General features: G+C 38.0%; 2 protein-coding genes, 2 long non-coding RNA genes and 1 pseudogene across 4 annotated transcripts; 2 read left to right on the top strand and 3 right to left on the bottom strand.

Moving 5' to 3' along the window:
• Positions 1-715: 715 nt before the first annotated feature.
• LOC148101454 (uncharacterized) lies at positions 716-2,621 on the top strand. The gene is made up of 2 exons (XR_015719571.1): positions 716-780; positions 1,577-2,621. It is a non-coding gene; the product is annotated as an uncharacterized LOC148101454 (long non-coding RNA).
• A 32,163-nt stretch (positions 2,622-34,784) lies between these two features.
• On the top strand, positions 34,785-36,283 carry LOC148101453 (uncharacterized). Its single transcript, XR_015719570.1, has 2 exons — positions 34,785-35,285; positions 36,043-36,283. It is a non-coding gene; the product is annotated as an uncharacterized LOC148101453 (long non-coding RNA).
• A 14,224-nt stretch (positions 36,284-50,507) lies between these two features.
• Positions 50,508-52,115, bottom strand: LOC148101452 (cystatin-B-like). Its single transcript, XM_087846161.1, has 3 exons — positions 51,897-52,115; positions 51,718-51,819; positions 50,508-50,874 (listed from the first exon to the last, which is right to left on the bottom strand). The coding sequence occupies exons 1-3, from the start codon at positions 52,035-52,037 to the stop codon at positions 50,746-50,748; spliced, it is 372 nt and encodes a 123-aa protein (XP_087702287.1). The 5' UTR covers positions 52,038-52,115; the 3' UTR covers positions 50,508-50,745.
• Positions 52,116-58,886: 6,771 nt separating this feature from the next.
• Positions 58,887-61,958, bottom strand: LOC148101451 (uncharacterized). The gene is made up of 3 exons (XM_087845629.1): positions 61,491-61,958; positions 60,702-61,385; positions 58,887-60,449 (listed from the first exon to the last, which is right to left on the bottom strand). Exons 1-3 carry the CDS (start codon positions 61,956-61,958, stop codon positions 58,944-58,946), a joined length of 2,658 nt encoding a protein of 885 aa, XP_087701755.1. The 3' UTR covers positions 58,887-58,943.
• A 2,646-nt stretch (positions 61,959-64,604) lies between these two features.
• LOC148101450 (cystatin-B-like) lies at positions 64,605-65,508 on the bottom strand (annotated as a pseudogene).
• Between the last annotated feature and the right edge of the window lie 6,581 nt (positions 65,509-72,089).

Raw genomic sequence — 72,089 nt, 5'->3', positions numbered from 1 at the left:
CTATCACAGCATCAGTGTTTGGACGTAATGCATTACTCTGTAATTACAGTAAGATAACTTTCCTAAATAATGTAGCCTAATAGTCTAAGGGATTTTATTTTTTGCTCAGTCAGCTAGATTTGCCATACATTGAGAATGGGAGTCAAATCAACAATACACTTTCTCCAATTAATGGCCAATTAATATTAGAATAGAATAGAATAATCCTTTATTTGTCCCACAAGGGGAAATTTGGTTTATTATATTATGCTGAAGATTAAAAATATCAGTGACTACTGTTTTCCATATCACAACTAATGAATGTTATCTTGTTTGAGGATACATATCATGCACAATACCTGCCATTATTCAATGACACATCTGATTACCTTTATCTTTTGCTCGTTTCTCCTCCTATTCTTTTCTCTTTTTTCTAAATTGAGCACCTGATGACTTGGATCTTTTCTTGTCCATTTTCCATCTGTGTTAATTTTACACTCCAGTATCAACACCCAGTAAACTTAAAAATACAGAGCAAATCTGCTGTAACTGACTGAACCTACAGGGCTAAACGCATCAAGTAACCACTAAGGAAATGTAATCACTCTTTTTATTCTTTTTTTAAAAATTGGACAAACAGATCCTGTTAAGAAGGGACAGGCTTTAAATATGTGACAGAACTGAGTCTGCTGTCTTATTAGAGCAAATATAATAATAAAAGAACTTTTTTTCTGTCCCCAGTTAAAGTTGATGCAGTCAGAGCTTAACGTTGAAGAAGTTGTAAATGACAGAAGTCTGAAGGTACAGTTTGCTCGCTGTTCTCATCACTGACTCGTTCTACAGTCACACATAATGAGCCTGTCACGCTGGACGGAGGCCAGCAACTTGAACAGAACCCAAGCGCAGACACACAGCGGAGGCAAGAGGGCGTTTGAACACAATTTATTGGTGAATATATAATATGGTTGAAAACACAATAACGTGGCAAACTGCGGTGTGGAAACGTAGCCGTGGAACTATTAGCGTGGCATGAACGTGAGGACAACTGGATATAGACAGGTAAGTATTGGTCACACTGGGGAGAGAGGAGAGCGGCGTTAGAGCTGGGTTGAAGTGGATTAACAGAGAGGGTAAGTATGAGAGTCTTTTCAGCTTACTTGCAGGCTGACCTGGGGTTCGGTGGATCCAAAGTGGTGAGTGAGCAGGAGGGCAGGCAGGTGAGGTATGGAGATATTTCTTAGTGAGGTGGAAAGGAGCTGAGATCCAAGTGGTGAGCAGCAGTCGACACTGGAGAATAGGTCCTGAAGCACAAGAAACAGCTTGAGTCAAACAACTTGAGATTAGCAGCATGAACGTGGGAGCCGGTTACCAACATCAGGTAGTTGACGAACTGGCAGGGAGGAGATGACAGCGCAGAGCTTAAATCCTTCTTTGGTCTGATTGCCCCAATTAGCTCCAGATGCGTGAAGCTGAGGAAGTCCTGCCCACGTGCGGAGCCAAGGGTGCTCTGGCACTGATGGAAAATCCCAGCTGCTCACCCAGACCATGACAGAGCCGTCGTTATCATGTGTTACTTACTGACGTTTCCTCGGTTCAGGTTTTCAACGAAAGGTGCAGAATCCACTACACGCCTCCGAAGGTGAAATGAAGTCCTGCTTCATGAAAGGAGCTCTTTCACTCGAGGTTTAAATCCAGGCTGGAGCTGAAACTGTGAACTGCTGCTGAGTCCTCGCTGCAGGCTGTTCACCACCCAGACATCTCTGACCTCTTCCCCGACACACAAATATATTCCAGTGTCATTACTGTATTAATTTACCATCATTGTAAAACAGTCGCCCGTGTGCTTCTTCCAAGACAAAATTATTGTACAAAAAGAGTTTTTTAAAAATGGAGTCAAATGGTTGTCTGAGTTTGAAATCATTTGTTGACCTTAGACGTCCTTTTTACATGTATTGAATTCAAATGTTTACTATGCACTGTCTTCATCAGGAATCGGTTCAACAACTGCTGGGTTGATGGATTACTGTGACATTTTGGACGAGTCTTCATCAGTCCATCCCTCAGGATGAGATCTACAAGCTTTGATCATTCTTTAACTTTTCATACAGTGTCAAAAATCTGTCTGTCCAAAAATTTGATTTGGTACCAAATCACCAGCAAAGAGAACGACACTTCCATCAGCCTCAAGTGTACCTTATAAGAAATCGCCAATCCTCCAAACTAAGTCGTCGTTGTTAAACGTGATCTGTTGTACTTGCTTAACAACAGGAGCTGTATTCACTACGTACGTTGGTATTTTACTTTTGAGTGCTTCTGCCTTGATCTGATAATTTTCTCTGATTATCAGAGATGTAAAGATCTCTCAACAAGAAAAGGACTAAAACTTCTATTTCACGGAGGACGTGTGACTGATCCTGGTGTCATGGATGACACGTTCTATCACTGTTTCCCGACTGAATAAACAGAAGCACTGCAGTGGTCTGTCGCAGCCTCCTGTCAGCAGAGTGATCACGCAAGCTCCAGCAGTCCAGTACTTGCAGTTTGTTTCATTTCCACTGGAGGGCCCCACCTGATCACAAACGGGTATTAATGGTATTAATTGTTGTTGGTTTAATAAAAGCTGAGTCTTCCTCCTCTTAAAACACTTGAGTAGATTTTCTTTCTAAAATTTCCACCATTAGAAATAAAGCAAGCAAATATATTTACTCCTGTGAGCTGTGTTTTCAAACATTTTTAGGCTGATGCAGATATTTCTTGAAACCCTTCTTACTTTTATGAACATAAATTCTCAACTTTTTTTGACCAAACCACACAGATGATGAACACAGCCAGTTAAAAATAAAAACATTGTGCTGTATCTTAAAAGACTTGCAGAGAAGTCATGAACATTTACTGAAGGTACTGGGATTGTCATTCCACGAACAAGAATAACAGAATATGTGCAAAACAGTACAGATGACAGCAGACTTCAGGAGGAGCCCATCTCCATTATCCCTGCTCACCTTACTCAGCAGCCTCCAATCATCCAATATAGACACTAACATCAAAGCAGTCCAACAGAGCGCTACAGGGCACTGTAATCCTCATGTATATACTCTCTATATAGTAACTACTTATTTTTTGCATACTTTTTTTCAACATCTTTGCACTCTGCAACATTGCACCATAAATAAAAATATGCTACATGTACTCTTTTTGTCTGTGTCATGTTGCTACTGTCAGTATTGTCTACATACATCTCTACATACAGTTCGATTTGTCGGTTCAGCTTTTTTCAGTGAGATCCAGCACAGTCACCTGCTGCTGTGATTATTTTGTCTCATTATAATTTTTCTCCGTGTCATGTTTATGCTTCTGTAATGAGAGGCATGGGTGTCTTCTCTTTTTCAGATTATTCATGACCTAATATGAAAATATAAACTTTGAAGAATCAATGTTTTTGATGTAAAATCCACCAAGAGTTTTTCTGCACTTTTAAGGTTTAATTAAATATCAACTTTTTTTTCCACCAATGACATTTACTTCATGTCAATAAAACAATGAATTCACATTGTCTATGAGAAATACGACTTCATGACTCAAGGAATCAACAACTGAATGAGGTCCAGATGAAGGTAACTGGGTCCACCAACATGAACCTGGAGTCAAGAGAGATGAAATGCTTGTAGTGTGTTGAAGACTGAGGATGTTCAGGAGTTTGAAGAGCTGCCTACACCAATGAGTAGACTTCCCAGAATGGAAACAGCACTCTTTGTGCGGTTTGAGAAAACAGTCAAGTTGTTAAGAACTATGACTGAGAAGAATCCGCCTGTGTACAGCAGCAGGCTGCCTTCCTAGAATTTGGATATCCCCCGTGCGCTCGTCTCTGCATTATGTGCAGCTCTCTTGGAAAATTAAAACCACAGCAGCTTTTTATAGTATTTTTCATTCACTATCAGCTTAAGATTATTCAAATCATGCAACACAGTCACCAATCCCAGCAAATTCACCCCTAAGTCAGATTGTACAATACAGAAAACAAAAGAGCTACATCTCAGACTCTACAGGCTTCAGTTAGCATGTTAAATGTGAAAGTTCAGTTAGAAAAAGACCGAACAAAAACGGCCTGAGTTGAGCAATTAACCAATGTGACAAACATTGCTCTAAATAATACTCCCCTAATCCAAGTACTCACCCAAACCTGGACGTGGATTTAGAGGCCCGGGGGCCATCTCACACATTTATTCAGAATAAAACAAGTTTAAATTAAAATTAAACAAATCAAAATCTTGAGGACGTATGTATTTTACGTGTTGGTGCAATGTTTAGGATGAGCTGGAGATATAACACTCATGCACCCTGAAAATTATGAAGGTCTAAATATGTGTCAAAGGGACTCACTGAACATCAGTGGATTTCTATGGGGCAAACATGCTTAAAGCAGCCACTGTGACCATTGCTGCAGAGCAGAATGAATGATACTGATGGGGACTGTGAGGGTTTGTAGTTAAATTCCTGCTCTTACAGGATCAGTGAGTGTCTGTTTAAAGATTATTAACATACTTTTACATCACTATGGAACACCAGCATTTCTGCAGAGGACAGAACCACCTGCTTTAAACTACCATGATGCTCTGTGTTGTGTTGTCATGGCAATGTGAAGTCAAATAAATGCAAATGTAGAAAAATGCACATTTAAAAGAGGACAAGAAGACAGGCAACTGGAAGAGCTTTTGAAGCAGGAAAACTTTTTATGGATTTCTCTTAATTTAACTGGATATTTTGCAAATACAAATCAAGGAGGAAACAAGGAGGCAGGTTGGATTATATTTGAGGACAGGACGCATGAAGGAGAAGCATGAGGAGAGAGAAAACAGCAGAGCGATGGTGCAGAGCTAATCGTGGATCAAGTCAAAGAAGCAAGCATCAAAACTGTGAGTAAACATAACACACAAAGAGTTAAAAATTACTGTGCTGATTAAGGAAACATTACATTTGGTTAGTTTGGGGTCTCGAGCTTCAGGTTTGTGGGTTCAGTTGGTCACAAAATTGAGGAAAGACAAAAAATGTTTCTTTTGAAAGGTTGTTGGAGGATTCTTACTGTAAGAAATATCTGGGTGTGCATCTGCTTTGATTTAAAAAACAACAAAAGTTGAATTTTATTTATTCACATTGGAAAGGGAAAATTGGAGGATCAGAACAATAACGTGGCCAAATTTACTGTTTCCTTAATCAAAACAATAATTTTGATCTGAAGTAGAAATTTTGAAATGGGTTATTTTCTTTCTTCTCTACTGATCACTGTGTCACATGTTGAGTTACTTGTCAGTTTACATTAATGTTAATGGTAATTTTAAAAAATGCAGTTTGTTCGTAATTTTGTAGAAAAAGGCTCTGCACCTGTGAAAAACAAATCCACACCCCCAAAATCACTGTAGATCAGAGTAGCTAAGCCCTGGTTAACTGCAATTAACAGGAGATGAAAAATATTGGAATGATTGAAAGAAAAAAAGATTGCTTTAGGGTTTGAAGATTTGACTTTCTTATTGAAAGAGACGAAAACAAATCTATGTGTCACAATGAGAAATAAACTGAAAGCTTAAAAGATCTGTTGTTATACAAATGTGCAAACTTGTTTTAATGACATTAGAAAGAAAAATCAGATGTTTAAAAAGGTAATAAATAAAATTGATTTTTATATTACTTGAAAAAATGATGTTGGTTAGCGCGGTTGTATTTTGAAAAATGCTGGGTCACCAGTAGGCTGAGATTTAATGTGATAAACTGAGGATAGGTAATATAATCTACACACTCGCTATTATTGTTGTATCCATACACCAGTTAATATTTTATCAAACATAAATCATAATTGGTGATCAATGCAAGTTTTAAGCAATAATATTTATTTGCATTCACAACTAATTTACAAAATATGAAAAGAATCTTGTTTTTTTAAAGAAAAAAGACGTTTCTAACTGACTTCAAACTTTTGAGCTGTAGAGGAGATTGATGAGCACGCAATAAAGTGAACTTGTTAGGGAGAGTTTGCAATCAACTCAATTTTTGATGATACACAGCTAAAAAATGAACGTTTTTAAGACACTGATGTGTGAACTGATCACATGGTTATAAACCACTTATGAGATGTCTTGATGCAGAGAAAGTGGAGTTTGTCATCCTTGAATGATGGGATTCAAGGATTGAATGATGCTCTGCCTCTGTGCTCAAGTTCAGACATAGGCTTTAAGCAACCATGAGCCACTGATACGCGTGATAGATTAATCAGCATGTATCAAGTGGGCTTGTTAAACAGCTCTGATAGGAGAAAGTCAATGAGCACGCAATAAAGTGGACTTGTTAGGGCCAGTTTACCATCAGCCTTGCTAAAGTTGAACTTCATTTGTATTTAAAGACACACTTTAAAGAAAATTCTTATTTGAAACTGGTGATAAAATCCAGGTCAGATACAGTTACATACAAACATACACTACACACTGCTGCTCAAAGGTCCGAGGTCAGTTAGAAAAGTCCCTGATTTTAATAAAAAATTGGCTTTAATGTAATATCACATGAAGGTTATCAGTAATGTTTTCACAGCTTTAATCAAATCATTCATCATCCATAAGTTGTGATGGAAAAATGTCTGCAAGCGTGCAGGAGCCCATTTTTAGAGACAATCACTCCTGTGTTATAATGTTCATTGAAGTTTATCAGGTGAGATGACCAATAGATGATAAGAAATATACTCTTACTAATTATTAGAGTTGAAAAGTACTTTGCTAAGCAAAATTAAATGAGGTTAGGCTGCAACTTGAAACATTTACATAAAAGGTTCAGTTGGTGATGCATGAAAGAAAAATAATTTTCTTCTACAAATCTATTGGAAAATTCTGATTGTAAGAAATGAAAAATATTCAAAGAGTGAAACTGTTGGAAAAGTGAAGGTTTTGTGCAGCTGGGTGTTGCAGCCCCTTTAGAGGAAAATGTAAACTTGGTTTAACGAGGTTAAAAACAGAAACTGGGATGATCCAGACACATTTATTGTTTCTTTAATCCCCACAATAGTTTGAGTTTGTGCTAAAATGTCTTAAAAAGCTGTTTTGAGTGATAAGTTAGGCTTTTAATGTGTTAAACTTGCATTAGATAAGACAATGTACCACTGAACACAGGAGGGATTATTGCTGAAAATGGGTCTCTGAACACCTCTGTAGATATTCTATTAAAAATCATTCATGATTTGTGATCAGTGTTAATATTAAGCATTTATATGATTATTTACACTTTTGATTAATTGCTGTGATTCAATCTGAAACCAAATTTGAGTCTATTCAGAAAACAAGACATTTCTAATTCACCTCAGACCTTTGAGCTGTGGTCTACATTGTAATGATAGTGTATGGTTATTGATTAGAGCAGATGATATGAGACCATCAGGAGAGACTGTTAAAAGTTATGAGCTGTCTTGATGCAGAGAAAGTGGAGTTTGTCATCCTTGAATGATGGGATTCAAGGACTGAATGATGCTCTGCCTCTGTGCTCAAGTTCAGACATAGGCTTTAAGCAACCATGAGCCACTGATACGCGTGATAGATTAATCAGCATGTATCAAGTGGGCTTGTTAAACAGCTCTGATAGGAGAAAGTCAATGAGCACGCAATAAAGTGGACTTGTTAGGGCCAGTTTACCATCAGCCTTGCTAAAGTTGAACTTCATTTGTATTTAAAGAGACACTTTAAAGAAAATTCTTATTTGAAACTGGTGATAAAATCCAGGTCAGATACAGTTACATACAAACATACACACTGCTGCTCAAAGGTCAGAGGTCAGTTAGAAAAGTCCCTGATTTTAATAAAAAATTGTCTTTAATGTAATATCACATGAAGGTTATCAGTAATGTTTTCACAGCTTTAATCAAATCATTCATCATCCATAAGTTGTGATGGAAAAATGTCTGCAAGCGTGCAGGAGCCCATTTTTAGAGACAATCACTCCTGTGTTATAATGTTCATTGAAGTTTATCAGGTGAGATGACCAATAGATGATAAGAAATATACTCTTACTAATTATTAGAGTTGAAAAGTACTTTGCTAAGCAAAATTCAATGAGGTTAGGCTGCAACTTGAAACGTTTACATAAAAGGTTCAGTTGGTGATGCATGAAAGAAAAATAATTTTCTTCTACAAATCTACTGGAAAATTCTGATTGTAAGAAATGAAAAATATTCAAAGAGTGAAACTGTTGGAAAAGTGAAGGTTTTGTGCAGCTGGGTGTTGCAGCCTCTTTAGAGGAAAATGTAAACTTGGTTTAACGAGGTTAAAAACAGAAACTGGGATGATCCAGACACATGTATTGTTTCTTTAATCCCCACAATAGTTTGAGTTTGTGCTAAAATGTCTTAAAAAGCTGTTTTGAGTGATAAGTTAGGCTTTTAATGTGTTAAACTTGCATTAGATAAGACAATATACCACTGAACACAGGAGGGATTATTGCTGAAAATGGGTCTCTGAACACCTCTGTAGATATTCTATTAAAAATCATTCATGATTTGTAATCAGTGTTAATATTAAGCATTTATATGATTATTTTGATCAATTGCTGTGATTCAATCTGAAACCAAATTTGAGTCTATTCAGAAAACAAGACATTTCTAATTCACCTCAGACCTTTGAGCTGTGGTCTACATTGTAATTATAGTGTATGGTTATTAATTAGAGCAGATGATATGAGACCATCAGGAGAGACTGTTAAAAAGTTATGAGCTTTCTTGATGCAGAGAAAGTGGAGTTTGTCATCCTTGAATGATGGGATTCAAGGATTGAATGATGCTCTGCCTCTGTGCTCAAGTTCAGACATAGGCTTTAAGCAACCATGAGCCACTGATACGCGTGATAGATTAATCAGCATGTATCAAGTGGGCTTGTTAAACAGCTCTGATAGGAGAAAGTCAATGAGCACGCAATAAAGTGGACTTGTTAGGGCCAGTTTATCATCAGCCTTGCTAAAGTTGAACTTCATTTGTATTTAAAGACACACTTTAAAGAAAATTCTTATTTGAAACTGGTGATAAAATCCAGGTCAGATACAGTTACATACAAACATACACACTGCTGCTCAAAGGTCAGAGGTCAGTTAGAAAAGTCCCTGATTTCAATAAAAAATTGGCTTTAATGTAATATCACATGAAGGTTATCAGTAATGTTTTCACAGCTTTAATCAAATCATTCATCATCCATAAGTTGTGATGGAAAAATGTCTGCAAGCGTGCAGGAGCCCATTTTTAGAGACAATCACTCCTGTGTTATAATGTTCATTGAAGTTTATCAGGTGAGATGACCAATAGATGATAAGAAATATACTCTTACTAATTATTAGAGTTGAAAAGTACTTTGCTAAGCAAAATTAAATGAGGTTAGGCTGCAACTTGAAACGTTTACATAAAAGGTTCAGTTGGTGATGCATGAAAGAAAAATAATTTTCTTCTACAAATCTATTGGAAAATTCTGATTGTAATAAATGAAAAATATTCAAAGAGTGAAACTGTTGGAAAAGTGAAGGTTTTGTGCAGCTGGGTGTTGCAGCCCCTTTAGAGGAAAATGTAAACTTGGTTTAACGAGGTTAAAAACAGAAACTGGGATGATCCAGACACATTTATTGTTTCTTTAATCCCCACAATAGTTTGAGTTTGTGCTAAAATGTCTTAAAAATCTGTTTTGAGTGATAAGTTAGACTTTTAATGTGTTAAACTTGCATTAGATAAGACAATGTACCACTGAACACAGGAGGGATTATTGCTGAAAATGGGTGTCTGAACACCTCTGTAGATATTCTATTAAAAATCATTCATGATTTGTGATCAGTGTTAATATTAAGCATTTATATGATTATTTACGCTTTTGATTAATTGCTGTGATTCAATCTGAAACCAAATTTGAGTCTATTCAGAAAACAAGACATTTCTAATTCACCTCAGACCTTTGAGCTGTGGTCTACATTGTAATTATTGATTAGAGCAGATGATATGAGGCCATCAGGAGAGACTGTTAAAAAGTTATGAGCTGTCTTGATGCAGAGAAAGTGGAGTTTGTCATCCTTGAATGATGGGATTCAAGGATTGAATGATGCTCTGCCTCTGTGCTCAAGTTCAGACATAGGCTTTAAGCAACCATGAGCCACTGATACGCGTGATAGATTAATCAGCATGTATCAAGTGGGCTTGTTAAACAGCTCTGATAGGAGAAAGTCAATGAGCACGCAATAAAGTGGACTTGTTAGGGCCAGTTTACCATCAGCCTTGCTAAAGTTGAACTTCATTTGTATGCAAAGACAGACTTTAAAGAAAATTTGTATTTGAAACTGGTGATAAAATCCAGGTCAGATACAGTTACATACAAACATACACTACACACTGCTGCTCAAAGGTCCGAGGTCAGTTAGAAAAGTCCCTGATTTTAATAAAAAATTGGCTTTAATGTAATATCACATGAAGGTTATCAGTAATGTTTTCACAGCTTTAATCAAATCATTCATCATCCATAAGTTGTGATGGAAAAATGTCTGCAAGCGTGCAGGAGCCCATTTTTAGAGACAATCACTCCTGTGTTATAATGTTCATTGAAGTTTATCAGGTGAGATGACCAATAGATGATAAGAAATATACTCTTACTAATTATTAGAGTTGAAAAGTACTTTGCTAAGCAAAATTAAATGAGGTTAGGCTGCAACTTGAAACATTTACATAAAAGGTTCAGTTGATGATGCATGAAAGAAAAATAATTTTCTTCTACAAATTTATTGGAAAATTCTGATTGTAAGAAATGAAAAATATTCAAAGAGTGAAACTGTTGGAAAAGTGAAGGTTTTGTGCAGCTGGGTGTTGCAGCCCCTTTAGAGGAAAATGTAAACTTGGTTTAACGAGGTTAAAAACAGAAACTGGGATGATCCAGACACATTTATTGTTTCTTTAATCCCCACAATAGTTTGAGTTTGTGCTAAAATGTCTTAAAAAGCTGTTTTGAGTGATAAGTTAGGCTTTTAATGTGTTAAACTTGCATTAGATAAGACAATGTACCACTGAACACAGGAGGGATTATTGCTGAAAATGGGTCTCTGAACACCTCTGTAGATATTCTATTAAAAATCATTCATGATTTGTGATCAGTGTTAATATTAAGCATTTATATGATTATTTAAGCTTTTGATTAATTGCTGTGATTCAATCTGAAACCAAATTTGAGTCTATTCAGAAAACAAGACATTTCTAATTCACCTCAGACCTTTGAGCTGTGGTCTACATTGTAATGATAGTGTATGGTTATTGATTAGAGCAGATGATATGAGACCATCAGGAGAGACTGTTAAAAGTTATGAGCTGTCTTGATGCAGAGAAAGTGGAGTTTGTCATCCTTGAATGATGGGATTCAAGGACTGAATGATGCTCTGCCTCTGTGCTCAAGTTCAGACATAGGCTTTAAGCAACCATGAGCCACTGATACGCGTGATAGATTAATCAGCATGTATCAAGTGGGCTTCTTAAACAGCTCTGATAGGAGAAAGTCAATGAGCACGCAATAAAGTGGACTTGTTAGGGCCAGTTTACCATCAGCCTTGCTAAAGTTGAACTTCATTTGTATTTAAAGACACACTTTAAAGAAAATTCTTATTTGAAACTGGTGATAAAATCCAGGTCAGATACAGTTACATACAAACATACACACTGCTGCTCAAAGGTCAGAGGTCAGTTAGAAAAGTCCCTGATTTCAATAAAAAATTGGCTTTAATGTAATATCACATGAAGGTTATCAGTAATGTTTTCACAGCTTTAATCAAATCATTCATCATCCATAAGTTGTGATGGAAAAATGTCTGCAAGCGTGCAGGAGCCCATTTTTAGAGACAATCACTCCTGTGTTATAATGTTCATTGAAGTTTATCAGGTGAGATGACCAATAGATGATAAGAAATATACTCTTACTAATTATTAGAGTTGAAAAGTACTTTGCTAAGCAAAATTCAATGAGGTTAGGCTGCAACTTGAAACGTTTACATAAAAGGTTCAGTTGGTGATGCATGAAAGAAAAATAATTTTCTTCTACAAATCTACTGGAAAATTCTGATTGTAAGAAATGAAAAATATTCAAAGAGTGAAACTGTTGGAAAAGTGAAGGTTTTGTGCAGCTGGGTGTTGCAGCCTCTTTAGAGGAAAATGTAAACTTGGTTTAACGAGGTTAAAAACAGAAACTGGGATGATCCAGACACATGTATTGTTTCTTTAATCCCCACAATAGTTTGAGTTTGTGCTAAAATGTCTTAAAAAGCTGTTTTGAGTGATAAGTTAGGCTTTTAATGTGTTAAACTTGCATTAGATAAGACAATATACCACTGAACACAGGAGGGATTATTGCTGAAAATGGGTCTCTGAACACCTCTGTAGATATTCTATTAAAAATCATTCATGATTTGTAATCAGTGTTAATATTAAGCATTTATATGATTATTTTGATCAATTTCTGTGATTCAATCTGAAACCAAATTTGAGTCTATTCAGAAAACAAGACATTTCTAATTCACCTCAGACCTTTGAGCTGTGGTCTACATTGTAATTATTGATTAGAGCAGATGATATGAGACCATCAGGAGAGACTGTTAAAAAGTTATGAGCTGTCTTGATGCAGAGAAAGTGGAGTTTGTCATCCTTGAATGATGGGATTCAAGGATTGAATGATGCTCTGCCTCTGTGCTCAAGTTCAGACATAGGCTTTAAGCAACCATGAGCCACTGATACGCGTGATAGATTAATCAGCATGTATCAAGTGGGCTTGTTAAACAGCTCTGATAGGAGAAAGTCAATGAGCACGCAATAAAGTGGACTTGTTAGGGCCAGTTTACCATCAGCCTTGCTAAAGTTGAACTTCATTTGTATTTAAAGACACACTTTAAAGAAAATTCTTATTTGAAACTGGTGATAAAATCCAGGTCAGATACAGTTACATACAAACATACACACTGCTGCTCAAAGGTCAGAGGTCAGTTAGAAAAGTCCCTGATTTCAATAAAAAATTGGCTTCAATGTAATATCACATGAAGGTTATCAGTAATGTTTTCACAGCTTTAATCAAATCATTCATCATCCATAAGTTGTGATGGAAAAATGTCTGCAAGCGTGCAGGAGCCCATTTTTAGAGACAATCACTCCTGTGTTATAATGTTCATTGAAGTTTATCAGGTGAGATGACCAATAGATGATAAGAAATATACTCTTACTAATTATTAGAGTTGAAAAGTACTTTGCTAAGCAAAATTAAATGAGGTTAGGCTGCAACTTGAAACGTTTACATAAAAGGTTCAGTTGGTGATGCATGAAAGAAAAATAATTTTCTTCTACAAATCTATTGGAAAATTCTGATTGTAATAAATGAAAAATATTCAAAGAGTGAAACTGTTGGAAAAGTGAAGGTTTTGTGCAGCTGGGTGTTGCAGCCCCTTTAGAGGAAAATGTAAACTTGGTTTAACGAGGTTAAAAACAGAAACTGGGATGATCCAGACACATTTATTGTTTCTTTAATCCCCACAATAGTTTGAGTTTGTGCTAAAATGTCTTAAAAAGCTGTTTTGAGTGATAAGTTAGGCTTTTAATGTGTTAAACTTGCATTAGATAAGACAATGTACCACTGAACACAGGAGGGATTATTGCTGAAAATGGGTCTCTGAACACCTCTGTAGATATTCTATTAAAAATCATTCATGATTTGTGATCAGTGTTAATATTAAGCATTTATATGATTATTTAAGCTTTTGATTAATTGCTGTGATTCAATCTGAAACCAAATTTGAGTCTATTCAGAAAACAAGACATTTCTAATTCACCTCAGACCTTTGAGCTGTGGTCTACATTGTAATGATAGTGTATGGTTATTGATTAGAGCAGATGATATGAGACCATCAGGAGAGACTGTTAAAAGTTATGAGCTGTCTTGATGCAGAGAAAGTGGAGTTTGTCATCCTTGAATGATGGGATTCAAGGACTGAATGATGCTCTGCCTCTGTGCTCAAGTTCAGACATAGGCTTTAAGCAACCATGAGCCACTGATACGCGTGATAGATTAATCAGCATGTATCACGTGGGCTTGTTAAACAGCTCTGATAGGAGAAAGTCAATGAGCACGCAATAAAGTGGACTTGTTAGGGCCAGTTTACCATCAGCCTTGCTAAAGTTGAACTTCATTTGTATTTAAAGAGACACTTTAAAGAAAATTCTTATTTGAAACTGGTGATAAAATCCAGGTCAGATACAGTTACATACAAACATACACACTGCTGCTCAAAGGTCAGAGGTCAGTTAGAAAAGTCCCTGATTTTAATAAAAAATTGTCTTTAATGTAATATCACATGAAGGTTATCAGTAATGTTTTCACAGCTTTAATCAAATCATTCATCATCCATAAGTTGTGATGGAAAAATGTCTGCAAGCGTGCAGGAGCCCATTTTTAGAGACAATCACTCCTGTGTTATAATGTTCATTGAAGTTTATCAGGTGAGATGACCAATAGATGATAAGAAATATACTCTTACTAATTATTAGAGTTGAAAAGTACTTTGCTAAGCAAAATTCAATGAGGTTAGGCTGCAACTTGAAACGTTTACATAAAAGGTTCAGTTGGTGATGCATGAAAGAAAAATAATTTTCCTCTACAAATCTACTGGAAAACTCTGATTGTAAGAAATGAAAAATATTCAAAGAGTGAAACTGTTGGAAAAGTGAAGGTTTTGTGCAGCTGGGTGTTGCAGCCTCTTTAGAGGAAAATGTAAACTTGGTTTAACGAGGTTAAAAACAGAAACTGGGATGATCCAGACACATTTATTGTTTCTTTAATCCCCACAATAGTTTGAGTTTGTGCTAAAATGTCTTAAAAAGCTGTTTTGAGTGATAAGTTAGGCTTTTAATGTGTTAAACTTGCATTAGATAAGACAATATACCACTGAACACAGGAGGGATTATTGCTGAAAATGGGTCTCTGAACACCTCTGTAGATATTCTATTAAAAATCATTCATGATTTGTAATCAGTGTTAATATTAAGCATTTATATGATTATTTTGATCAATTGCTGTGATTCAATCTGAAACCAAATTTGAGTCTATTCAGAAAACAAGACATTTCTAATTCACCTCAGACCTTTGAGCTGTGGTCTACATTGTAATTATTGATTAGAGCAGATGATATGAGACCATCAGGAGAGACTGTTAAAAAGTTATGAGCTGTCTTGATGCAGAGAAAGTGGAGTTTGTCATCCTTGAATGATGGGATTCAAGGATTGAATGATGCTCTGCCTCTGTGCTCAAGTTCAGACATAGGCTTTAAGCAACCATGAGCCACTGATACGCGTGATAGATTAATCAGCATGTATCAAGTGGGCTTGTTAAACAGCTCTGATAGGAGAAAGTCAATGAGCACGCAATAAAGTGGACTTGTTAGGGCCAGTTTACCATCAGCCTTGCTAAAGTTGAACTTCATTTGTATTTAAAGACACACTTTAAAGAAAATTCTTATTTGAAACTGGTGATAAAATCCAGGTCAGATACAGTTACATACAAACATACACACTGCTGCTCAAAGGTCAGAGGTCAGTTAGAAAAGTCCCTGATTTCAATAAAAAATTGGCTTTAATGTAATATCACATGAAGGTTATCAGTAATGTTTTCACAGCTTTAATCAAATCATTCATCATCCATAAGTTGTGATGGAAAAATGTCTGCAAGCGTGCAGGAGCCCATTTTTAGAGACAATCACTCCTGTGTTATAATGTTCATTGAAGTTTATCAGGTGAGATGACCAATAGATGATAAGAAATATACTCTTACTAATTATTAGAGTTGAAAAGTACTTTGCTAAGCAAAATTAAATGAGGTTAGGCTGCAACTTGAAACGTTTACATAAAAGGTTCAGTTGGTGATGCATGAAAGAAAAATAATTTTCTTCTACAAATCTATTGGAAAATTCTGATTGTAATAAATGAAAAATATTCAAAGAGTGAAACTGTTGGAAAAGTGAAGGTTTTGTGCAGCTGGGTGTTGCAGCCCCTTTAGAGGAAAATGTAAACTTGGTTTAACGAGGTTAAAAACAGAAACTGGGATGATCCAGACACATTTATTGTTTCTTTAATCCCCACAATAGTTTGAGTTTGTGCTAAAATGTCTTAAAAATCTGTTTTGAGTGATAAGTTAGACTTTTAATGTGTTAAACTTGCATTAGATAAGACAATGTACCACTGAACACAGGAGGGATTATTGCTGAAAATGGGTGTCTGAACACCTCTGTAGATATTCTATTAAAAATCATTCATGATTTGTGATCAGTGTTAATATTAAGCATTTATATGATTATTTACGCTTTTGATTAATTGCTGTGATTCAATCTGAAACCAAATTTGAGTCTATTCAGAAAACAAGACATTTCTAATTCACCTCAGACCTTTGAGCTGTGGTCTACATTGTAATTATTGATTAGAGCAGATGATATGAGACCATCAGGAGAGACTGTTAAAAAGTTATGAGCTGTCTTGATGCAGAGAAAGTGGAGTTTGTCATCCTTGAATGATGGGATTCAAGGATTGAATGATGCTCTGCCTCTGTGCTCAAGTTCAGACATAGGCTTTAAGCAACCATGAGCCACTGATACGCGTGATAGATTAATCAGCATGTATCAAGTGGGCTTGTTAAACAACTCTGATAGGAGAAAGTCAATGACCACGCAATAAAGTGGACTTGTTAGGGCCAGTTTACCATCAGCCTTGCTAAAGTTGAACTTCATTTGTATTTAAAGACACACTTTAAAGAAAATTCATATTTGAAACTGGTGATAAAATCCAGGTCAGATACAGTTACATACAAACATACACACTGCTGATCAAAGGTCCGAGGTCAGTTAGAAAAGTCCCTGATTTTAATAAAAAATTGGCTTTAATGTAATATCACATGAAGGTTATCAGTAATGTTTTCACAGCTTTAATCAAATCATTCATCATCCATAAGTTGTGATGGAAAAATGTCTGCAAGCGTGCAGGAGCCCATTTTTAGAGACAATCACTCCTGTGTTATAATGTTCATTGAAGTTTATCAGGTGAGATGACCAATAGATGATAAGAAATATACTCTTACTAATTATTAGAGTTGAAAAGTACTTTGCTAAGCAAAATTCAGTGAGGTTAGGCTGCAACTTGAAACGTTTACATAAAAGGTTCAGTTGGTGATGCATGAAAGAAAAATAATTTTCTTCTACAAATCTATTGGAAAATTCTGGTTGTAAGAAATGAAAAATATTCAAAGAGTGAAACTGTTGGAAAAGTGAAGGTTTTGTGCAGCTGGGTGTTGCAGCCACTTTAGAGGAAAATGTAAACTTGGTTTAATGAGGTTAAAAACAGAAACTGGGATGATCCAGACACATTTATTGTTTCTTTAATCCCCACAATAGTTTGAGTTTGTGCTAAAATGTCTTAAAATCTGTTTTGAGTGATAAGTTAGGCTTTTAATGTGTTAAACTTGCATTAGATAAGACAATGTACCACTGAACACAGGAGGGATTATTGCTGAAAATGGGTGTCTGAACACCTCTGTAGATATTCTATTAAAAATCATTCATGATTTGTGATCAGTGTTAATATTAAGCATTTATATGATTATTTTGATTAATTGCTGTGATTCAATCTGAAACCAAATTTGAGTCTATTCAGAAAACAAGACATTTCTAATCCACCTCAGACCTTTGAGCTGTGATCTACATTGTAATTATTGATTAGAGCAGATGATATGAGACCATCAGGAGAGACTGTTAAAAAGTTATGAGCTGTCTTGATGCAGAGAAAGTGGAGTTTGTCATCCTTGAATGATGGGATTCAAGGATTGAATGATGCTCTGCCTCTGTGCTCAAGTTCAGACATAGGCTTTAAGCAACCATGAGCCACTGATACGCGTGATAGATTAATCAGCATGTATCAAGTGGGCTTCTTAAACAGCTCTGATAGGAGAAAGTCAATGAGCACGCAATAAAGTGGACTTGTTAGGGCCAGTTTACCATCAGCCTTGCTAAAGTTGAACTTCATTTGTATTTAAAGACACACTTTAAAGAAAATTCTTATTTGAAACTGGTGATAAAATCCAGGTCAGATACAGTTACATACAAACATACACACTGCTGCTCAAAGGTCAGAGGTCAGTTAGAAAAGTCCCTGATTTCAATAAAAAATTGGCTTTAATGTAATATCACATGAAGGTTATCAGTAATGTTTTCACAGCTTTAATCAAATCATTCATCATCCATAAGTTGTGATGGAAAAATGTCTGCAAGCGTGCAGGAGCCCATTTTTAGAGACAATCACTCCTGTGTTATAATGTTCATTGAAGTTTATCAGGTGAGATGACCAATAGATGATAAGAAATATACTCTTACTAATTATTAGAGTTGAAAAGTACTTTGCTAAGCAAAATTCAATGAGGTTAGGCTACAACTTGAAACGTTTACATAAAAGGTTCAGTTGGTGATGCATGAAAGAAAAATAATTTTCTTCTACAAATCTATTGGAAAATTCTGATTGTAAGAAATGAAAAATATTCAAAGAGTGAAACTGTTGGAAAAGTGAAGGTTTTGTGCAGCTGGGTGTTGCAGCCCCTTTAGAGGAAAATGTAAACTTGGTTTAATGAGGTTAAAAAGAGAAACTGGGATGATCCAGACACATTTATTGTTTCTTTAATCCCCACAATAGCTTGAGTTTGTACTAAAATGTCTTAAAAAGCTGTTTTGAATGATAAGTTAGGCTTTTAATGTGTTAAACTTGCATTAGATAAGACAATGTACCACTGAACACAGGAGGGATTATTGCTGAAAATGGGTCTCTGAACACCTCTGTAGATATTCTATTAAAAATCATTCATGATTTGTGATCAGTGTTAATATTAAGCATTTATATGATTATTTACGCTTTTGATTAATTGCTGTGATTCAATCTGAAACCAAATTTGAGTCTATTCAGAAAACAAGACATTTCTAATTCACCTCAGACCTTTGAGCTGTGGTCTACATTGTAATTATTGATTAGAGCAGATGATATGAGACCATCAGGAGAGACTGTTAAAAAGTTATGAGCTGTCTTGATGCAGAGAAAGTGGAGTTTGTCATCCTTGAATGATGGGATTCAAGGATTGAATGATGCTCTGCCTCTGTGCTCAAGTTCAGACATAGGCTTTAAGCAACCATGAGCCACTGATACGCGTGATAGATTAATCAGCATGTATCAAGTGGGCTTGTTAAACAACTCTGATAGGAGAAAGTCAATGACCACGCAATAAAGTGGACTTGTTAGGGCCAGTTTACCATCAGCCTTGCTAAAGTTGAACTTCATTTGTATTTAAAGACACACTTTAAAGAAAATTCATATTTGAAACTGGTGATAAAATCCAGGTCAGATACAGTTACATACAAACATACACACTGCTGATCAAAGGTCCGAGGTCAGTTAGAAAAGTCCCTGATTTTAATAAAAAATTGGCTTTAATGTAATATCACATGAAGGTTATCAGTAATGTTTTCACAGCTTTAATCAAATCATTCATCATCCATAAGTTGTGATGGAAAAATGTCTGCAAGCGTGCAGGAGCCCATTTTTAGAGACAATCACTCCTGTGTTATAATGTTCATTGAAGTTTATCAGGTGAGATGACCAATAGATGATAAGAAATATACTCTTACTAATTATTAGAGTTGAAAAGTACTTTGCTAAGCAAAATTCAGTGAGGTTAGGCTGCAACTTGAAACGTTTACATAAAAGGTTCAGTTGGTGATGCATGAAAGAAAAATAATTTTCTTCTACAAATCTATTGGAAAATTCTGGTTGTAAGAAATGAAAAATATTCAAAGAGTGAAACTGTTGGAAAAGTGAAGGTTTTGTGCAGCTGGGTGTTGCAGCCACTTTAGAGGAAAATGTAAACTTGGTTTAATGAGGTTAAAAACAGAAACTGGGATGATCCAGACACATTTATTGTTTCTTTAATCCCCACAATAGTTTGAGTTTGTGCTAAAATGTCTTAAAATCTGTTTTGAGTGATAAGTTAGGCTTTTAATGTGTTAAACTTGCATTAGATAAGACAATGTACCACTGAACACAGGAGGGATTATTGCTGAAAATGGGTGTCTGAACACCTCTGTAGATATTCTATTAAAAATCATTCATGATTTGTGATCAGTGTTAATATTAAGCATTTATATGATTATTTTGATTAATTGCTGTGATTCAATCTGAAACCAAATTTGAGTCTATTCAGAAAACAAGACATTTCTAATCCACCTCAGACCTTTGAGCTGTGATCTACATTGTAATTATTGATTAGAGCAGATGATATGAGACCATCAGGAGAGACTGTTAAAAAGTTATGAGCTGTCTTGATGCAGAGAAAGTGGAGTTTGTCATCCTTGAATGATGGGATTCAAGGATTGAATGATGCTCTGCCTCTGTGCTCAAGTTCAGACATAGGCTTTAAGCAACCATGAGCCACTGATACGCGTGATAGATTAATCAGCATGTATCAAGTGGGCTTCTTAAACAGCTCTGATAGGAGAAAGTCAATGAGCACGCAATAAAGTGGACTTGTTAGGGCCAGTTTACCATCAGCCTTGCTAAAGTTGAACTTCATTTGTATTTAAAGACACACTTTAAAGAAAATTCTTATTTGAAACTGGTGATAAAATCCAGGTCAGATACAGTTACATACAAACATACACACTGCTGCTCAAAGGTCAGAGGTCAGTTAGAAAAGTCCCTGATTTCAATAAAAAATTGGCTTTAATGTAATATCACATGAAGGTTATCAGTAATGTTTTCACAGCTTTAATCAAATCATTCATCATCCATAAGTTGTGATGGAAAAATGTCTGCAAGCGTGCAGGAGCCCATTTTTAGAGACAATCACTCCTGTGTTATAATGTTCATTGAAGTTTATCAGGTGAGATGACCAATAGATGATAAGAAATATACTCTTACTAATTATTAGAGTTGAAAAGTACTTTGCTAAGCAAAATTCAATGAGGTTAGGCTACAACTTGAAACGTTTACATAAAAGGTTCAGTTGGTGATGCATGAAAGAAAAATAATTTTCTTCTACAAATCTATTGGAAAATTCTGATTGTAAGAAATGAAAAATATTCAAAGAGTGAAACTGTTGGAAAAGTGAAGGTTTTGTGCAGCTGGGTGTTGCAGCCCCTTTAGAGGAAAATGTAAACTTGGTTTAATGAGGTTAAAAAGAGAAACTGGGATGATCCAGACACATTTATTGTTTCTTTAATCCCCACAATAGCTTGAGTTTGTACTAAAATGTCTTAAAAAGCTGTTTTGAATGATAAGTTAGGCTTTTAATGTGTTAAACTTGCATTAGATAAGACAATGTACCACTGAACACAGGAGGGATTATTGCTGAAAATGGGTCTCTGAACACCTCTGTAGATATTCTATTAAAAATCATTCATGATTTGTGATCAGTGTTAATATTAAGCATTTATATGATTATTTTGATTGATTGCTGTTATTCAATCTGAAACCAAATTTGAGTCTATTCAGAAAACAAGACATTTCTAATTCACCTCAGACCTTTGAGCTGTGGTCTACATTGTAATTATTGATTAGAGCAGATGATATGAGACCATCAGGACAGACAGTTAAAAAGTTATGAGCTGTCTTGATGCAGAGAAAGTGGAGTTTGTCATCCTTGAATGATGGGATTCAAGGATTGAATGATGCTCTGCCTCTGTGCTCAAGTTCAGACATAGGCTTTAAGCAACCATGAGCCACTGATACGCGTGATAGATTAATCAGCATGTATCAAGTGGGCTTGTTAAACAGCTCTGATAGGAGAAAGTCAATGAGCACGCAATAAAGTGGACTTGTTAGGGCCAGTTTACCATCAGCCTTGCTAAAGTTGAACTTCATTTGTATTTAAAGACAGACTTTAAAGAAAATTCTTATTTGAAACTGGTGATAAAATCCAGGTCAGATACAGTTACATACAAACATACACACTGCTGCTCAAAGGTCAGAGGTCAGTTAGAAAAGTCCCTGATTTTAATAAAAAATTGGCTTTAATGTAATATCACATGAAGGTTATCAGTAATGTTTTCACAGCTTTAATCAAATCATTCATCATCCATAAGTTGTGATGGAAAAATGTCTGCAAGCGTGCAGGAGCCCATTTTTAGAGACAATCACTCCTGTGTTATAATGTTCATTGAAGTTTATCAGGTGAGATGACCAATAGATGATAAGAAATATACTCTTACTAATTATTAGAGTTGAAAAGTACTTTGCTAAGCAAAATTCAATGAGGTTAGGCTGCAACTTGAAACGTTTACATAAAAGGTTCAGTTGGTGATGCATGAAAGAAAAATAATTTTCTTCTACAAATCTATTGGAAAATTCTGATTGTAAGAAATGAAAAATATTCAAAGAGTGAAACTGTTGGAAAAGTGAAGGTTTTGTGCAGCTGGGTGTTGCAGCCCCTTTAGCGGAAAATGTAAACTTGGTTTAACGAGGTTAAAAACAGAAACTGGGATGATCCAGACACATTTATTGTTTCTTTAATCCCCACACTAGATTGAGTTTGTGCTAAAATGTCTTAAAAAGCTGTTTTGAGTGATAAATTAGGCTTTTAATGTGTTAAACTTGCATTAGATAAGACAATGTACCACTGAACACAGGAGGGATCATTGCTGAAAATGGGTCTCTGAACACCTCTGTAGATATTCTATTAAAAATCATTCATGATTTGTGATCAGTGTTAATATTAAGCATTTATATGATTATTTTGATTTATTGCTGTGATTCAATCTGAAACCAAATTTGAGTCTATTCAGAAAACAAGACATTTCTAATTCACCTCAGACCTTTGAGCTGTGGTCTACATTGTAATTATTGATTAGAGCAGATGATATGAGACCATCAGGAGAGACTGTTAAAAAGTTATGAGCTGTCTTGATGCAGAGAAAGTGGAGTTTGTCATCCTTGAATGATGGGATTCAAGGATTGAATGATGCTCTGCCTCTGTGCTCAAGTTCAGACATAGGCTTTAAGCAACCATGAGCCACTGATACGCGTGATACAGTAGATTAATCAGCATGTATCAAGTGGGCTTGTTAAACAGCTCTGATAGGAGAAAGTCAATGAGCACGCAATAAAGTGGACTTGTTAGGGCCAGTTTACCATCAGCCTTGCTAAAGTTGAACTTCATTTGTATTTAAAGACACACTTTAAAGAAAATTCTTATTTGAAACTGGTGATAAAATCCAGGTCAGATACAGTTACATACAAACATACAGTACACACTGCTGCTCAAAGGTCAGAGGTCAGTTAGAAAAGTCCCTGATTTCAATAAAAAATTGGCTTTAATGTAATATCACATGAAGGTTATCAGTAATGTTTTCACAGCTTTAATCAAATCATTCATCATCCATAAGTTGTGATGGAAAAATGTCTGCAAGCGTGCAGGAGCCCATTTTTAGAGACAATCACTCCTGTGTTATAATGTTCATTGAAGTTTATCAGTAGAGATGACCAATAGATGATAAGAAATATACTCTTACTAATTATTAGAGTTGAAAAGTACTTTGCTAAGCAAAATTAAATGAGGTTAGGCTGCAACTTGAAACGTTTACATAAAAGGTTCAGTTGGTGATGCATGAAAGAAAAATAATTTTCTTCTACAAATCTATTGGAAAATTCTGATTGTAAGAAATGAAAAATATTCAAAGAGTGAAACTGTTGGAAAAGTGAAGGTTTTGTGCAGCTGGGTGTTGCAGCCCCTTTAGAGGAAAATGTAAACTTGGTTTAACGAGGTTAAAAACAGAAACTGGGATGATCCAGACACATTTATTGTTTCTTTAATCCCCACAATAGTTTGAGTTTGTGCTAAAATGTCTTAAAAAGCTGTTTTGAGTGATAAGTTAGACTTTTAATGTGTTAAACTTGCATTAGATAAGACAATGTACCACTGAACACAGGAGGGATCATTGCTGAAAATGGGTCTCTGAACACCTCTGTAGATATTCTATTAAAAATCATTCATGATTTGTGATCAGTGTTAATATTAAGCATTTATATGATTATATTCATTGATTGCTGTGATTCAATCTGAAACCAAATTTGAGTCTATTCAGAAAACAAGACATTTCTAATTCACCTCAGACCTTTGAGCTGTGGTCTACATTGTAATTATTGATTAGAGCAGATGATATGAGGCCATCAGGAGAGACTGTTAAAAAGTTATGAGCTGTCTTGATGCAGAGAAAGTGGAGTTTGTCATCCTTGAATGATGGGATTCAAGGATTGAATGATGCTCTGCCTCTGTGCTCAAGTTCAGACATAGGCTTTAAGCAACCATGAGCCACTGATACGCGTGATAGATTAAACAGCATGTATCAAGTGGGCTTGTTAAACAGCTCTGATAGGAGAAAGTCAATGAGCACGCAATAAAGTGGACTTGTTAGGGCCAGTTTACCATCAGCCTTGCTAAAGTTGAACTTCATTTGTATTTAAAGACACACTTTAAAGAAAATTCTTATTTGAAACTGGTGATAAAATCCAGGTCAGATACAGTTACATACAAACATACAGTACACACTGCTGCTCAAAGGTCAGAGGTCAGTTAGAAAAGTCCCTGATTTCAATAAAAAATTGGCTTTAATGTAATATCACATGAAGGTTATCAGTAATGTTTTCACAGCTTTAATCAAATCATTCATCATCCATAAGTTGTGATGGAAAAATGTCTGCAAGCGTGCAGGAGCCCATTTTTAGAGACAATCACTCCTGTGTTATAATGTTCATTGAAGTTTATCAGGTGAGATGACCAATAGATGATAAGAAATATACTCTTACTAATTATTAGAGTTGAAAAGTACTTTGCTAAGCAAAATTAAATGAGGTTAGGCTGCAACTTGAAACGTTTACATAAAAGGTTCCGTTGGTGATGCATGAAAGAAAAATAATTTTCTTCTACAAATCTATTGGAAAATTCTGATTGTAAGAAATGAAAAATATTCAAAGAGTGAAACTGTTGGAAAAGTGAAGGTTTTGTGCAGCTGGGTGTTGCAGCCCCTTTAGAGGAAAATGTAAACTTGGTTTAACGAGGTTAAAAACAGAAACTGGGATGATCCAGACACATTTATTGTTTCTTTAATCCCCACAATAGTTTGAGTTTGTGCTAAAATGTCTTAAAAAGCTGTTTTGAGTGATAAGTTAGACTTTTAATGTGTTAAACTTGCATTAGATAAGACAATGTACCACTGAACACAGGAGGGATCATTGCTGAAAATGGGTCTCTGAACACCTCTGTAGATATTCTATTAAAAATCATTCATGATTTGTGATCAGTGTTAATATTAAGCATTTATATGATTATATTCATTGATTGCTGTGATTCAATCTGAAACCAAATTTGAGTCTATTCAGAAAACAAGACATTTCTAATTCACCTCAGACCTTTGAGCTGTGGTCTACATTGTAATTATTGATTAGAGCAGATGATATGAGACCATCAGGAGAGACTGTTAAAAAGTTATGAGCTGTCTTGATGCAGAGAAAGTGGAGTTTGTCATCCTTGAATGATGGGATTCAAGGATTGAATGATGCTCTGCCTCTGTGCTCAAGTTCAGACATAGGCTTTAAGCAACCATGAGCCACTGATACGCGTGATAGATTAATCAGCATGTATCAAGTGGGCTTGTTAAACAGCTCTGATAGGAGAAAGTCAATGAGCACGCAATAAAGTGGACTTGTTAGGGCCAGTTTACCATCAGCCTTGCTAAAGTTGAACTTCATTTGTATTTAAAGACACACTTTAAAGAAAATTCTTATTTGAAACTGGTGATAAAATCCAGGTCAGATACAGTTACATACAAACATACAGTACACACTGCTGCTCAAAGGTCGGAGGTCAGTTAGAAAAGTCCCTGATTTTAATAAAAAATTGGCTTTAATGTAATATCACATGAAGGTTATCAGTAATGTTTTCACGGCTTTAATCAAATCATTCATCATCCATAAGTTGTGATGGAAAAATGTCTGCAAGCGTGCAGGAGCCCATTTTTAGAGACAATCACTCCTGTGTTATAATGTTCATTGAAGTTTATCAGGTGAGATGACCAATAGATGATAAGAAATATACTCTTACTAATTATTAGAGCTGAAAAGTACTTTGCTAAGCAAAATTAAATGAGGTTAGGCTGCAACTTGAAACGTTTACATAAAAGGTTCAGTTGGTGATGCATGAAAGAAAAATAATTTTCTTCTACAAATCTATTGGAAAATTCTGATTGTAAGAAATGAAAAATATTCAAAGAGTGAAACTGTTGGAAAAGTGAAGGTTTTGTGCAGCTGGGTGTTGCAGCCCCTTTAGAGGAAAATGTACACTTGGTTTAATGAGGTTAAAAACAGAAACTGGGATGATCCAGACACATTTATTGTTTCTTTAATCCTCACAATAGTTTGAGTTTGTGCTAAAATGTCTTAAAAAGCTGTTTTGAGTGATAAGTTAGACTTTTAATGTGTTAAACTTGCATTAGATAAGACAATGTACCACTGAACACAGGAGGGATTATTGCTGAAAATGGGTCTCTGAACACCTCTGTAGATATTCTATTAAAAATCATTCATGATTTGTGATCAGTGTTAATATTAAGCATTTATATGATTATTTACGCTTTTGATTAATTGCTGTGATTCAATCTGAAACCAAATTTGAGTCTATTCAGAAAACAAGACATTTCTAATTCACCTCAGACCTTTGAGCTGTGGTCTACATTGTAATTATTGATTAGAGCAGATGATATGAGACCATCAGGAGAGACTGTTAAAAAGTTATGAGCTGTCTTGATGCAGAGAAAGTGGAGTTTGTCATCCTTGAATGATGGGATTCAAGGATTGAATGATGCTCTGCCTCTGTGCTCAAGTTCAGACATAGGCTTTAAGCAACCATGAGCCACTGATAGGCGTGATAGATTAATCAGCATGTATCAAGTGGGCTTGTTAAACAGCTCTGATAGGAGAAAGTCAATGAGCACGCAATAAAGTGGACTTGTTAGGGCCAGTTTACCATCAGCCTTTCTAAAGTTGAACTTCATTTGTATTTAAAGACACACTTTAAAGAAAATTCGTATTTGAAACTGGTGATAAAATCCAGGTCAGATACAGTTACATACAAACATACACACTGCTGCTCAAAGGTTGGAGGTCAGTTAGAAAAGTCCCTGATTTTAATAAAAAATTGGCTTTAATGTAATATCACATGAAGGTTATCAGTAATGTTTTCACAGCTTTAATCAAATCATTCATCATCCATAAGTTGTGATGGAAAAATGTCTGCAAGCGTGCAGGAGCCCATTTTTAGAGACAATCACTCCTGTGTTATAATGTTCATTGAAGTTTATCAGGTGAGATGACCAATAGATGATAAGAAATATACTCTTACTAATTATTAGAGTTGAAAAGTACTTTGCTAAGCAAAATTAAATGAGGTTAGGCTGCAACTTGAAACGTTTACATAAAAGGTTCAGTTGGTGATGCATGAAAGAAAAATAATTTTCTTCTACAAATCTATTGGAAAATTCTGGTTGTAAGAAATGAAAAATATTCAAAGAGTGAAACTGTTGGAAAAGTGAAGGTTTTGTGCAGCTGGGTGTTGCAGCCACTTTAGAGGAAACTGTAAACTTGGTTTAATGAGGTTAAAAACAGAAACTGGGATGATCCAGACACATTTATTGTTTCTTTAATCCCCACAATAGTTTGAGTTTGTGCTAAAATGTCTTAAAAAGCTGTTTTGAGTGATAAGTTAGGCTTTTAATGTGTTAAACTTGCATTAGATAAGACAATGTACCACTGAACACAGGAGGGATTATTGCTGAAAATGGGTCTCTGAACACCTCTGTAGATATTCTATTAAAAATCATTCATGATTTGTGATCAGTGTTAATATTAAGCATTTATATGATTATTTAAGCTTTTGATTAATTGCTGTGATTCAATCTGAAACCAAATTTGAGTCTATTCAGAAAACAAGACATTTCTAATTCACCTCAGACCTTTGAGCTGTGGTCTACATTGTAATTATTGATTAGAGCAGATGATATGAGACCATCAGGAGAGACTGTTAAAAAGTTATGAGCTGTCTTGATGCAGAGAAAGTGGAGTTTGTCATCCTTGAATGATGGGATTCAAGGATTGAATGATGCTCTGCCTCTGTGCTCAAGTTCAGACATAGGCTTTAAGCAACCATGAGCCACTGATACGCGTGATAGATTAATCAGCATGTATCAAGTGGGCTTGTTAAACAGCTCTGATAGGAGAAAGTCAATGAGCACGCAATAAAGTGGACTTGTTAGGGCCAGTTTACCATCAGCCTTGCTAAAGTTGAACTTCATTTGTATTTAAAGACACACTTTAAAGAAAATTCTTATTTGAAACTGGTGATAAAATCCAGGTCAGATACAGTTACATACAGTTACATACAGTACACACTGCTGCTCAAAGGTCGGAGGTCAGTTAGAAAAGTCCCTGATTTTAATAAAAAATTGGCTTTAATGTAATATCACAAGAAGGTTATCAGTAATGTTTTCACAGCTTCAATCAAGTCATTCATCATCCATAAGTTGTGATGGAAAAATGTCTGCAAGCGTGCAGGAGCCCATTTTTAGAGACAATCACTCCTGTGTTATAATGTTCATTGAGGTTTATCAGGTGAGATGACCAATAGATGATAAGAAATATACTCTTACTAATTATTAGAGTTGAAAAGTACTTTGCTAAGCAAAATTAAATGAGGTTAGGCTGCAACTTGAAACGTTTACATAAAAGGTTCAGTTGGTGATGCATGAAAGAAAAATAATTTTCTTCTACAGATCTACTGGAAAATTCTGATTGTAAGAAATGAAAAATATTCAAAGAGTGAAACTGTTGGAAAAGTGAAGGTTTTGTGTAGCTGGGTGTTGCAGCCCCTTTAGAGGAAAATGTAAACTTGGTTTAATGAGGTTAAAAACAGAAACTGGGATGATCCAGACACATTTATTGTTTCTTTAATCCCCACAATAGTTTGAGTTTGTGCTAAAATGTCTTAAAATCTGTTTTGAGTGATAAGTTAGGCTTTTAATGTGTTAAACTTGCATTAGATAAGACAATGTACCACTGAACACAGGAGGGATTATTGCTGAAAATGGGTCTCTGAACACCTCTGTAGATATTCTATTAAAAATCATTCATGATTTGTGATCAGTGTTAATATTAAGCATTTATATGATTATTTTGATTGATTGCTGTGATTCAATCTGAAACCAAATTTGAGTCTATTCAGAAAACAAGACATTTCTAATTCACCTCAGACCTTTGAGCTGTGGTCTACATTGTAATTATTGATTAGAGCAGATGATATGAGACCATCAGGAGAGACTGTTAAAAAGTTATGAGCTGTCTTGATGCAGAGAAAGTGGAGTTTGTCATCCTTGAATGATGGGATTCAAGGATTGAATGATGCTCTGCCTCTGTGCTCAAGTTCAGACATAGGCTTTAAGCAACCATGAGCCGCTGATACGCGTGATAGATTAATCAGCATGTATCAAGTGGGCTTGTTAAACAGCTCTGATAGGAGAAAGTCAATGAGCACGCAATAAAGTGGACTTGTTAGGGCCAGTTTACCATCAGCCTTGCTAAAGTTGAACTTCATTTGTATTTAAAGACACACTTTAAAGAAAATTCTTATTTGAAACTGGTGATAAAATCCAGGTCAGATACAGTTACATTCAAACATACACACTGCTGCTCAAAGGTTGGAGGTCAGTTAGAAAAGTCCCTGATTTTAATAAAAAATTGGCTTTAATGTAATATCACATGAAGGTTATCAGTAATGTTTCACAGCTTTAATCAAGTCATTCATCATCCATAAGTTGTGATGGAAAAATGTCTGCAAGCGTGCAGGAGCCCATTTTTAGAGACAATCACTCCTGTGTTATAATGTTCATTGAAGTTTATCAGGTGAGATGACCAATAGATGATAAGAAATATACTCTTACTAATTATTAGAGTTGAAAAGTACTTTGCTAAGCAAAATTCAATGAGGTTAGGCTGCAACTTGAAACGTTTACATAAAAGGTTCAGTTGGTGATGCATGAAAGAAAAATAATTTTCTTCTACAAATCTATTGGAAAATTCTGATTGTAAGAAATGAAAAATATTCAAAGAGTGAAACTGTTTGAAAAGTGAAGGTTATGTGCAGCTGGGTGTTGCAGCCCCTTTAGAGGAAAATGTAAACTTGGTTTAACGAGGTTAAAAACAGAAACTGGGATGATCCAGACACATTTATTGTTTCTTTAATCCCCACAATAGTTTGAGTTTGTGCTACAATGTGTTAAAAAGCTGTTTTGAGTGATAAGTTAGGCTTTTAATGTGTTAAACTTGCATTAGATAAGACAATGTACCACTGAACACAGGAGGGATTATTGCTGAAAATGGGTCTCTGAACACCTCTGTAGATATTCTATTAAAAATCATTCATGATTTGTGATCAGTGTTAATATTAAGCATTTATATGATTATTTAAGCTTTTGATTAATTGCTGTGATTCAATCTGAAACCAAATTTGAGTCTATTCAGAAAACAAGACATTTCTAATTCACCTCAGACCTTTGAGCTGTGGTCTACATTGTAATTATTGATTAGAGCAGATGATATGAGACCATCAGGAGAGACTGTTAAAAAGTTATGAGCTGTCTTGATGCAGAGAAAGTGGAGTTTGTCATCCTTGAATGATGGGATTCAAGAATTGAATGATGCTCTGCCTCTGTGCTCAAGTTCAGACATAGGCTTTAAGCAACCATGAGCCACTGATACGTGTGATAGATTAATCAGCATGTATCAAGTGGGCTTGTTAAAGAGCTCTGATAGGAGAAAGTCAATGAGCACGCAATAAAGTGGACTTGTTAGGGCCAGTTTACCATCAGCCTTTCTAAAGTTGAACTTCATTTGTATTTAAAGACACACTTTAATGAAAATACTTATTTGAAACTGGTGATAAAATCCAGGTCAGATACAGTTACATACAAACATACACACTGCTGCTCAAAGGTTGGAGGTCAGTTAGAAAAGTCCCTGATTTTAATAAAAAATTGGCTTTAATGTAATATCACATGAAGGTTATCAGTAATGTTTTCACAGCTTTAATCAAATCATTCATCATCCATAAGTTGTGATGGAAAAATGTCTGCAAGCGTGCAGGAGCCCATTTTTAGAGACAATCACTCCTGTGTTATAATGTTCATTGAAGTTTATCAGGTGAGATGACCAATAGATGATAAGAAATATACTCTTACTAATTATTAGAGTTGAAAAGTACTTTGCTAAGAAAAATTCAATGAGGTTAGGCTGCAACTTGAAACGTTTACATAAAAGGTTCAGTTGGTGATGCATGAAAGAAAAATAATTTTCTTCTACAAATCTATTGGAAAATTCTGATTGTAAGAAATGAAAAATATTCAAAGAGTGAAAGAAAAGTGAAGGTTATGTGCAGCTGGGTGTTGCAGCCCCTTTAGAGGAAAATGTAAACTTGGTTTAATGAGGTTAAAAACAGAAACTGGGATGATCCAGACACATTTATTCTTTCTTTAATCCCCACAATAGTTTGAGTTTGTGCTAAAATGTCTTAAAAAGCTGTTTTGAGTGATAAGTTAGGCTTTAGTGTGTTAAACTTAGAATAGAATAGAATAGAATTCAACTTTATTGTCATTGCACATGCACAGGTACAGGGCAACGAAATGCAGTTTGCATCCATCCAGAAGTGCTTTAGCCATGATATAGATATATTACAATATATATTAGCAATAATATAGATATGTAAGTATATTACAGAAATGGGTCTATTATGGTATGTTATAATGTACACAGTTTGAAGTATGTTATGAACATTCTATAAGTATGTACAGGCTGTAGTGAGTACAAGCTATGTACAGGCTATGAACAGGATATAAATATGAAATAAAAAACTATACAGAAATCTGAGATATACAGTTATACAGAATTGTGAACTATGCAAGTTATAAATAGTTGTAGGATTAAAAATTATCGTATGTACAGAATGATTATTTACACAGAACTATACAGTAGTGCAGTTAAGATGAGTGAGATATGTGGATAATTTCTACAGAGGCTATATAACGTGCTAGTGGTTGTGAGTGGTGGTTCAGTCCATGTTATTATTGTGTGTTTGAGGGTACAGTTGTCCATTGTGTGTGTGTGTAGATGGTTGTGGGTGTGTGTATGTTCAGTCCATGTGTTAACGTGGGTTAGATGTCAGGAGGCAGAGTTCAGGAGTCTGACAGCTGTGGGGAAGAAGCTGTTCCGATACCTGGTGGTCTTAGTCCGGAGGCTCCTGTAGCGCCTCCCAGAGGGCAGGAGGGTGAAGAGTCCATGTGATGGGTGACTGGGGTCTTTGATGATTTTCCCAGCCCTTTTCAGACACCGCTTCCTGTAGATGTCCTTTATGGCAGGAAGCGGTGCTCCGGCAATGCGCTGGGCAGTTTTCACAACCCTCCCCAACGCATTCCGGTCCGAGGCGGAGCAGTTCCCGTACCAGACTGTTATACAGTTGGTCAGGATGCTCTCGATGGTGCAGCAATAGAAGTTTACCAGGATGTCTGAGGACAGGTGGTTCTTCCTCAGAGTCCTCAAGAAGAAGAGGCGCTGGTGAGCCTTCTTGACCATTTTGGAGCAGTTGGTCGTCCAGATGAGATCCTCGGAGATGTGAACTCCCAGGAACTTGAAGCTGCTCACACGCTCCACAGCCGTCCCCTTAATGTAGATGGGTGGATGTGGGTCAGCATTCCTCCTGTAGTCCACGATGAGCTCTTTGGTCTTCTCAGTGTTGAGCAGCAGGTTGTTTCTGTCGCACCACTCAGCCAGACGATCTACCTCCTCCCTGTAGGCGGCCTCATCGTTGTCACTGATGAGGCCAATCACCGTGGTGTCATCTGCAAACTTAATGATGGTGTTGGAACCATCAGCAGGTCTGCAGTCGTGGGTGAAGAGGGAGTAGAGGAAAGGGCTCATCACACAGCCTTGTGGTACACCGGTGTTCATTGTGATTGTAGATGAGCAGCGGTTATCCAGCCAGACATGTTGGGGGCGGTTGGTCAGGAAGTCTAGTAACCATTTGCAGATGAGGGAACTGATGCCCAGGTCAGTCAGTTCCCTGATGAGTTGTGAGGGGTGGATTGTATTGAATGCTGAACTGAAGTCTATAAACAGCATTCTGGCGTATGTGTTGTTGTTGTCCAGGTGTGAGAGGACAGAGTGCAGTGCGATGGAGACTGCATCCTCTGTGCTCCTGTTCTGGAGGTGTGCAAATTGGTGGGGGTCCAGGGTGGGGGGGAGACAGGATTTGAAGTGTGCTAGGACCAGCTGCTCTAAGCACTTAGTGATGATGGGGGTAAGTGCTACTGGGTGGTAGTCATTGAGGCTAGATGGGTTGGGGTTTTTGGGTATCGGGACGATGGAGGTGGATTTGAAGCAGGCCGGTACCAAAGCATGGGCCAAGGACAGATTGAATATGTCTGTGAGCACTCCTGCAAGCTCCCCACAACACGCTCTGAGAACACGCCCGGGGATGCCATCAGGACCTGCAGCCTTGTGGACATTGATCCTGCTCAGGACCACTCCAACATCGGTGGGGGAGAAAGTCAGAGGTTGGTGGTCTGGCGTCATGTCTGTTTTGGTTGTGGTTGTGGGGTTCCCTCGCTCAAAACTTGCATTAAATAAGACAATGTACCACTGAACACAGGAGGGATTATTGCTGAAAATGGGTCTCTGAACACCTCTGTAGATATTCTATTAAAAATCATTCATGATTTGTGATCAGTGTTAATATTAAGCATTTATATGATTATTTACGCTTTTGATTAATTGCTGTAATTAACTCTGAAACCAAATTTGAGCCTATTCAGAACGAACACAAGACATTTCTAATTCACCTCAGACCTTTGAGCTGTGGTCTACATTGTAATGATAGTGTATGGTTATTGATTAGAGCAGATGATATGAGACCATCAGGAGAGACTGTTAAAAAGTTATGAGCTGTCTTGATGCAGAGAAAGTGGAGTTTGTCATCCTTGAATGATGGGATTCAAGAATTGAATGATGCTCTGCCTCTGTGCTCAAGTTCAGACATAGGCTTTAAGCAACCATGAGCCACTGATACGCGTGATAGATTAATCAGCATGTATCAAGTGGGCTTGTTAAACAGCTCTGATAGGAGAAAGTCAATGAGCACGCAATAAAGTGGACTTGTTAGGGCCAGTTTACCATCAGCCTTTCTAAAGTTGAACTTCATTTGTATTTAAAGACACACTTTAAAGAAAATTCGTATTTGAAACTGGTGATAAAATCCAGGTCAGATACAGTTACATACAAACATACAGTACACACTGCTGCTCAAAGGTTAGAGGTCAGTTAGAAAAGTCCCTGATTTTAGTAAAAAATTGGCTTTAATGTAATATCACATGAAGGTTATCAGTAATGTTTTCACAGGTTTAATCAAATCATTCATCATCCATAAGTTGTGATGGAAAAATGTCTGCAAGCGTGCAGGAGCCCATTTTTAGAGACAATCACTCCTGTGTTATAATGTTCATTGAAGTTTATCAGGTGAGATGACCAATAGATGATAAGAAATATACTCTTACTAATTATTAGAGTTGAAAAGTACTTTGCTAAGCAAAATTAAATGAGGTTAGGCTGCAACTTGAAACGTTTACATAAAAGGTTCAGTTGGTGATGTATGTGAGTTTCACACATTAGAAATCTGTGTTTATCATTTTTTTTGGTTTTATTCTGAGTTTAGTGTTTATTTGTGAGCGTTGTTTTTATTTGCACTATTTTACTCTGTTTGTATCACATATTTTTAGTCTTTCATTTTTTACATTGTTTTAATCCACTGTGGATTGGCTGGGCATGGGACAAATGAGCTGATAGTGATCACCTGCTGAGGCATGTGTGTGTCCAGTGGTGTCCGTTCAGCTGTTTAAAGGTCATATTAAAAGGAAGCAAGCTGAGCACTGGAAGGAGAGAGGCCCTAGATTGGAAGAGGAACGCATGAAGGCCAGGTGGAAAAGAGGGAGCCGCTGTGTGATTGTGGGGGTGCGACGCCTCATCTGGAGACCCGTCAGCGTGATGTGGTCACCCAGTCCCGACAGCAGGAACGGCGACAGTAGGAGACAACGCGTGTGATTGACATCAGGGCAGATGTATACCACTGCCTGCATTTGTGAGTATTATCTCAAATCTTAAATATGTAAGACTGCGTTCTTCCATTTGCGCAACATCTCTAAAATTAGAAATATCCTGTCTCAGAGTGACGCTGAAAAGCTAGTTCATGCATTTATTACTTCCAGGCTGGACTACTGCAATTCATTATTATCAGGATGTCCAAAAAACTCACTGAAAAGCCTTCAGCTAATCCAAAATGCTGCAGCAAGAGTACTGACAGGGACTAGAAAGAGAGAGCATATTTCTCCTGTTTTGGCTTCCCTTCACTGGCTTCCTGTTAAATCCAGAATTGAATTCAAAATCCTGCTCCTCACATACAAGGTCTTAAATAATCAGGCCCCATCTTATCTTAATGACCTTGTAGTACCATATCACCCTATTAGAGCACTTCGCTCCCGCTCTGCAGGCCTACTTGTTGTTCCTAGAGTATTTAAAAGTAGAATGGGAGGGAGAGCCTTCAGTTTTCAGGCCCCTCTTCTGTGGAACCAGCTTCCAGTTTGGATTCGGGAGACAGACACTATCTCTACTTTTAAGATTAGGCTTAAAACTTTCCTTTTTGCTAAAGCATATAGTTAGGGCTGGACCAGGTGACCCTGAATCCTCCCTTAGTTATGCTGCAATAGATGTAGGCTGCCGGGGGATTCCCATGATGCATTGAGTTTTTCCTTTCCAGTCACCTTTCTCGCTCACTATGTATTAACAGACCTCTCTGCATTGAATCATATCTGTTATTAACCTCTGTCTCTCTTCCACAGCATGTCTTTTATCCTGTCTTCCTTCTCTCACCCCAACCGGTCGCAGCAGATGGCCGCCCCTCCCTGAGCCTGGTTCTGCCGGAGGTTTCTTCCTGTTAAAATGGAGTTTTTCCTTCCCACTGTCGCCAAAGTGCTTGCTCATAGGGGGTCATATGATTGTTGGGTTTTTCTCTGTATCTATGAAGCGCCTTGAGGCGACTTTTGTTGTGATTTGGCGCTATATAAATAAAATTGAATTGAATTGAATCTCACTGTTGTTCACTGGGTGCAGCCATGTTGGGAGAGGGTCGCCATGGCTATAAGCCAGGGCAGCTTCCGCGATGATGGTTCTGGCTCCTATTTGTTTTAACTTACAGGTGATGGCGTGAGGGGAGCCGCAGTGGTATCGAGCGACGGACTCCAATGCAGAATGCGAACTGGGCTGGAATGTGATGGGCCCAGTGGACGGACGAGACTGGGACAGGAGGCTCCTCGTCTGCCTGGCACGAGGCTGGCGTGGCGCCCGCTCAGCAAGAGGAATTTCTGTCCAGCTCAAGAACACACAAGGAATATTCATCCTGGGTTGTGGGACTGGGTGGGATTTTGTGCATGAAGAGAACTGTATTTTTACCAGTTTTAGAATAATCTTATCTAGTCTCGATGGGAATTTTAGCATATTGAGAAAAATGTTGTGAATTGGCTTGATTTAAATCAAATTGAACTGCATTTAATTAAAGCCAAATATAACTTGTAATCAAATCTATTCAAATGTAAAGTCATCTCACTCAATTTGGACAACTAGCACTGAAAAATACACTGACATCCTTTGTTTCCCAATTAGCAGATCAGAGGTTGCTGTTTTATTTGTCACTCCATACTTGAATGGTTTTATCCTGTTTATAAATAAACATTTAAAAATGACATTGCTTCATTGTATGATTAATTCTTTGTCTGTGTTAGTCCTTTAAATGTTGTTCCTCCATAATTATTCTGGAGTCTTTACAGTGTTCAGCGACTGCTGTGATTTGGTGCTACATATATAAACTTGAAGTGAATGAATCCACCTGTTCACAGGAGATCACAGGAAGATGACACCAAACATCAGAAGATGTTATCGTGCGACACAGTAAAAGGGTGGTTTCTTGGGATTAAAAGCACATAATAAACTACAGCAGAAGCTCACATAAAGCAGGAAATAAGCAGGCAGCACTTCATCTGCTAATGCACGTTTTGCACTTTTATTGTTGTCTCATTCACTAACAGTTCAATGGTGCAAGATTACCATACACAGAATTAGGATATCGGCATGACACATCTATGCTGTACAGCGAATGGATTATAATCATTACAAATACAGTAAACATATTTACATTTTAGTTCAAGCTCCATACAACATAGATATTTACAAAGTATGAAAATGAAACCGGTCTGACAAATAATAAACAGCGTTAATGACGGGTTTTTTCTCCTTTTCTTTTGGTGAACAAATCTGAAAGGGGGCGGGGTTAACTGATATTAATTGTCAGAGGGGGAAAATATCATGGCTAGTTTTGTTTGAAAGGCATCAGCGGAAAAACAAACACACACACAGAAAAAAGTGATGAGGTGAAGAAAGACACATCAAGTGTCCTGTCGTTTTAGATGTGACAAGCTACTTTGTATAGTCGTATATCCCTTATATTAGAACAAATTAAAATGAGTTAAAATACACCTTTATTTTGATAGAGTTCAGATGGATGCATGACTAATGAGTAGATATCCCCCCCCCCCCCCCCAAAAAAAAAAACAAACAAAAAAAAACAAAACAAAACAAAAAACCAACAGACTTCTAATTCACTCAAACCGCTTTCTAATAAAGAGGAAGCACTAATGTAACTCACCTCCTCAGTCGAAGTGCAGGGGGTTACATTTTAGGTCTTCTTCCCCCCCCCTCTCTCTCTCTCTCTTGCATTCAAACCCTCTCTTAGTTCACACTAGAACAGCCACACCATCATTTGTTTTGTTTTGTTTTGTTTTTTATAATGTCTTTTTTATTAGTTTTTCTGTTTTCACAAATAGTACATAATTACATAACATAATAAAGTGTACAATTCAGAACCAAAAATAAATAAATAAATAAACAAAACAAAAACAAACAGTCTGATAACTAAGCATAGAACAGCAGCTCAGTTCCGTCTAAAAAAATTTAAAAAAATAAATAAATAAATAAAGAGGGAATACAATACAGTACAATACCTGTGGTCCCATTAGTACCACAGGTATTGTGTTGAACACTCAAGAGAATCCTTGTAACATAATATTAGAAACGTCAGGTTCCACATAATTCAAGTATGGACCATCATTTGGTTTAATATGAGTGGAACAACTAAACCGCACAGACTATTTGACCAGTTAGTTGAACCTTTTATTAATATGTGCAAAGAGCTGCAAACTAATATATATACACTGCAAACAATAAATACATAATCCAAAATAAAAACACCTCTGCAAATGAAGTGGAAACGTTTGCTCTGGCGGCGCTTCGCATCAACATGTATATGAGGCACTTTTGAGATTTGATCTGTGCATAGGTGCATCTTTGATGTGCAGCTCAGAGATCCACAATCCAGCACGCTTCTGTTTCTCTGACCGTCAGGCTGGCTGACCCGAGGTCACGTCAGAGCTTTGTTTTTTATCTATATGTAACAGACAGTCGGTTCCTCTCCTTCCACGCATTTCATACGACACAGCAGGCAGACTGCTGGTTGGTTGACCAGAGTATTTTGATGTCTGTCATTAACACATCTCGAGAGGCGTAGGCGTAACGGGTCTGTCCATAAATAGCTTTTCTTTTCGGATTTTTCTTCAGGATGATGTGAAGAACATGTATAATGAATATGACAGTAATATTTACCTTGATGAGATAGTTTGTTCCTGCTACCACCTGACTCCTGTACTTAAGAGCAAGGAATGCCACATATTTCTTATTTGTCCTTTGCTCTGCTTGGCTCTTGACCTTTGTTTGAATAAAATAAAATTTGATATGAATCCAGACTGAAATTCAGAGTGAAGAGTTTTGTGTGTAGAGACTGCAAAAAATTAAAGTAGACTAAAGCTCACCTGATTACAGATCTTCCAGATCTCTGGAGTGGCAGGCATCGTCTCTGTGAATCCTCCACTTAACACTTTAGCCATTCTGAAGGTTTGTTCAAATAAAGAGTTGTGAACGTTTGCCTTTAGGTGTTTCTGATGTGTCAGTACAGGTGGTTCACACACATATTTATACTGTATAACATCCCTGGAAAGGGTGGAGCATTTTAAGACTGAGTCATGGTCTATGGTATATGGTATATGGTCCAAATGTTGATGATCCCTCATTCTTTCACGGTTTTTTCAGTGCACTCTCTGAACACTTAGATGGCACACTTGTGCTTGGAGGCGACCTCAACCTTGGACTGAATGAAGAAATGGATAGGCTCAATACAGCAGGAACTCAGCGTAATTGGCAGTCCACAAATATAATCAAACAGTATATGAGCGACTTTGGTCTTTGCGATGCATGGCGCTCCCTTCACCCCACCAGTAAGGAATATACTTTTTTTTCACATGTTTATCACTCCTACTCTCGTCTAGATTATTTTTTGGTCAGCAGCTCACTGCTGAGTGACGTTTCAGACACTGAGATTCACCCTATAGCTGTCAGCGATCATGCTCCTGTATCTTTAACACTAATGCACAAGAATAATACTATGCCAAGTAAAAACTGGAGATTTAATACATCACTGCTTAAAGATGAAGACTTTATTAAATATTTTAAAAAAGAGTGGACTTCATATTTAGACTTTAATGACACTCCCGGAACATCAGCTTCTGTTTTATGGGAAGCAGGGAAAGCTGTGATGAGAGGTAAAATAATTTCTTTCTCATCACATAAAAAGAAAAAAGAAAACAAAAATATTCAGGAATTGGAAAAAAACATCAAATCACTAGAAGAAGCCTACGCGTCCCACCAAGATCAGGAAACATTGAACAAAATACAAAACTAGAATTAAATGAGATAATTGATAGAAAAACAAAATTCTTAGTACAAAGACTACGCTTACAAAATTATGAACATAGTAATAAATCCGGTCAATTTCTAGCAAACCAGCTAAAAATAAATAAAGAAAAAACAACTATATGTGCTGTTCAAGATTCATCTGGGAACACAATATATGAACCGAAACAAATAAACAACATTTTCAGGGATTTCTATAAAACGTTGTATTCACCACAAATAAACCCATCTAAAAAGGAAATTGATCAATTTTTAGACAACATAACTCTCCCAAAATTATTAGAAGCTCAAGCAATGGCACTGGATTCGCCACTGACATCAGGTGAACTCCAGGAAGCCCTGATAAGTATGTCCAATAATAAGGCTCCAGGTCCAGACGGCTTTTCTGCAGAATTCTACAAAGAATTCTGGACGATTCTAGCACCAGTTTTTTACAGAATGTTGTTAGAAATCAAAGAAAAGGGCAGACTTCCATCAAATATGAATTCTGCAAACATTAATCTCCTGCTAAAACCAGGCAAAGACCCTGTATATCCCTCAAGCTATCGTCCAATATCCCTTATTAATGTAGACCTCAAAATAATCTGCAAAGCTCTCTCGAAGAGACTAGAGAAAATAACCCCCCTCTTAATTCATCCTGACCAAACTGGTTTCATAAAAGGTAGGCACTCATCAACAAATACACGTAGATTACTTAATTTGATAGACTACTCATACAGTAAAAACCTTGAAACTACAATATTTTCCTTAGATGCAGAAAAAGCGTTTGACAGAGTTAACTGGAAATTTCTATTTGCAACTTTACACAAATTTGGTTTTGGATCTTCTTTCATCAACTGGTTAAAAATATTATATAATTCCCCAACAGCTTGTGTCAGAACAAATGACCAGACATCCTCCAGCTTATGTCTCCTGAGGGGCACCAGGCAGGGATGCCCACTCTCCCCTTCACTGTTTGCAATTTTTATCGAACCACTAGCAGCAGTAATTAGACAGAATTCAGCAATTAAGGGCATAAAATGCAAGAACGTGGAACATAAAATCAGCCTTTATGCTGATGATGTGTTACTCTTTCTCCAAAATTCACAAACCAATATCTCTGGGATGATTGAATTGATAAACTCTTTTGCAAGAATATCAGATTACTCAATTAACTGGTCAAAATCTACAGTCCTTCTAATAGGAAGGACTGTAGATTTTGACCAGTTAATTGAGTAATTGCTGCTTCCATAATTCCTCTTCTACTCCACTGCAATCGGGAAATATAAAATATTTAGGTATTAATATTTCTCCCAAGCTTGCAGATCTAACTAAATTAAACCATACCCCACTTTTAAAGAAAGTAGAAGGTGATCTGGCTAGATGGAAATGTCTACCCATATCACTCATGGGAAGGGTTGCTGCTATAAAAATGATGGTATTACCAAAAATAAATTATTTATTCTCAATGATCCCAACTAAACCGCCGCAAGATTGGTTCAGATCTCTAGATTCATATATGTCCAAATTCCTTTGGAAAAATAAGCCCCCACGTATAAGCTTAAAAACACTACAAAAGACCAAGGATAAAGGAGGATTAGAACTACCTAACTTTCAGCACTACTTCTTAGCCAACAGGCTTCAGTTTATCTCAGGATGGCTAAAACATACCCTTTTAGATGAACCTTGGCTAGATGTAGAACAAGCACTTTGCAATAATCTAGAGATTTCAGATCTAGCATTTATCAGCTCAAACATCCAACGACATGAATGCTTCAAAAGCATCAACATCAGCTCTTCTCTGACAGCATGGTGGGAGTTTCTGAAGTTGACAGAGTCTTCATTAATCCCATGCAAACGTACACCTATCTGGAACAACCCTGACATATTACAAAACAATAATATGATAAACTTTTCAGATTGGAATGGTAAAGGAATCAAATATGTAGAACATATACTAGAAGGAACAGAATTTATTTCATTTGACAGACTAGTTACACAATATGGGATCAACAAGAAAAGATTTTTAGAATATCAACAAATTAAATCCATAATAAAAAAGAAATTTAAACCGGGTCAAGTTGAACTACAAACACCACCAAGTGTGGTTCAATTTTTTACTCTTAAAACCCCCAAATTACTATCCAAAATATACAGAATGCTTTCTAAAACAGATGAATCAATATCACTTCCTATTGCAAAATGGGAAGCGGATTTATCAGTTAACTTAGACCAAAACTTCTGGTCTCAGATTTGCTTAAAAACCTTTCATCTAATCAAAAATCCCAGTCTTCAATTAATTCAATACAAAATACTACATAGAGTGCACTATACAGGTCATCGGATGTTCAAGATGGGCTTTGTATCTACCAACAACTGCTCACACTGCCAAACCAATTCACCGGACAATATCCATGCTCTTTGGTTCTGTCCACCAGTTCAGAAGTTTTGGCGCGAGATATGTGAAGACTTATCAAAGTGTCTGAAATGTAACATTCCAACTTCCCCCTTAGTGTGTTTGTTGGGCAGCTTAGATAATGTCACTTCAGAAAAGAATATAGCCCATATGGTTTTCACTGCCCTATGCATAGCCAAGAAAACAGTCCTCATGAACTGGAAAAATAAAAACAATCTTAATTCTAACCAATATAGAAATTATCTATTAGATTACATTAGTCTTGATACAGCCTCTGCCACCACATCAGATCAATCGCTCTGGGCTCCTCTGATCAGCTCCATCACCTAGTGGGGGTGGGGGGTCATATTTTGGTCTCGCCTTCACTGTTGTGATTGGTGTGGGGGTAGGGTCAGGCTTAGGGCGTCGGGGGGTTCCCCGGGAGCATCTTCCTTGGGGGGCTCAACCCGGGGTAGCGGTCATGGCCAATTAGGGGCTCTGTTGGCTCTTAGGTGACGGTTTCCTCGTGGCTACGTGCAGCGGGGCTAGGGGAGGGTCTGTGCTGACGGACCGGGGTTACTGACCTGGTAGCCTGGCTGCCCCTGGGTGGGTCCGGGACGGGCGTGAGGTTCTGGGGGCGCTCCGGCTCTGGCCTGGGGCCCTGGCCGGGCCTCGGGGGCCTGGGTCCTGGTTGGTGTGTTGCCGGGGTTGTGGGCCGTTGGGTATATGGGGGCCCACCACTGGCGCGGGGTGCCGCCGGTGCGCCGAGCCACCTGGGGGGCTCTTCAACTGGTGGGGGAGGGTTGTCACATCTTGCAGGAGCTTTCCTCTCTCAGGAACTCTCTCTGCAAGAGGGGGAGATACAGGAGAGGTGGAGGAAGATCTCAGCCTGGGCGTCTATTGTCTTATGTAGTCTGGAAGATGAGTGGATGATGGGGTGGGTGCAGTTTTCTCTGTGGTGGGGTTGGGTGGACTGCCCCGGGCTCTGTGGGGCCGGGCGGCGCCGCTGCGCTGGGCCCCGGTTCGGATGGGCCTGGGCCCCCCTTCCCTGGCGGGTCGCGGAGTATGGGGGTGCCTACTGGGGTCAGCGGGGGAGCTGGCCCCAGGGAGGGGTCACTTGCCCCTCCCTTCCTTCCCTCCCCATCTCCAGCTGCCTCCCTCTTCCCGCTCCACCACAACCACCCACACATGCAGGGCCTTGGAGTAGGGGTGTGTCACCAGGGTGCAGAGGAGGTAACCCCCCCTCTGTCCCCTTCTGGCTGCCTCTGCCTCAATTTTATCCCGCAACTTAGACATTCACATTACTCACACTCTCATTACACATACATATAGGATCTTGGGGGTGGGCACGCTACACGGAATCCCAATTACCATTACCATCAGGGTGTACACCTCACCCCTGGCGTCGTTGCCCACCTCTCAATTTTAAATACACGTAGACATTGAGGGCTAGCAGGAGGGACTATGCGCCTACCTGCTGCTCTCTGGCAGGTAGCTCCATGCCCTCCTGGGTTTTAAATGCACCTTAGAACACACATACATCAACACTACAATGAGCGGGTGGAGGGAGGTTAGGAGTCTTCTCTCACCCTCGTTCTCTGCGGTCTGCTGGAGCAGGGGGGCTAGGAGGAGGAGTTGGCCGTCCGACTGGGGTCCGGAATGTGGGGCCTCCCTGCTGCTGCGGAGTCGGGGCGGTCTGCTTCTCCCCACCGCAGGGAAAAAGGGTAACACAACCTGGGTCTGGGTGCAGTTCCCCCCTCCAGGGGCAAGGGTACCTAGACCCGGTTTGTAGAGTACGCTTGGGGAGTGTGATTGTGTGTACAGTGTGTGAGTCATCAAAATATTTAGGATTTTTTTCCCCCCTCAAAACCTTTTTGACTTTGCAAAAAGCTCTGCAACAATTTAGGCCTAATGTATAGAAATATTTCAGAAAATGAAACGTGAAAATGTTTTTGAAACTTTATAGAAAATAACACTTGTTAAACTCTATTATTCATCAAAGAAAATGTAAAAATCTGATAACACAGCTCCAACTACTGTATAGTCCAGTAAAGTCACACTACTTACATTTAGCAACCGTTTTATTAGGTACACCTGTTCCACTACTTGTCAGAGGAATCAGTCTTTACATCAGCAGCAACTCAAAGGCATGTAGACATGGCCAAGACAGCCTGCTGAAGGTTGAACTGAGCATCAGAATAAGGAAGAAGATGTCTAAGCGTGGCATGGCCATTGATGTCAGAAGCGTGTGAATATTTCAGTCACTGTTGATTTACTAGGATTGTGTGCAGGCTACATTTCGCACAGACTCATCAAAACATTTTACTTAACAGCCTCCATAGTCACCAGATCCCAGTCCAGCAGAGCATCCTTGGGATGTGCGTGGAAGGGAAATTTGGATGAACAGCTGTGACACAAGACTGAGACCATGTATTTCTATTTGTTGCAGGTAAACCTCTTACAGTGTGTTAGTTTAATTGCTCTTTCATACATATTAGAATATACGATTGAAAACATTAATGCAATGCTGGACAGTATTCCGAAAAGTGAGCAATCTCAAATTGTGACTGAAAAAAGTACAATTGTTCTGATGATTTGTCAGATTCAAGTGAGAAGTGCATAAACGCTACATAGCAGGAGGCTTCTCTGCAGCTCATAAATGACAGTTCACTTGACCACAGTGCTGGCTGCTGAAGTACCGAGAGCACAGCCTATGAACATCTGTACTAAATATGCCATTCTGGATTGCTCCCAATTTAACCTCTTTCATCTCTTTTTATAGCCCTGGTGATGGATACTTCCTTGTGTAGGCTCAAACTGATGTTTGAACGCTTGTGGTGACGTAAAATAAAAAAGACATTCAACAAATCTGTTTTGAAAATGTAAGGAGTACACACTACACGTATTTTATTGAGTAGGCAGTAAAAGTAAAAAGTAGTCAAAAAAATATAATAAAAGTACGAAAACCTGAAAATTACTACAGTAACGAAATACTTATTATCTGTCTGTGTGTCTCAGTTGTTTAATCCCAGATGGTTATTACATATATTTATGCTGTATAAGCACTGAAAACCTACCAGGAGGTGGCACCAGCTCCTGAAGAGTGAAGCTACATGCAAACGTTCAGGATCAGACAAAGCTGAATTGACTTTTCCTCCCTCACATGTAAACATTTTCCACACCAGCAGATGAAGGTGACTGGTTTCTCTGACATGAACCTGCTGTCAGGAATAGATAAAAACAATGCTGTGTGTTCAACACTGAGGATCAGGAAATTTTTAAATAACTCCAGAAATTCTATTAATAAGCATAATTTTCTTTCTTTTGTTAGATAGTTTGTCTTTTCATCTTACTTGTCTCTCACTCTGCTTGATCATTGACCTTTGTGGAATTAAATACAATACAATAAAAGTTGTGTGCACAGAGGCTTTGATAAATTAAGACTGCTTAATTAAGATAAATAGACTGCTATACCTTCAGCACCATCCTTAAAACCTTCTCCCTCACAGAGAGAGAATTATGACCTTTTTTTCTGCCTAGCTGACACCTACAGATTTACATCCCTGATAAGCAGAAGGAGTCTCACTAGCTGTTTAATGTTTCCCAAGAACTTACAATGGCCCCACCGTGTGTGTGTGTGTATATGTGTGATAGAGCAAAAGGCCCATTTGTGGTGCGCATGCATACAACTGGTGACAATGTGATTCTACAATCACTGAAGTGATATGGTTAAAACATGTGATCAATACAACAGAAAGGAAATCTTCCACCATAAGTACTTTGTGTGTTCTGACATTTTTGTTTATCTTTGTGTATCTGGGATGTTGTGTTGTTGTGTATTCCCTCGTTATCCTCTGTCTATATATTGTCTTGTGTTTTCCTTTGCTCCTCATCGAGTCCGTCTGCTTATCTCTCCTCTAGGTCTCCAAGTCCCAGGTTTCCTCAAGCTTTCTGTATTGTTTTTCTATGTATCTCTCGTGTTGTGCAGCCAAAAATAAAGCCTTCCTCTTTGTTAAATTTCCACCTCTGTTTGTTTGCATTTGGGTCGGCATTCTCTTGTTTCCACACCATCTGCATTAGAAGACATAGTACAAAGATTAACATGCCCAAATAACCTTTTTTCCATCCTCTTTTTTTCAAGTGATCATCTAGATTTATCTTGTGGAACTCAAACATGGTCATTGAGTCATTATTTTCAGTCATCTGTCCACATTTGTACTTCAGCACAACAGGACTGTGAGTATTACTGCAGAATGCTTGGAAGTGTAACAAGAATCAGTTTACAGACAAGTACTGTCTTGTGTGACATTTCTGGTTATCTTTAGTTATCTGGGACACTACAAACTGACACTGTGGTGAAAGAATCTGGGGTGAACAATTTAGGACTTGTTTGAAAGAAAAAAAACTTGTTGAACTAGACTACATAACATGATCGTGTCACTTCTGAATGCTGCACGTAGCTAAGACAAAAAGAAATTCAGGATAAACATTTCCAAGAAAAATGATACTGGGAAGCAAATTCATATTACTGACTTTTATTCATTGTATGATTTAATGATAGCTGTGCTTTTATCTTCTTCTGCATTCTATATATTTATTGGTTTATTTGCTTTTAACATGCACTATTATTTGCATTTTTAAATGACTTATGATTATTGATCCAAATTTTGAATTTTTAGTTCAAATCTTTGTCAATATTTGTGTAAGCATCCAGGAATGACGCACAACAGTGAGTGTCTGCAAGCTGCACATATAAAAATGTATACTCCCCTAACAGAGATATACAATACACTTAAAACATGCTGTAAATGAAAGAATTTGTGAAAACTTGGCAATTTTATACCCAAACATAAATATAAAAATAAAATATGTATAATTTGATAGATATAAAATAAAATTGCTTATCTATTACTACTTTAGTGTAGTGTGAATGGCCATGGGGGAGATCGTTAAAGGAAAAGCTATAAAACTAATCAAAATACAATAAAACTTCAAAATCTCTGCATTCGTTCACATTTTTCATACCCTTGCAGTGGGACAGATTGGAGTCTTTGTCAGGCAGATTCTGGCCCCTGGGTCATATGTTATGTTTCTGTTTGACCCTTTGTTCAACATGTTTTGTTGATACAATCAAGGTGCCTGAACAGGAGATGCAGTATACGTAAGCCATACAAGCCATGAGATGCAACTGAAATCTCCTCTTGAAACTTGAACCTGGAATGTTTAAAGTCAAACACTGAAGTTAGTTTTTCAGAATGTATGAAAATTGTTGTTCACAGCTGGATAACGTGGTCTACACAATGATCTCTAACTTTTGCAAACAAAACGTGAAAAATAAAATGACAGTGCCATCTAGTGACATTTTAAGAATATTGACAGTTAAATGTTATCAGGCTTTAAATGGAGCATGAAAATACCGACATACATTAAAACACATGGAAAAATGATAATTGAGTAGATTTGTTTGATGGTTGTAAGAGTAAAAACATCTGAAGGTTCAGTTACTTTGTCTCTGTACTTTGGTAGCACTTATTAGCCATATATATCTATACAACTATAACTATAACTATACTCACAAAATGGGTAATATAATTACTATTTCTCCTTGTTATGACTGTTGTCGTAATTTTAATATGCAAATCTGAGTGTGCAGGTTATTCTCCATGATTTGTGCATCCAGCTTTTACAGCTGTGGCTCCAGCAAACATCAGTTGATACTAGAAATTAATATTAAATAAATTCTAACAACAGCTGATCAAGCTTAAACGTGCTGCTGTTGTTTTGTGCGACATCCACTGGTTTCCTCTTTCTGGCGCAAAGTGGGCGATAAACAAACGAGAGAAAAGCCGATACGCTGATCATTGATCCGTTTCATGATTGAAGTAGCAAGCGGAGCGAATGGGAGAAGAAGAGGCAGGTGTGCAGCTCCAGCAGAAGCAGAGAGATGCAGATGAGGAACAGGACACCGTGGAACACAGACGAACCGGCAACAGGCAGGAGAACACACAGGGCTTAAATACACACACCAGTAATCAGAGGATGAGAGACAGGAGGGCAACACACCTGGGAGAAATCAGAGCTGATGGGACAGGGGAAATGTAAACTGAACACACTCACATGAGACGGGGACCTTCAGAATAAAACAGGAACTAGACAAGACACTAAACTAAACAGACCGATTCAGAAGCAGACAGTGTGACGCCATAGACAGACAGAGGGAACACGGAAGTGGGACCAGGGCAGGCACAGAACAGAAACCTAATAAATGGCAAATCATAACGGAATACATAATCAGAATAAACAAAAGCATAAAGAAACACAAAACACTGAGTCGGCAGACTCAGGACCATGACATAATCATTCAGTGATTTAAAGAATATGAACTTTTATTATTCATTCAGATGTTTTCTGACTCTAAATTTTATTTTGTCATTACTCATCTTTTTCTAATTTACATTTTAAAAATTTTCAGCTATTTTCCAACTTCTTCTGTGTGAACATCAGCTTTCAAAAGTTCTGCACTTTGGTTTTCAGGTGAAAAAGTCTGTATTTTCCAACTCATTCAACATTTTTAGCTTAATATTCATTAATTATTTCATTTCAGTGCATACATTCAGATTTCAGCATTCACACTGCAGTTTCTTCAGAAAATGCACTTTCTAGTTGGAATATGTTTCAGTAAACAGTTAAGAGAATTATTTGAACCAAAAACTTCAAATTTGGATTCATCTCTCCATAAGAGCTGTGGCCACTGATATTCAGTGCAGTTCTTGTGTAACTTGACAAATCTCAGCCTTGCTTAAAAATGATAGAGTAGTTGGACCGACTGTGTCAGGGTTTTTTCTGGATTTTTTTTTTTCTCATTTCTGAAGGACATGACTTTCAGATACAGTTAATCTGTTGTAGGCTGTTCTGTTTTTGTTTTGTTGTTGTTTGTGTTCTTTAGGTCTGCGACTTCATTTCTGTCCTTCACTTGTTGTTCAGTTTCCCAATCTTTTTAAGAACTGAAGATCATACCAAGTTATACCAGCATCTTGGCTAACAGCTCATTGGAAATCACCTTCTGGTGCAAAAATACTATTTTATATTTGTCAAACTGTGCTTTTCTTGTCATTTTTCATACATTTAACAAAAGAAATGGGAACTTTTTTTTTAATTTCTGGAACAGGCTGCAAGTAACAAAGTACCTACAAATAAATTAACTAGTTCCTCTCTTGGGTTAGGTGGGGTTTTTTTTTTATGCTCGAATGATTAATACGTCAGCGTTAATTGCCCTAACAAACAAAACCATTCCTCTGAAACTGCTCAGGCACAAGGACTGGTCTGAAAATTTGTGGAAAAAACAGCCAGAGTTCAAAGAAAAACTTTAAAAGAAGGAAGACTTAAAGTAAGTCTGGAAGCAAAACATAAAGAACTGAGGATAGTCTGAGACTTTTGCACAGTGCTGTACTTTTACATGACAAGTAACCGAGCGTTGACCAGCATGGGTGTAATTGGCTTCACATTAAAAAGCCTGAGCTGTGAACAGGAACACTTTCCCAAGAAAGTCCCATCCAAGATGGCCGACTTCTAAATGGCCACCATGGTCACCACCCATCTTTAGGAATTTGCCTCCTCACATATACTAATGTGCCACAAACAGGACTTTAATATCACCAACATTTTATCACGGTGTATCCATATAAATGGCCCACCCTGTACACAGCACATCTTTTAATTCAAATCTGGTCACAAATACCTTAGCAAATGAAATACTGTTGTTGTTTTTTTTTATAATTACACCCTTTGAAATGATATTAAAGAACTCAAAATCAGGTTATCAGACCTTCATGATTAATTCTGTTACATCATCCAAAACTGACCAAGTTTATACAGCTATGCGACATAAATTACACTTTAAATACACTCTGTTCACATATGGGTCCCACATACACAGTCACACTCGTTTCACTCCTCTTTGATAAGTAAGCAGACCTGAACCACATTAATATGCAAAGTCTGCAAATGTTTTTAAATTGCAGAGTTTTTAATTTTTGTAAAACATTCCAGAAATAGGTCTTCAAAAAAAAAAAACAACAAAAAAAAAAAACCCACAACATGAAAGGACTATTTTTCTGCTGTGGTTTGAATAATCGGCTTTATGTTTTTTCCACCCACCTCGTATTTAACTGATTCACTTTGCCTTCCATTATCTGTAGTTGGTTATTATATGTAAACAAGGAAAGCTTTCCCCTCATGAAGAGGCAGGTTATTTATGGATTACATTGAGAGGACAGGCTGTAGGCACTGATGCTTTCACTGGTTCATTGTCCCATTAGAAGTACTCAATACTGTCATTTTGAGTCTTGGGGTGCTGCAGATCAGTCAGCTCAAGCGTTCCTCCATAAGCCGGGAGTTTCTCATAAACACGGAGGTGAACATATTCGTTTCCTCCCACATAGACCTGCAAGGAAAGTTAAAGGAGATGCTTGATGTGCACATAGAAGTAATCCTGATCATTTTATTTTATCAATGTGCCAAACAACATGCTAACATGTGGAAAAGAAGAATCCACATCTTCATATATAGAGTGCCTGATTGTTGTAGTGTTCACAAACAGAACATCTGTTGAGCTCTGTTCATGGCTGACAGAGTTTATGAAGTAAATATGTGCTTATGCTTCTTTATTTAAGCCCTAGTACACAGGTGTTAAACTCCAGGCCTCGAGGGCCAGTGTCCTGCAGGTTTTAAATGTGTCCTTGATCCATCACAGCTGATTTAAAGCGCTAAATTACCTCCTCAACATGTCTTGAAGTTCTCCAGAAGCCTGGTAATGAACTAATCATTTGATTCAGGTGTGTTGAAACAGGGTGATATCTAAAACCTGCAGGACACCAGCCCTTGAGGCCTGGAGTTCGACACCCCTGCCCCTAGTGCGCATTGTGTGTGACAAGCGATCATTCACAAGAACTGGAAAAACCGGAACTGCTCGTCCTGTGCCACACCAGGAGTGTGAGGTGCACTTTGTGTGGAATTTGTGAAATTTGTGTGGAAACAAGGATTGAAAGCCTCAGCTATGATGCTAGAAAAATCAATAACAGTTAAAGGTTTGCATACACACCTTCTTGTAAAATCACTACATATGTGAAGAGATAGTAACTGAAAAAAAACCCCTGATCATTGCTTTAGTTTTCACCTGACAGATCACAATATGAATCAATGCTCTTTTTAATTATATTTTATTGCATGCAAGACCTCAAAGCTTTGTAGTGTTGCCACTGCTCACTGCTCGCATTACAAACATTACCTTAATGAAGTAGTTGGTCCCAGCTACAAGCTGTGTTTTGTAGTTCTTTGCAGTGAAAACCTCGAAGTTTCTCCCGGTTTTCTGCTCTGCGAGAGGCTTCATCTGAATAACAATGACAGCAACATCAATATGAATGACAGGCCCTGTGTGCGAGTGTAAAATCTCCCGTTTCTACTCACTGCATCACAGATCTTCTGAACTGCTTCATCAGCCTGTTTCACCTCGGTCAGCCCCCCGCACATTTCCACTTCGACAACATTTTGTTGGTAAAAAATGACCAAAAAGCTGATAAACACACGCCAATTCACAAGACTCTGCATTGTGGACCAGCGCAGAGGAAGACGGGTGTTTGTTGGTACGGTATTTGTAAACGATCATGTAAAAAAAACCAAATAACACAACAGGGAGTCATATGACTTCGCATTTTGGACCCTACCATCAGCTGAAGAACAAGGGGGGGTGGTAAAAATCAAAAACAAAACAAGCACACTTAGACTAGCACAAGAAAATAATAACTTTTGCCCACATTTTTGTCAGGGTTTGTCAGGGCGTATGACAAAATACTCTCGAGTCTGCCGGGAAGTGAAAATACAGGGTGTGAGCTGTGATTGAAATATTGGAAAGGATCACACATGAATCACAGCCTGAGTACTGCTTTCAGCTCTTCCATTCCGGTTATCCTACTTCTGACACCTGAACCTCAGCCTTTCCAAATCTCCAAAAATGTTATTTATGTAATACAATTATACCTACTGAGCTTAAGGAGATAGAAACAAAGTATTGATCCTAATGAGCTAGTATCGATCAGATACCAATACTAGAGTTGGTATTGATCCACCTACCTCTAGTGCACAGGTGTCAAACTCCAGGCCTTAAGGGCCAGTGTCCTGCAGGTTTTTGATGTGTCCTTGATCCATCACAGCTGATTTAAATGGCTAAATTACCTCCTCAACATGTCTTGACGTTCTCCAGAAGCCTGGTAATGAACTAATCAAGTGTTTCAGGTGTGTTGACCCAGGATGATATTTAAAATTTGCAGGACACCGGCCCTCGAGGCCTGGAGTTTGACACCCCTGCTCTAGTGTACACTCCTCTCTGTGCTCTGTGGTTTAGATATTATTTTATTACTATTATTTGTCGTTTAAGGCTGTAGAGATTGGATTTTACTGTTCCCTAGTTCTTGTTGTTTTGTTTTGTTTTTTCTGGGGAAAATCTTCTCTTCACATGCTTTTAAGTGAGTTCCAGGGTGCTCTGCCTAATTATTACACTTTTCTAGTTAACATTTGGAGCTGGAAATGCAAAAATAAAAAAACAAACAAAAAGGAGATTGATGCTGATTGATGCATCGATAGGACAGCTTTTGCAGAGTTTGTCCCTTTGTAGAAAGATATCGAGATTATATTATGTAACAACTGGGAACACGAGAAGCTTGAAAAGTACCAAGGGCTCAGAGAAGATGTGGAGGGTGAAGGTAACAGTGGTCCCAGTGGTAACTGGAGCACTAGGTGCAGTGACTCCCAAGCTAGGCGAGTGGCACTAGGAAATCCTGGAACAACATCCGAGATCTCTGTCCTGAACAGCAGGATACTGCACAGGACCCTCAAGATCCCAGGCCTCTGGTGGAAGACCTGAGCTGGAAGGATAGACAGTCTGCAGGGGCAAGAGGGGAATTTTAAAATAATACATTAATTGATTAAAAGATTATACAGTTTATATAATTTATATGTTCATTTATATAATCTACACACGCACAGTTACTTTAGCCTTCCCCACTGCTCTGCGACCAACTTACCGTAAGGTTGACAGCTGCAACTATTCTGGTGCACGCAGCACTATGGAGGTAATTACATTAAACACACGCAGCACTGAGGCCGTCCAAAAAGCAGCGACTTCATCCAAAATGCTGTACATGTCACAATGCTTTCACATTTACAAGATAACTGCAAAACACTGATTAAATAAATACAAGATGCAGTTGCGTTCATAGTCAACATCACCAGAACTCTTACCATCAATAACACACACTGTAGTAATCGATATACTTACAGGTATCTGAACACACACTGGCAGTCCTGGACTTTCCTCACCACCAGCCTATATCTGACATTTCCCACTTCAGTGTGCAGCTCTCTTATTCCAGCCACGGGGTGCCCAGCATTCCCAGGCTTAATGACTGACGGAGTGGAGCCGTCAGGGTGCACGCACTCAGAGCATGACCAAAACATATTATATCCAGTAAGTAAGATCAACTCAGTTTATAGTGTCTTTTACTGCTTATATCATTAAGGGCAATAAAGAGTACTGTGTGATATTTTGGTGGGGATTTATTTATTTTTGTTGTTTTTTTAATGCAATTAAAAACATAAATACCACCCTCATGGGTATACAGTAAGCTTGAAGATCAGATGACAGCAAGTTAAGTCTAAAGTCAACTCTTTTAGTCTGGCACAGAACTTCTTTCTTATCTTTTTTTTAGTTTGTCATTCAAATGATAAAGTATGTCTGATCTATATGGTAAACATAATAAACATCAAATAAAAGTCAAATATTTAAAGTCTACCATCAACTGTTTACATGCTACAGTTCATCCTAACTATTATGTATAATATTATTTATTCACTTTTTAAAACATAAATGAGCCTGACATTTTTTGCTTTAGCTCTAGCTCACGTGGAAAAGAAACTTTTCACTGAACTCTGTACTGTCCTATGAAAAACTAAGTACAACACCTGACTCAATACTTTGTCGAACAAAACAAACCAAAAAATTCACACTGATGTAATTAAAAAAAGACAAGTGTCAGTAACAAGATAAACTAATGTTCAAATTTGCTAATAAAATAATGCTGACAACCTACTGAGCACCTTTCATGTGTACTTTCAGTTATCTCCTAAAAGCTGGAAAAGTAGATTTCAATCAATAAAAGACTCTCTGACTGAACTGTGCTTTATTTTAGGTCACCTTCAGATATACGTTCAAAAAGGATAAAATGCTAAATGAAATATAACTCTCCAAATGATGCTATAATTGACTCTTGCACACGGGATGTGGGGAAGAAAAGTATTTAAACTTCAGTCTCACATGGTTATTGCTACAAGAATGTAAAATATGATTTTGTGAATTTGAAAACACAAAGCATTGTGTGCTAAAATCCTTCAATTCAGAGCCTGGAGACATGCTTACAGCATTTCTCTCTCATATCCTTTGCAGCTCTTTTTTAGCTTATTATTTTCTCACTTTTTTTACTTTTCTGGTTATTGCACCTTCTCAGATGTGACTACAGGGAAGCTCTCTGTCCATATCTCTTCCTGCTGTACTGCCCTCTGATGACTTCTTTGCCCTTCTCTTTTCTCTTTTCTTCACATCTTTCAAACCTACATCACTTTTTCACACCACCTGATATAAAACTCCAGTGTCGTTTTTGTTCTATATAAATCTCTGCTTTTTCACCTCCTCTGCTATAGTCCATCCTTTCTCCCTTTTACCAGGATAAGAAACTGATTCTTAATACTTCATTTTGGATGAATTGTTTTCCCAACCGCTGCCAAAATCCAGGTTTTACTGATAAATCTTTGCTTGGTGGAGGGACTTTAAATGTTTTCCTCTCTCTGCTGCTTTTCTTTTTATACTGACCTTATTTATTTTATCCTGCAGTCAAGTCAGGCGTGCATGCTGTTTGTGAGGCAAAGCAGAGGGAAAGGCGGGATTACAAATGCACAAGAGGCTAATTAGACAATGAGACCCAGGAGGGCGCAAAAGTAAAGATGAAAGCAAAACTAAACCAAACCAAACTTTTTCCACCACTTGGTGAGTAGTTGGCATCAGTGTTGGTCAAGTTACTTGAAAAAAGTAATTAGTAAATAATTACTGATTATATCCCCCAAAAGTAATCCCATTACTGATTACTTATTTTCAAAAGCAATTAGTTACTTAGTTACTTAAAACACACGATTTACAACCTGAATAGGTGATAAAGCAATAGATCTTTCAGCCTTATTCTACTTTTTCTGCATAATCCATCATACAAAATGTAATCAAATGAAAAAGTCTCTTTTTAAAACTAGTTTTATTAGTTTTAATCTTTTAACTTTATGCATCAAGCAAAAGTTAAATCATATGCAACATCCTCTGACTGGAAGAAATTTTTCTGCACATTCCAGCACATAAAATAAAATAGTTTTTTGTGTTTACATTCACTCTTTCAAAGATGCAAGTAAAATACAGCATAAAATAAATCAAATCAAAGACTCAGCGGTCCTGTTGCTCTATTTTCCCCTGCTTAGCAGGAGTGGGGCAGGCGGAGGTTTGCCCTGGTGCAGGTGTGCCGCATGTCAGTGGAAGAATCTTGGAGTTTCTCTGTGAATTTCGCATTCCCGTGGCAGCGTACTCGGTGCTTGCTCGGAAGTTTAGGGGTTTTTTCGCTGTAAGAAGAAGTTTTCTTCCATGCAGTGAACAGTGGACACTAATGTTTTTGTCACTTTTTAAGGAATCAAACTCAAAGTAAGATCAGTATTTCCACGCTTTAAAAGCTGCATGGTCGTTCTCTCTCCCGCACTGTCATGGTCCCCGTCAGTCAGTCAATCGGATTATGCGTTATTGCCCATCTCTGGTCCACATACAGAAAGTGTCATAGAAAGATTAAGGTATCATGCCACATTTGACCTCCGACCTCTTGTTCATGGTTACTAAATTAAAAGTCAAAGTGAAAGACAAATTTGAAACTTTGTTACTTACTACCATTGTTTGGAATAGATGGGAATATAGGGAATTATTTTTATTTGAAGACAGCGTTGTCAAGAGAGACAATGACCTGCCTAGTTAATAGGAAATATACTTTACTATGATATATAATAAGCTCATGTTATTCATGTACTTTATTATTAAACATTTAAACAATGCAATGAATGTTACACATGTAGTATATCTGCATATCTGTATAAATAAAAAAGAATTATGTCAAGTATAGTAAAGTGAGTTTCATCAGGACAAAATAAAGTGTTAAAGTGAATTGTTAAATGTTGTCATTTTTATGCTAACCATCTCTACATTGTTTCAACTCTGTGATGAAAGGAATTCCTTTGTCCCCCTCCCCAGCCTCTTGAGGTTCTGGGGGGGCTGTAGTGTTTTATCACAAGCACATCATTGTGAAGGGTTGTTTAATGTTTGGTAAGCTTCCTGCCCTTTTTATGGCTTCACTGTGTTGTTCATGGTGAACCAATATAATTGAACCATACATTGGGTGTGGGGGAGTTTGGCATTTTATGACTAAGGATGTTGCTAGAAACAGTTGGAAGTCACGCACACAGAGAGACACATTCAAACACACACACACATTCTCACATGCATACAGATGTTTACACATACATACGCGTGGTGCCTTGTCTTAGAACCATGTGGGCGTTGCTTTGCTGTGATGTGTATTGTGTGAACTGTTTTCCCAATAAAAGGCAGCAAGCGGAGGCCGTCGTTGGGGTCATTTTGTGGTAGACACCGACGAGGCCTCCCTTGCAAGTAAATCGATCTATAGCTGACTGTCTTGTTTTCTTCATGATGCATAAGTCTCTAAACTAGCGGGGCTTGTGGAAACACAGACACAACATAAAGGCCCTTGCTCTTGTTGTTATTTCAATACAAATTTCTTAAAGAAAGACAAAGAAAAGGAAATAAATAAATACAAAATATCACACTATTGCCCTTTAATTAGTTTTAAAAACCTGACATCTGTGCAGACCACAACTAGACAGATAAGCACATCGGATTCAGATTTGATTTAAACTAACATCTGTCGGTCTCTAGAAGTCTAAAACATCTGTTTCTACCATTAAACATCCAATATACTCAACTTCCCAGAAAGCTTTGACTTCACGTGTGAAAATAGGAATGATTTTTGTTGTTTTGTAGCACGATATCAGCTCAGATATTAAACTGCATAGCATTCATCCCATGTTTAAACAAAATGTGGTATTTTCTGCTATTTCCTGTCAGGACAAATGGAAATGAAAATATAATTTGCTTTAATATGATGGAACTAAAAAAGCTTGATTTTCATCATTGACTGAGAATATTGGATCTGTCTCCCAGTCTGGCTGTCCTGATTATAATGATGTATAAACCTTCAGCTGACGAATAGATGCCAAAAGCCAAGAAAACCATAGAATTGTGCTCATTTTGCTGTCAGTAGACGACATGAAGAGAGCTGATACTGAGATGTCTTTATTTCCTTGATGCCTTGTTGGCATGTTGAATGAGTTGTAATGTTTACAAGTTTTAATTTTTTTTGACTTTCTGAATTTCCCTCCCCTCTGTGGTGAGAAATAACTTTGCATTTGCAGAGCTAAATTATTCAATAAGTTAATAGCTTCACAGCGAGGTCACCTGCAGCACGAGAAATCCATTTTCATGTTATTTAATGTACCTCGGTACAATGGCAGTCCTGTAATGAAGTGCCTAATTTAAAATGTAACATCACCTATTGGTTAAACAAGCTTAGATTATAGGACTCACATGTTTTCATTTCTAGTCTTTAAAACCTGTCTCTACCCATCTAGTATTAATTCCTTCTGGGATACAAGTATGTATATTATGCACACACACAAACACACATGCAGCTATTACCCATTTCTTGTTTTTATAGCTAAGATCAATTATTGTTGAATGAAGACATTTTTCAAACACATGTAAAATGTGGCCAATTGTGTTTATTGGGTAAAGGAAAAGGTAGAAGGGGGAAAAGGGGGGAAAGAAAGAAGAAAAGAAAAAGGAGAGAAAACCCCAACAATCCCCTCTGAGCAAGCACCAGGCGACAGTGGATAGGAAAAACTCCTTTAAAGTGAAAGGAACCTAAAGGAGAAACCTATGGCAGAACCAGGCTCAGGAGGGGGCAGTCAACTGCCGGGACTGGTCGGGGGGTGAGGATGAAAAAAGAAAAAGGAGGGAGGGGAAGGGGAAGGGGAAGGGGGAAAAGGGGGGATAGAAAGGGGAAAAGAAAGGGGGGAGAAAACCCCAACAATCCCCTCTGAGCAAGCACCAGGCAACAGTGGATAGGAAAAACTCCTTTAAAGTGAAAGGAACCTAAAGGAGAAACCTATGGCAGAACCAGGCTCAGGAGGGGGCAGTCAACTGCCGGGACTGGTCGGGGGGTGAGGATGAAAAAGGAAAAAGGAGGGAGGGGAAGGGGAAGGGGAAGGGGGAAAATGAAGATGGAATAGAGGTGGAGGAAGACGAGGTTACATCAGGTGAGAAGCAGCAGTGTCTCTCCTCCAGAACCAGAAGAAGCGTTTTGTCTTCTTTTTCAGATACTCTTCCACGAGCACCTTTTTCTCAATGATGAGGGTTTTCAGTTCATCCATTGTTTCTGTGTTTTCTTTCTCAAGTTTGTTGCATCTTTTCACCATGTCTTCTAATTGTTCTTGTTTTTCTTTAAGATGGTCTTTCAGTTCTTTAACTGTTGCCTCCTCTATTTGCTTTGCCTTGTGCACATCCGTGTGCATGTCTTCCAGCTGCTGGTTTCTCTTCTGGATATCTTGAAGTCTACACTGCAGGTCTTTATGTGTTTTCTGTTGTTCTTGCTTTTGCGCCTGGATTTCAGTGTTTTTGTGCTTCAAGGTCTTAGAAAGTTCTTCAAGTTCGGTATTTTTTCTCAGCATTTCATTGATGCTACTCTGCATCGCTGAGCATTGATTTTCCAGTTTTTTCTTTTCTCCTTCCAGTACAGTTGTTTTGTACTTCGTTTCATTATACAATTCTTGGAGTTCTTCATTTTTCCTCTGGAGAACAAGTTTTTCTTCTTCCTGTTGTATTTTCTGTTGGTCTTTTTCTTGAAGCAGCTCATTATTTCCGTGCACTTTTTTATCGAGCCTGATTTGGAGCGATCTGTGTTTTTCCTCCATCTCGTCAAGCTTGGAGTCCATTTCCTTCTGTTTCATTTCCATTTGCTTCTTGTTTTGAAGCAACTGTTGATTTTTGTGCAGAGTTTTGTCATGCTTCACCTGCAGAGCTTTGTATTTTTCCTCCATGGCTTGGAGTTTGCTCTGCAGGTCTCTCTGCTCTACAGGCTCTTGTTTCTTGTCTTGGAGGAACTCTTTATTTCTCTCCAGTGCTTCATCAAGAATTACTTGCAAGCCTTCATTTTGTTTCTCGATGTTCCTCAGCTTGCAATCCATTTCTTCCTGTTGTATTTTCTGTTGGTATTTCTCGTGAAGCAACTCTTTATTTTTGAGCAGTGTTTCCTCAAGAGTTATTTGGAGCATTTTGCATTTTTCCTCTAAGACTTCAAACTTGCAGTCTGTTGCTTTCTCAAGCATTTCTTGTTGCTCTCTCTCTTGAATGAACTCTTTATTTCTGTGCACTTTTTTATCGAGCCTGATTTGGAGCGATCTGTGTTTTTCCTCCATCTCGTCAAGCTTGGAGTCCATTTCCTTCTGTTTCATTTCCATTTGCTTTTTGTCTCTAAGCAACTGTTGATTTTTGTGCAGAGTTTTGTCATGCTTCACCTGCAGAGCTTTGTATTTTTCCTCCATGGCTTGGAGTTTGCTCTGCAGGTCTCTCTGCTCTACGGGCTGTTGTTTCTTGTCTTGGAGGAACTCTTTATTTCTCTCCAGAGCTTCATCAAGAATTACTTGCAAGCCTTCATTTTGTTTCTCGATGTTCCTCAGCTTGCAATCCATTTCTTCCTGATGTATTTTCTGTTGGTCTTTCTCATGAAGCAACTCTTTATTTTTGAGGAGTGTTTCCTCAAGAGTTATTTGGAGCATTTTGCATTTTTCCTCCAAGACTTCAAACTTGCGGTCTGTTGCTTTGTCAGGCGTTTCTTGTTGCTCTCTCTCTTGAATGAACTCTTTATTTCTGTGCACTTTTTTATCAAGCCTGATTTGGAGTAATCTGTGTTTTTCCTCCATCTCGTCAAGCTTGGAGTCCATTTCTTTCAGTTTCATTTCCATTTGCTTCTTGTCTTGAAGCAACTGTTGATTTTTGTGCAGAGTTTTGTCATGCTTCACCTGCAGAGCTTTGTGTTTTTCCTCCATGGCTTGGAGTTTGCTCTGCATGTCTCTCTGCTCTATGGGCTGTTGTTTCTTGTCTTGGAGGAACTCTTTATTTCTCTCCAGAGCTTCATCAAGCATAACTTGCAAGCCTTCATTTTGTTTCTCGATGTTCCTCAGCTTGCAATCCATTTCTTCCTGATGTATTTTCTGTTGGTCTTTCTCATGAAGCATCTCTTTATTTTTGAGCAGTGTTTTCTCAAGAGTCATTTGCAGCATTTTCAGTTCTTCCTCCAAGACTTCAAGCTTGGAATCCGTTTCTTTCTCGAGCATTTCTTGTTCCTCTCTCTCTTGAATGAACTCTTTATTTCTGTGCACTGTTTTATCAAGCCTGATTTGGAGCAATCTGTGTTTTTCCTCCATCTCGTCAACATTGGAGTCCATTTCTTTCAGTTTCATTTCCATTTGCTTCTTGTCTTGAAGCAACTGTTGATTTTTGTGCAGAGTTTTGTCATGCTTCACCTGCAGAGCTTTGTATTTTTCCTCCATGGCTTGGAGTTTGCTCTGCATGTCTCTCTGCTGTGTGGACTGTTGTTTCTCTTCTTGGTGGATTTCTTTCAGTTTTTCCAGAGCTTCGTCAAGCTTCTCTTGGAGCTCCTGATTCTTCTTGAGCATGTTTTCCTGTTTTATGTTCTCTTTTTTCTCCTTTTGGAGCAGATCTTTATTTTTTTCCAGAGCTTCGACAAGCTTTTCTTGGAGCTCCTGATTCTTCTTGAGCATGTTTTCCTGTTTTATGTTCTCTTTTTTCTCCTTTTGGAGCAGATCTTTATTTTTTTCCAGAGCTCCATCAAGCTTTTCTTGGAGCTCTTGATTCTTCTTGAGCATTTTATCCCCTTTAATGCTCTCTTTTTTCTCATTTTGGAGCAGATCTTTAATTTTTTCCAAAGCTTCATCAAGCTTTTCTTGGAGCTCCTGATTGTTCTTATCTTGGAGATCCCTTTGTTTCTCCTCAATAATACCTTCCCTTTCCTGAAGCTGGTAGGATAATTTTTCTACTTCAGCGCTCTTTCTCTCATTTTCTTCCGTCAGGATCTTAATCTTCTCTCTGTTCATGAGATTTTCTTTCTCCATTTCTTCCAGTCGCTTTTCCTCTAATTCTACCTGTTCATTCCAAGGAAGAGAGCTGATATAAGGGTCTAGGGACTCATACCATGGAATAGAGCTGGGGTCAGATTCTTGTCTTTCTTGCTGTTTCTGAGACATGTTGGAGTCTGTATACCGTGAGTACGAAAAGGATCCAAATGTTTGAAAGTGCTTTACTGGTGAACGTTTGAATGCTGCTAACACAAGTGCTGCAAATAACGGACTAAAAGTTGTACATCCTCACCCCTATTTAAGGATTCATGAGGATCAAAGGATCAAAGGATCAAAGCTTTAGAAGCCTGTGACATCAGAATTCTATAAGCCAATGAGGTTGTCACATGACATTTATGAATGAGGTCATATTTTTGTATGAATTTTTTTTTAAATAACATCAACATTCCGTAAGCCAATGAGGTTCTTACATGACATTTTTAATGAGGATAATTTGTTTGCTTTTTGCTTAATTTTAGCAGCTTTATGTTTGCAGCTCACCACAGGTTGAGTAAAAGAGTGGGTGAAGTTTTGCCTTTTCCCATCCTCCTGTAAGCTTTGATGTTTTTTGCTTTTCATGCTTCAAATATTCATAAAAAATTTGGATAATTTTCCTTTTTTGTGTCATGGCGAATGCTAATAAACCATGTACTACATGTGCATTTTAAAAACTCACATCAATTCGCTGATGGTGTATGATATTAAAAGGAAATGAAGGCTGCTTTTTGATAAGGTATGCTGCAAATGCTTATCTTATCAGCTTAGTGTGGGATCACCGCAGTCATAGTTGGATATATTGTGTACAGTGAATATATCCCAACTATATCCCAACAAATCAAACGAAGCCACTTTAATGTGTCGCATGCTCAATTTGAAGCTTGTAAACATAATTTTTTAATGATAATACATTCCCAATAACTGAAATAACTCTTAGCCTGAGAGACGGAGGCCATATGAATAAATAAAACAGATGAGATTTTTAGTACAAACTGTAAACTTCATCCCGACTGTGAGCATTTTTTCCCATATTCTGCCAAATGCTTGTAATCAATCTAAAAATATGTTTGCGATATTACTATTCTGGATTTTAATACATAATTTAGTACTGTTTTCATCTCTGTGGCGTTTATGCTGAGCTTCCTGAAGGTCATTTGGCCAATTTTGAAGCAGTGGGGCTCCCATCTAAGTGTTTCCTTTCCACTACCTTCTGTGGAAGGTGTAAATGAGGAGAAACCGAGAGCCAATAATAACTTTCACGTTCATTTCCAGGCTATTTTATTTTTCCAAGTACTGTGAATTGGCCCAAGGCTGCAAATTATGGAAGTGATACTTTCCAAAAAATGCATTCTTCGCAAAAGATTTTTACTGTTTAGATTCAGTCTTTTTTGGGTGTCCCCCTCCTCACAGTAAAATTGTGTGCAAGCATAAAAATCAGCACTAATTGTCTTTAAAGACCATCATGTGAATTTGGTTCTCCTGCTGATTTAACAAGCTGCTGCAGTGCTTTGTGACATTTTTGGCATATTTAAAACATTATTTTTAACCCATTTTGACCCCGTGTGGTTATTTTTGACTGACTCCTATCAGACATGATCTGAGTCAGTTCACTTCCTAGTTATGGTATTTTACTAAAATTGGGTCTGAATGGCTAAAATAATTATGTTCATCTCTATGTTATGTTCTAAGACATCCAGTGGGATCTTGCCTGGGTATTTTCCCTTTGGAGATTATCAGTGCACACCTAACTCAGAGGCAATTATGAGCAAGACCCAGAAACTACTGGAGAGCTTATACTTTATGTCTCATCTGGCCTGAGATCTCCTTGGGATCCTCTGGAGGATCAGGAAAGCGTTGCTGGGTAGAAGAAAACATGGTGGTAACAAAGTAATAAATCAAGCCAACTGCTACTGAAAACAAGAAGTAATTGAAACATGAAAAACAAATGCATGAACATGAATGAACTGATGAAGAAGCACTAACACTAAAAACCCCAAACAGAAAAAATACATTTAGATAACCCCGTTAGTTCAAACTGTATTCATGTGTCTGACCTGAAATGAAACAGTGCCATGCCTTATTCATTACAAGACAGTCCATTTTGGACTATCTTGTAATCCAATGAAACCAGAAGTCCGAGCGAGATTTCAAATTTAGAAGTTCTCTGCTCCAGTCCTCTTTGTCCTGTGCTAGTGCGCAATGCACAATGCTAGTTTTTGATCATTACTAATGTGGCCTTATTGCTTCGTAGCCGATATCAATCTGGGTCTGGGTACGTGTTTCATCAGGAGAACGTCCAGGAAACCATGGACAACTTCAAGTTCCTGGTCAAAGACAGCAAACCAAATGTGGTCAGTGACAACGTCTTCCACGTCCAGTGGTCCCTCATCAGCTTTGAGCACAAAAGGTCTGCACCATTTCCCAAAAAATATGCATATTTTATATTGATTACCTGTTGCCCATATTAGGAAATAAACATGTGTTTAGCTTCACTGATTATGCAATTGTCTGGCCTCTTTCAGTGTGACAAATGAAGAAATAGAGTCGGCTCCTGAAACTGCAAGTATTTCACAAATCAGAAACAATAACAGAAAAATAATCTGCTTCATTTATTTACCCACCTCGTATTTAACTGGTCCAATTTGCCTTCCATTACCTTCAGTATGTTATTATATGTAAACAAGGAAAACTTTCCCCACATGAAGCAGCAGGTTATTAATGGATTACAATGAGAGTACAGGCTGTAGGCACTGATGTTTTGGCTGGTTCATTGTCCCATTAGAAGTACTCAATACTGTCATATTGAGTCTTGGGTGCTGCAGATGGGTCAGCACGAGCATTCCTCCATCACATGGGAGTTTTTCATAAACACCGAGGTGAACATATTCGTCACCTCCAACATTGAGCTGCAAGGAAGTACAAGAAAAGTTAAAGGAGATCCTTGTGCACATAGAAGTACTGCTGATCATTTTAACACAGCTGTGGTAAGTCACACTAGCCAAACGACATGCTAACATGTAGAAAAAGGAGAATCTACACCTTCATATATATAGAGTGCACGTTGGATCACAAACAGAACATTTGTTGAGTTCTGTTCATGGCTGAAACAGTATGAAGTGCACATGAATTTCCATTTTATTTTGCAGGTTTCTCTCAAATTTTGCAGTGATAAGTAACATTTCAGGCTAAAAAGTCTAAAAGTTTTGTATGAGCCTCTGCATAAATATAAAGCCACATAAGCGCAGAGTGTAGAAGCTTCAGTGTAGCTGAAAAAAAAATCCAGTGAGCATCGCTTTAGTTTCCCCTGAGAGATCAGATTATCTACCATCAATGCTCTTATTGATGATATGTTTTTATATTGAAGAGATTTGTAAAGTTGCCACTGTGCTCACTGCTTACATTACAAACATTACCTTAATGAAGTAGTTGGTCCCAGCTACGACCTGTGTTTTGTAGCTCTGTGCAATGAAAACCTTGAAGTTTCTCTCGGCTTTCTGCTCTGCGAGAGGCTTCATCTAAATAAAAATGACAATAGCATCAACATAAAGCACAGGCCCCGTGTGTGCATAAAGTTGTGAGTGTAAAATCTCTCTTTTCTACTCACTGCATCACAGATCTTCTGACCTTCTTCATCAGCCTCCTTTTCCTCGGTCAGCCCTCCACACATCGGCATTTTGACAAATTTTTTTGGTGGTGAAAAACGAGCAAATAGTGAATAAGCACACGCAGAGCCTGTTTTTATGGGGCTTCAGTGAGTCAGCGAGTCATGGGGTGATTAGAGGGGTGGTATTTGTAAAAGGTCATGTAAAAAACACACACACACAGAAAGAGAGAGAGAGGGAGTCTGATTTTGTGTTTATAGGATACATCTCTTAAACGTCTCTTAAATACAAAAATTTTTAGACAATTCCCTTTTTCCTGCATTCTCTCGAGTCTGCCGGGAAGCGAAAATACAGGATGTGAGCTGTGATTGTAATGTTTGGAGAGGGTCACACATGAATCATGGCCTAAAAAACTGCTTTCAGCTCTTCCTTTCCGGTTATCCTACGTGTGACACCTGAACCTCAGCAAACCACAGTTCCCAGAAGTAAGAGTGGAGACTGCTCTCTGTGGTTCAGACATTATTTTATTTCTATTATTTGTTGTTTAAGGCTGTAGAATTAGATTTTACCCTGTTACCTAGGTTGTTTTGTTTGTTTTTTTAACCAGGGGGTCTCTTTACCTCACATACGTTCAAGAAAACACTTCTGGAGTCGTTACAGTACACTTGGACCAGTTAGGTTCAACTACTAGCGTAGTAATGAGTGTAGCTTGTAATAAAGACCCCAGACCAGAAAATAAGTTTAAATTGCTGGCTTATTATTTTGTAAAAACAGAGAATAGACAGTTGACACACATTACATAAAACATTCCACACCACATTTAAGGAAAACAAGATATTTCCTTTCCCTTTTTAGTTCAGTAATTTCTGTTTATTTATCCTATTTATCTTAAAACCTTTTATTTGGCTTTAAAAGGATGTTATTTTCAACCTAGGTTATTGTTTTATTTATTTTAAGGTCTAAGTTCGAGTTTATACTTTAATCTATTTGAATTAACACTGTGTTATTTTAAATCAAGTTTAGTTCTTTAGGCCCAAGATTTAATTTAATCTTGGTCTAGTTCACCCTTAGATTTCAACCATTTCTTATGTTGTTTTAACCCAACAAAATTATTTACATTTCTGTTAACACCATTACAGTGTTAAAATATAAGGTTGACTAAAGATAAATTACAAAGAACAAAAAAATGTAAAAAACTGAAAACAATTCAGCAAAAGGCTGAATAACCCCTTAAACAAACAAACAAACAAAAAGAAAAGTTGTCTCTGTGTCCTTTAACTATTAATCCCGGAATCACTCTGAATGGTTATCCAGTGCTTTGAGAGTCCACTGTTCTTTTGCAGAGGTGTATGGATTATGGATTGTGTTGTAATTGCACATGATCTATGTTGTGTCCACTTGCTTGTGCTTCGACCAGCTAGGTCAGGTGTTGGGTTCGTTATTGAACAGGTACCACAATGGTTCTGGTGCGTACAGGAATCAGGGCAACTCTAACATTAAACCCCTTCTGCTGTTACTTTGAGTGTTATTGTTAAATCTCTGAGCTCTCTTGCTTTTATCACTCAAGAAATATTTCCAAGTCGCACTTTAGTGTGTCATGCTCAGAATTACTGTTATTCATGCCTTTATTTCATCATGTCTGAATTATTGTAATTCATTGTTCACTTGTCTTTAAAAAAAACAAAAACCTTGGGATGTCTGCAGGCTTCTGACTAAGTCTTCAAAGTGCTCACATCTCCCTGTTGCAAATTCAGTTCCTAATTCAACTGATTCAACTGAAAGTACAGTACTGTGCAAAAGTCTCAGACTGTCCTCATTTCTTTATATTTTGCTTCCAAGGAGCCAGACCTACTTCTAGGACTTCCTTCTTTCAAAATTTTCTTTGAACTCTGGCTGTTTTTCCACTTATTTTCAGACCAGTGCTTGTTCCTGAGCAGTTTCAGTGGAATGGTTTTATTTGTTAGGGCAGTTTACGCTGACATATTAATCATTCGAGCATTTAAAAAAAAAAACTAACTCAAGAGAGGAACCAGTTAACTTATCTTTAGGTACTTTGTTATTTGCAGCTTGTTCCAGAAATAAATAATTTGTTCCCATTTATTTTGTTAAATCTATGAAAAATGACAAAAAAGCACTGTTTGACATACATAAATCAATATTTTTGCACCAGAAGGTGATTTCCAGTGAGCTGTTAGCCAAAAAGCTGGTATAACTTAGTATAATCTACAGTTCTTAAAAAAATGAAGAAACTGAACAACAAGTGAGTGGCAGACCTAAAGAAAAAACAACAACAACAACAAAACAAAAAACAACCTACAACAGATTAACTGTATCTGAAAACATTGCCCTTCAGAAATGAGAAAAAATATCCAGAAAAAACCCTGACACAGTCGGTCCATCTACGGTTTACCATTTTCAAGGAAAGCTGAAATATGTAAAGTTACACAAGAACTGCACTGAATATCAGTGGCCACAGGTCTTATGGAGAGATGAATCCAAATTTGAAGTTTTTGGTTCAAACAATTCTCAACTTCTTACTGAACAATATTATAGTTATATTATAGACACAATGTGTAGACTCTCATCTTTCATTTGAGGGTATCCACATTCAAATTGGATGAAGGCTTTAGGAGTTTCAGCTACTTAACATATGCCACCCTCTTTTTAAAAGAACTACAAGTAATTGGACAATTGACTCAAACGCTATGTGCTATGTGTGACACACTGTAATGTGTGGTCACATTATGTGATTTAATTTTTGTATATTGTATAAGCTTTTAGGTGTAGTTTTGTTAAGGAAGGACCTTAATCTTGTGATTTTTGTTGGAGATCCAACATGTGGTGTGATCCCTAGTTACGCCACAAGGGGGCACTTCCGCCCAGTGAGATGGTTTAGTGTGACGCTACTGCTCGTCTTCAGATCTGGCAGAAGCGAGAGAGGAAACACACTACCTGTCGTCCATCTCATGATTTATCTGTTTTTTTCAGGTTAGTAAGTAATAAGGCCACACATGTGGTCCACATAATTTACATGACAAATAAGGGTAAAACCCAACCAGCAGTTTGTTTTGCTGAGATCTGTATTCGTCTGTTTCGCTCATTGAAATGTGTTACGATCGAGAGTAGGAGCTAGCTTAGCTCGCCACATCCACCCTCTTGTAACAAAAGTACACCACGGCTCCTGTATATTTGAGTTAATGTGTTCGCAGAGACAGTTTGATGTGTTGTCACTGTTATTGTCTAAAGTTAGTGTAATAACCTATAATAATTCTGATCGCTCTGCAATGTTGATGTGGAGATTTCCACTATACAGATACGCCATTAGTATATGGTACAGTACTGGAATGTTTGCTTTATCAAACTATGTGTGAAAAAAGTGTGATTTATAGCTCTTAGTAACAAACAACAGAGATGACTGTTTAGATTTTTGTTTATAGTATTTTAGTTTATTCTGATTTTGGGCTTTGGGAATGTGAGACAAAGATGTTAAGAAGTTTTTGCAACCTGTTGTGAACGCATGAATGTGCTTAAATAAAGATCTGGCAGAAGCGAGAGAGGAAACACACTACCTGTCGTCCATCTCATGATTTATCTGTTTTTTTCAGAACCAGACATAATCTGTCAGCCGCCCTCTTGCTTGGGGTGTGTTACAGATTCTTGGGGGCTCGTCCGGGATTGGCTCTCCACATTGCCATGAGCTAATCCCACAACCTACAACACCTCGTGCTGGTAAAGCTGACAGCGTGATGCCGGCTGCCCCAAAGTGAGCTGTCTGTGTGAGACAAGCTGAGACCAAGTGAGGAAGAGGGCTGGACCCAAAAGCAACCTACTACGAGAGACTGGGGAAGACGCTGTCATGGCAGATCAGGAGAGGAAAAGCCTGGTATGGGACATCAGGAAAAGCCTACTGTCGCTGTCATCCAACGAACTCTTCCAGATTGCTTCTACAGTCGGCCCTGTTCCAGGCAAAGATGCTGCAGAGCTTTCCAGCGGAGACGCAGAGGGATGTTTCGAGTACATCCACGCCTTTATGTACAGTAAGAACTTGCTAGATGCTGAGGATAGGGGCATGGGAGAACTGCTAGCCCTAAAAGATGTTGTCGATGAGGTTGTTCAGTCTCAAAGTAGTGTAATCTTGCCTGCTGGGTCAAGTGTAAATACAAAGCCAATGTCCCCACTTATCACTGTCCCACCTACTGCATCAGCCCAACCAGTTAACACTGATGTACTATTTTCAGATGTAACAAATGCAACCACTCCTGTAACAGCAAACGCCAAGCTAATCACTGAGACAACTAATGAACTCAGCTGTGACGTCTCACCAGATAATGTCCAAAAGATGCTATTAGACTATGAGGATTTGAGCCGAAAGCTTGGTAGGCTGATGCACATTCCCACACCACAAGCCACAGCACAACCTACACTCTCAGTCCCACCTCACTCTGAGGCACAGATGGACGTTTCCAGACACAGAGGACCCGAACAAGTAGTGTCATTGAAGGATCTGTCCTACATTCATCGCCGTGAATTCAAAGTTCAAGGAGGCCAAATTGGAGATCACTCATCTGATATAAGCTTTAACAGTGTTTGCAGACAGATAGAGGAGGGGATAAAGGACAATTTCACTGAGTCTGAGATTGTGAGAGGTGTGCTAAGGATAATAAAGCCAGGGGATTTCAAGGACATGCTGGTCAATAAAGAAGACATGACTGTGGCTGAGCTCAAGGGATTCCTCCAGTCACACTTAGGTGAGAGGAATAGCACAGAACTATTCCAAGAACTAATGTGTGCCAAACAAAATGAGCATGAAACCCCTCAGCAGTTCCTCTACCGTGTTATTGGACTGAAGCAAAGAATATTGTTTGGGTCAAAACAGCCAGGGACTGATATCAGGTATAGCCCAGACACAGTACAAGATGTCTTCCTACACACAGTGTATCAGGGAATAGGACACAAGTACAATGATATTCGCAGGGAGCTTAAACCTTTACTTTCAGACAACACAGTTACAGATGAGACAATCCTAAAGCATGTCATGAGGGTAACAAGTGATGAAAGTGAACGACAAAGGCGTTTGGGGTCAACACAACGCTCAAGACAAACTGCTGCACATAGTCTACAGGTTGAGGGAGAACAGGTTAAGCAGGCAAATACAAAGAAAGAGATGACAGAGCATAGAGCTAAATCAGATGAAGTACAGAAGCTTGCAGAGAAAATAGATGTGCTCACCAAATTAGTAGACACCCTAGCAGAGAAAGTGGAGAGGAGCCAGTCATACAGCTGTCTACCCCCCAAGCCACAAGCAACCAGAAGAGGAAGCCGTTATGGTTGTCCAAAATGTGTGCAGGAGGGGTTACAAGATTGTAAACACTGCTTCTCTTGTGGCGAACAGGGACACAGAGCTGTGGGTTGCCTAAAAAACCCTAAGCAGCAGGGAAACGTGAACCGGTTGCTGTGGGGGGACAAACAGTAACCGGAGTCCTTCCCAAGTCCCAATTCACAGACAGAGCTGAAACAGACACCACCCACAATGTGACGGGGAACAGTAGGTTCAAAACAACTATTGAAACAGCTGCTGTTAACAAAAAGCATAGCCGTGAGCGAACTGCTGCTGACCCCCTAAAAGACACGACGCCTACCAATGAACCTGTTGCCAAATTAATAGGTAGGAAAGCTTTGACTAAGTGTATTCTCAATGGCCTCGCAGTCAATGCTCTCTTGGACACTGGGGCCCAAGTCAGCATAATAGACCGCCATTGGAGAGACAAGTACTTACCTGATCTTGACGTTCGTCCCCTGACTGAGCTAATTGAGCTCATGGAGGATAAAAAGACACTGGAGGTGTATGCAGTCAATGGAGGGCTAATCCCCTTTGATGGCTGGGTGATCATAACCCTGAACTTACCAGGAAATGAGGACCCAGATTTATCAGTCAGTGTACCCTTCCTGGTGAGCTCGTTGCCCTTAGAAATGCCACTTTTGGGATTCAATGTGGTTGAAGTAGTGATTCAGGGAAAACCAGAAAGGCTAGCTTCCACTTTAAGTCGCCTCCTAGGTGGGGCAATGTCCATCCCTGATGACACAGCAAAGACCATTGTCCATTTTGTGCAGACAAAAAAACCTGTTTCTGCTCAGGGGCGCCTGAGAACAGGTCCGAGAGACAAAGTCATCCCAGCTGGTAGCGTAACCTGGGTAAAATGTAGAGTACCACCACAGTTTGACTCTGGCGACCCTCTAGTGCTGTTCGAACCTGAGGAAAATTGCCCACAGTTACAACAGCTAGATGTGGGTGAGGGCCTCTTAGAAGTTCAGATGGGCAGAACTCCACATGTAAACTTGCCTTTAGGAAACCAGACAAAACATGACATTATTCTACCTCGAAAAGCTTTGATTGGCAGTATCCAGCCTATCAAGAAAATTGTTGAGACTGACTCACTCCCAAACAGAGACCTGGAGATTCAGAGTCCTACCACTGCACCACCTACTCCAAGTTGTTCCACTCTATTGTGGCATCCACCCGTTGATGTACATCACCTCACAGAGGAGCAGCAGGGAGTTGTAAGGAAAATGCTGTTTGAGGAGTCAGCTGCTTTTGCAAGGGATGCTAGTGATATAGGCTGTATTACAAGTTTAGAGCTGTCACTAAATCTTAAAGATGACA

Source organism: Neolamprologus brichardi, chromosome 9 (genome assembly GCF_056152115.1).
Source record: "Neolamprologus brichardi isolate AB-2024 chromosome 9, ASM5615211v1, whole genome shotgun sequence".
NCBI classification, from domain to species: domain Eukaryota; kingdom Metazoa; phylum Chordata; class Actinopteri; order Cichliformes; family Cichlidae; genus Neolamprologus; species Neolamprologus brichardi.
This window is presented reverse-complemented; position numbering and strand designations above follow the sequence as displayed.

Coding starts and splice junctions, on each gene's coding strand:
- LOC148101452 (XM_087846161.1), bottom strand. CDS start 52,037: ATGCAGAGTCTTGTGAATTGGCGTGTGTTTATCAGCTTTTTGGTCATT. Junction 51,820..51,896: donor TTCAGAAGATCTGTGATGCA/GTGAGTAGAAAC, acceptor ATTGTTATTCAG/ATGAAGCCTCTCGCAGAGCA. Junction 50,875..51,717: donor GGACCAACTACTTCATTAAG/GTAATGTTTGTA, acceptor CTTTCCTTGCAG/GTCTATGTGGGAGGAAACGA.
- LOC148101451 (XM_087845629.1), bottom strand. CDS start 61,958: ATGTCTCAGAAACAGCAAGAAAGACAAGAATCTGACCCCAGCTCTATT. Junction 61,386..61,490: donor AAAAGGAGAAAAAAGAGAAC/ATAAAACAGGAA, acceptor AAAAAAGAGAAC/ATAAAACAGGAAAACATGCT. Junction 60,450..60,701: donor CTCTGCAGGTGAAGCATGAC/AAAACTCTGCAC, acceptor ATAACTCTTGAG/GAAACACTCCTCAAAAATAA.